Here is a 72,089-nt window from a genome sequence, read left to right on the forward strand (position 1 = left end):
CGGCCATAGATGGAACCACCGTGCTTTGGCTTCTCCCCCTTGTCCATGGCCACTCGCATAGCAATGTCCTCTTCTTCACGCAAATCAAATTCCTCGTCCGGCGATGAGTCGTCCACGAATGAGGAGTCAACCGAGCTCATCTACATTGCAGACAACCACAGTCAAACATACTATCCAATCCCAATTTAAATCATCAAGTTTCGCTGTTTTTTTACCTTGGGAATTCCGTCGAACACCTTGTGCGTGGGGTGGAAGAAGATGGCCGGCGGTTAGATTGGTCACTGCTGCGGACGGCGGCGCAGAGGAGAAGGGAGCACGACGGCGTAGAGGAGAAGGGAGCACGACGACGCAGAGGAGAAGGGAGCACGGCGGCCGGCGGAGCGGAGCTATATGGGCTGCCGGACCGCCGGAGTCGGCGATTCCAGCCGCGGCTGCACCCTGAAACGGCGGCGCCGGGGCGGCTGCGAGACGCCCTCCGGCGGGGGAGGCGACGCGGGCTAGGGCGGCGGAGGGCAGTGGCGGCGACAGCGACGGCGACGGCGACGACGACTTTCGGCAGCTGGTGCTCGGTCGCGGGCGGGCGGGCGCGAGGCGGAAGGGGAATGAAGTGGTGGTTGGTCGTTTGGCGGGCGGCCGCGATTTTACATCACTTGTATCTCGTGATGTAAATTTGCATCATGAAGTTTTCGATTTTACATCTCCGGGAGGCGGTGGTCCATTTTTTTTTTACATATAGACCGTCTGTTTAACCAGCGTTTTATGCTCACGAAGATCCAAAAGTTAGGTATTTTCACATATGAACCGTCTGTTGAAGATGCTCTAACACACGTGCCACACGCATCACTCTCCTCTTCCCTTATCCTAGCATCAAGCAAGAACGACATGTTTCATTCCAGTCAGACGCTTTCATCCTCTACCTCTTCCTCTCTCGCACCCCATCCTCTCTCTACTCCCCCTGGAGCACCCCGATCGGCCAGAAACCAGTCACATCCTACATCGCCATAAACATACTCTACCCCGCCAGTACCGAACCAAGATATCTACTAGTACATCGGACTAGATAGATAGCGCAATCATCTGCTTGATTGTGGGTGGGTATCTTCCCCCTCAGCGACCACCCTCCCATGTGCCCTATGCAGCGGCATGTGCGTGGAGCTACGGAAGGACGGATACGCTTAAGCCGAACCAGCTAAACAAATCGCAAGACAGACAAAGAGACGGGGGATCAGATCTTGACAAGAAACTTATCTCGGATGAGACGGAGGGCGGCATGTTCTGCGGTTTCGGTTCCAGTTTAATCATGCATGCTGATTACGACGAGACCAAAGTCAAGCTGGCTAAACCCCTGACGTGACATAACGAATTATGAATCCAGTAGCTAGGCATGTGGCATGGATGTTGATGTACCGGCTAGGGTGGGTGGGCGTGCGGCGTAATAAGATATATATTCTGGGAACCTTTTCTGCAAGTGAAGTGCAGTCGCCTGAGAACCAGCAGGCAGGCTTGAGAACCTCGCAACTCCCCCGGCCAAGCCGGACGACGCCTCTCCATAAATATGCAGCGTATGGATAAGACTCAGCGTTATCATGTGAGCCGCATTCACGGCCTGACTTGGCAGTACCAAAAACGGAGCGGCACTTTGGTGACCAAGATCTTGTGACCTGTAAGTAACCACAGTAATAGCATCGACCTATGTGCCACAAAAGAGGGCACAAAAGAGGACCGTCCATGAATGAAGACGCTGGGGCTAGCCGTTAATTTCGTCACGTATCTCATGACATGGAAAAAACAAAGGTGTCATCCGTAGCTAGCTAGCTACTGTAGCTAGTAGTAGTTCCAAACCGGTCCACAGTTTGGGCTCTTGGACTTGGCTGGCTCACGATCATCACATAGACATGGTTACTGCCGGCCGATGTCGTCTTGGGAGGCTGTATGTGGCCTGCGATCGAGAGCGTGCACGTACCTACAGCCACTGCGCTCCACATGTGCCGGCTGCGTAGGACGGATACGGACGGACAAGTTGGCGCGTTGGCAGTTCCAACACATCACCCACATGCATGCACGGCCTCAGCTCATCTCATCGGAGCATATGATTGCAGGCCGCAGCAGCCTACTATCTACGTATCATCGGTGGCGGGGCCATGTTGCCATGCATGCATGGCTCGTCTTGGGATGCAGACCAAAGAAGCTATGCCCGCGTGCTGTCCCTTTTCACCGTTCTGACCTTATGAGGAAACGTTGGCACAAAATAAACCCCTTCAAAAACTATTTCACGATCTGACCCTTCTCGAAAACGCCACAGGCCGTGGCTTTGCTGAGCTATACGAAAACACCAACCCCTTGGCGTTGCCACCCAAATGCCAAACGCTAGTGCTAGTGACGTTTCAACTAGCTTGTTTAGATTTGCCACTTATTTATGAAGGGGAGCAACGCGGGCTCGTTCGGCGCTTCTAAATAGAGATGAAACGCCACGGCTTGTCGCGCTATCAAAAAATGTCAGGTCGTGAGGTAGTTTTTAAATGAGTTCATCTTGTGCTGAGATTTGCTGAGAAGGTCAAAACAGTGAAAAAGGCCCTGCCGCCCTGCGTGCTCATCTTGCCTTGTGCATCCGTCCATTGGCTCCCACTCTGCTTTTCATTCATCCCACACTCTGTTTTTCGGCCGTGAAAACAAGATAATAACAGTGCTCCACCAATAGCCGCACGTGTGGCACCGGATGACTCTGAGAACGCAGCCACCAATAGCCGTGGTCTTGCTTCACTGTCAGTGTCACTGTACTAGTAATATCTTTGTCATGCCACTCGCCCCCTTCCTTGGGCCAACGGAAAAGGATGTTTGGAGTGGCAACATTGACCGGAGTGCGTTGGACAGGCGTCCAATTAATTGTCTGGATAACCCAACAGTTATTAGTTTGATCAAGTGATTATGCTATAGTACTAGAGTAGTAGGACCACGAGTTACTTATTAAACTATCACTAACATTTCTCTTTGTTAATTACTCTGTGAGAGGCTTTCAAGCACTTTCCTAGTACTGCATTTCCAACATGGCTTCTATCCTTCAGTTTCAGGTTGATGATTAGAGTGAACTTAGGCAAAAAATAATAATAGTAGCCACCTAGTATGGGCTTTTGACCTTGTTATGCCAGGCCCTTAATGTTTCAAAACCTTTTTAGCCTCACTCATTGGCTAATAATTATCCTTGATTTTTTCTGGATTTTACCTTCTGTTGTTAGAATTTAGAATCAGAAGAAGCTCATGAAAAGAAAAATAGAACGACAATTCAGCACCAAACAAATGCTCCCTTCAGACAGCAGCACCATGTGTGTGCTACCGATAGTTTGAAGCATCTTATCACAGTTTTGTTCAACCACTGGCTAAAACTTCAAAAACTACTATATCATCAAACGTGCCTGGCAGGTGCCAAACATTTCACCTTTTTTATCTATATTAAACTGCAACATCAGTAATCATCATCATTACTTAGTAAAACAACATGTCTTACCAATAAATCAGACAGTGGGTTATAATGGACATTGACATATTGTACTAGCACAAATGCCCTATTTTACTAACCTAGAATTGTTAAACTAAATTCAAGAAAACATGTAGGATCTTCAAGTTGAGGGAAAATAAAATGGTAATGTTAAAAATACGATGTCAGATTTTTAACCATGGCAAATCGAAAAAAATTCATGCTTGATAAAGAAAATTGTCATCCTCACGACAACTAAATTTGAAATGAAAACGTTCGATTTGCCATGCTAAAAAATCTGACGTTTGATTTATAGCAAAATCCAAATAAATAGAACTGTCATCATGTTCATACCGGTAGCCAAATTTCTCAACTACTACTAGGTATGGATCGATCTCCGTGTCTCTAGGTACTTGTGTAATCTTCTTGGAAACAAATAACTTGCGTTCCACTCAACTCTCTGCACGCAATTACGCTCGTACCCTATCCCTATCAGAAGAGCAATGACTTCTTCATAGAAGATGATGTGCAATCGAGTAGCATCACGTGTATGGGCCTGAATAGCATCATGGCATGAAATGGACTAGGAAATTTATTATGACACCTCAAATCAAAATTGACGTGGAACTACTAGTATAACTCCTCTCGGGGAGCGAAATCATTACATACTGTACTAGATAAGCTTTCCTATGACAAATATAATTAAAATGCAGACCTAAATTCCAGTTGTCAACCAAAGTGCGAAAGGAAGAAGAACCATGTGCTTATAGAAGCATTTAAATGGAAGACAAAGACAGACGGTCGGTATAGCTTCCTAGCTAACGGAGCATATGCACTAACCAAAATGTAGTTACATTTCGGAAATAGCGAAAGACAAGGAGTGTCGGAATAGACCAGGCGCTTAATCAAACATTCAGGAAGTGCGCCTGTGAAGATCAGACACGTACTTGCGTTTAGTCAATAAGTTGTTTAGCTGATAAGAAAAGGATAGACAATATGATAAGAAAAGGATAGATAGTATGTCCAGCTAACAACTGCACAAGCCCATTAACATGGAATGGTGACATGTGAACAATAAGTTAACCTTTTCACTTCGAGAGATTAAGTTCAGAATGTAAAGCGGTATAAAATGGCATCGTCACCAAAAAGCAGTACAAATCGCAAATGAAATGTTACACCAGAAAATAATGAGAGTGGTTTTCGAGGGGCTGATCAAGTTCCGATGCAGTATTATGCAATCCATCCGATTCATGCAGGTCTAGAAAATTGCATTTCATTCATCAAATTCCAGTTTGATATGTTTTCTTACAAAATAGTCTCAGTTCCAGATCTTAGTTTTTTGAGATGATTTCAGTTTAATGCCTTCTTAAAGAAAGTCAGTTTCGCAAAATGTGGTTTCGATTTTTAGTAGTATCAAAGCACCAAGCTATGATGTTCTTCTTTCCCGCAAAAAATAAACTATGATGTTTTTTCATACCTTCGCCGAATTTTTATGGACATGCTCGGGTACCAAAATCGAGAAATATCTCAGAGTGCTGCCAAGGCATTAGAGTTCCACAACTGCTACGGTACAACATATATAGTACAAGAAACCAACCGATATGGTCCATCCTAGTTGCGGCATGGCATCTTATAATAAGAAACAAAAGGTGTCATTTCTTTTGGAGGAATCAAATAACCAACGTCAGCTAGCATTGAAGGGAATAAGTAAGCATCAATGGACTGGATTTTGCACTGGCCAGCTAGGAACCAAGGGTCCAGCCATCACCTTTCAGTAAGAAAATCTTCTATGGAGCCTTCACTTAATAATTTTAGTTGTCTAAGACTTTATTTTGGATATCCGTTGCTTAGAACACAAACCTCGGTGGTACCAACATGGACAGTTAAACCAATAATAGTCAGTATGATCTACGAAGTAAATCATGATTCCATAATGCAATAAAAAAAATCAATTTCATCTGAAAAATGATTCACCACCAGCAAAGATTCCATGGGCCAGTGTAAATCGTGGAATCCATTTGCCATCCTTCATGAAAAGAGGTGTCAACCGACTAAAGCTATACCTAAACCTTTTAAAAAAATTAAATAAAATCTATAAAACTGATACTACCGTGTATGTCCTCCACCTCTAAAACCTAATCACAGGTGGCTGCTGGAACCTCTATCGTAATTTTTTGTTTAATTGTGTTTTTACCAAGCCATGTGCTGAATCTATATGGTAATTTTCAAATAGAAAGGCTAGTGGATGGAGTAAATGTACATCCTCGAACGATATGCGAACTCACAATTATGCAATTCAGAGTATCTCAGGAACCAACTGCTACTTATAAAGGACGAGCAAGCATGGACAGTATTGATTGACAAGAACATCCAGGTTAAATTATGCAATCCTACGGCACTTTGAGTTTATGGAGTAACTTGTGCTGGTGCATAAAACCTAATCTGGTAGCAGGGTCAGATGTCCTCCCTCTGGCAGCTGGCTGGCTCATGTCACCAGAAACAGCACTGCCTGGCTCAAACATTTGCAGAAATCCTAAAAACAAATGAGACCAATCCAAGAGCTAACCCTCGTTGACATTTATTTATAGAAGAAACTCCGCGAGCACCACGCGTTCAAGCTGGGACTTGAACTCGGGTGGGCTGGCACCGGTGGATTGATCAGCAAGGAACAAAGGTTGCATTTTGTGTGGAAGGGGAGAGGCCCCCCGAATTCCCGCAGCAACAGCAACACTTTCCAGCCACCAACTGATGCCAGAGTTTTTAAATGCCAGGGAAAAGGCCAGCAAATGAGGCAGGCTCACACCCAACTAACTCTGTCTCAAATCTCTCGCCTCAGAACATGCGGCAACGCCTTCCAATCATAAATGCACCCCATCCCATCCCCACCCCTGCCCCTCGCAACCGTAATAACCTCCCTCCTCCCCTACAAATAGCCTCCCAACCAAGGCCAGCACAGCACAGCACACCACAGCACGGCACAGAGCAATAGCCATAGCCAGCAGCAATGGAGATAGAGTCAGTCAAGTGTGAGTGCTGTGGCCTGAGGGAGGACTGCACCCAGGACTACATTGCGAGCGTGAGAGGCAGCTTCTACGGCCAGTGGCTGTGCGGGCTGTGCTGCGAGGCCGTCAGGGACGAGGCCGGCAGGAAGAAGCAGGCGCACCCGGGCGTGGAGGAGGCCGTGAGGGCGCACATGGCCTTCTGCAAGAAGTTCAAGTCCAACCCCGCCGTCCGGGTGGCCGACGGCATGCGTCAGATGCTCCGGCGGCGGTCCGGCGACTTGTCCAAGCCGCCGGGCTCCTCCTCCTCCTCCAGCAAGTACGGCACTGCGCAGGTCGGAGATGATTCATCCGTGTCGCTATATTGAGGAGCACACCATTAATTCTATGGCTTGTAGACCGTCCTTCTAGTGCTTTTCTCAGGCTTGAATCTCCTGTTTCTTTTGTCATTTTTGGCATATATTCTTATGATGGCAAGAATTTAGAATGTACAGAAAGTCGTAAATTTCTTCGAAATGGATGCTAATAGATAGTGCTTGGCTTTGAAATGAGACTGCCTTCTTTTTGTTCGTTTTAACAGAAGCAATCATGAGTTGCCAACATATACTAATACTACTTAGATGAGCTAATTGGTTTCTTGTTGCAACCTAACAAAGACAAAGAGGAGGTTAGCATGCATGTGCAAGCAACATTGTTCACACTACTCGCCGTGTCTGACGTGATTTGCGACGCAGACGCTGCACCAAGAATCAAGGCAAAAATCTATTTATCTATATATGTACCGGTATTACCTAAAGCTGGTGGCTGCTGTTGCACTTGCACCACTATACTGTGATCAAGATTATAGTGATAGCATTTGGAACTCCTTTTTATTTCTCCCTTTCCAATGTTCACATTATAGTGATAGCTGCTGACCACAGCATGTGCACTTTGACATCAAAGATTGCAACACTGTGATATCCCAGATGGGTGTGTGGTCATATTACGAACAGGGTGAGGACACTAAATCTTCATCTAAAACATGGTCACTAACAATCAGTTCAACAGTCCTGAAGATAAGGATAGATCTTTACAGGTTACGTCGCTGTATTGTACTCCCTCCGTTCCTAAATATTTGTCTTTCTAGCATTTCAAATGGACTACCACATGCGGATGTATGTAGACATATTTTAAAATGTATATTCACTCATTTGCTCCGTCTGTAGTCAGTTGTTGAAATCTCTAGAAAGACAAATATTTAGGAACGGAGGGAGTATAATCCTTAGGAAGAAATCAGAGACTACGACAAGCTGATAAGTAATAGTACTAGCTAAAGAGTGGAACACTGCTTAAGTGGAGTTGTGATGGTGCTAGACCAAGTTCTACGAATATTGGACAGTGCATAAAACTAGACAACTTATCGTGGATTACTCTTTGGGTTCTGGCACATGGGATGGAATGTTATTTTACTACTCTATCTTTGGCCAAAGATTCCACGCTCAAAAGGCGTACTACCTCCGTCCGGGTTTATTGGTCCCCATTATATTTCGTGTCAAATTTTGACCATAGATTAAACTAACAAAATGTTCATGCATGTTACCAAACATTATATTTTTGAAAACTATGTTCAAATACGAATCCAATGAGATAATTTTTCTTGACATGCATTAACATTTGGTTAGTTAAATCTTTAGTCAAAATTTGACACAAACTACAAAGGGGACCTAGGACGGCTAGATGGTGTCATGGCGAGATGACGGGGCTGCGTTCCTTCCGCTCCTACCGCCCCCTCCTGATCCGCCGCCGGCGGGGCGAACGGCGCCGCCGCGGCCTGCTCGGGAGGAGTCGCCGCTGTCGGGGCGGTCACCTGAGACCGGCGGATCGCCGGATTCGCAGTCTGCGGCGGAGATCGGGGGATTTCTCCATCCGGCCAAATGGAAAATTTTCTTCCAAGATGTCCGGGAAGCCGGCCGTAGATCGGAGGGAGTTCTCTACTCGTACTACCCTTCGAGGTGGACGGTGGTGTGCGATCTGGCTGGTGACATTCTCGGAGGGGAGTATCTCAAAGCTGATGAGAAGATTAATGAAGGTACGAGGTTGCTCATTGATATTTTCGATGTTACCGTTCATTCGCGTGTGCAGGAGGGACCGAAGACTCTTGATCACATTGAATTGATCGATCTCACGGAAGATCCAAAGCCCTCGAAGCCGCGGTTCGGTGGGCGCTTTTGGGTATTGGCTGATGAGGATGATGAGGTGACGCTCGTGGACGACGACGATGCCGGAAACTCGCCGGAATATTCACCGACGCCTTCGTCGATCATTTGCGAGGCCTTCGATCAGGGTTACTCTGAAGATGAGGTCGCGGCGATTGGTGATGGAGTGGTGCCACTCGACGATCCGGCGCGGCAAGGGCTATGATCGGAAGATAAACTCGAGGTTCTTCGGCGCATAGTACATCGCCGGACTTCGGCTGCGGCGAGCCGGCCGTGGAAGGGACCGATTCCTAAGGTTTGTCTTCCTAAACCGATTCTATCTGATTTCATTACTGAGAATTCATGGAAGTTAGTTAAGAGAAAGAAGGCTCGGCGATCGTCGGCGGCCATGGTGCCGGCGCCGGCGATCGACCGCAGCGCTGTGATCCGTAATCACCGCGTCGCTCGTTTGAATGAGTTGTTGGGCCGCGAGTCGGGCTTGTCGGTGGGTGGGCCGGTTCTGAGTGAACCGGCCACGATGGCGTGTGGGCTTGTGGACGCAGGGTATGAGGCCCGAGGCGATCTACATCCTACGACTACACCCCCATGCGGACGTCCGGTTCCAACTAGGGTTCGTAACGGAGGCAGACGACTGTGCTTTGCTGATCGCGGCGGAGGGCGTGCTCCTCGTATCCCTCCTCTCCAGGCGATGGCGGGCCGTGGAGTCCCTGCTGTTAGTGGGATGCCTCCGGGCGCTGCGGACCGCGGAGGGCCTACGCAGGCGCCGGCTGTTGGGCGCGGCGGAGGCGGCGCCCCTGCGGGGACAGGTGGCGGCGGCGCCGGTGTGCCGCTTGCTGCCGGCAGTGGAGGTGCGCCGCCGCCTCTGCGAGCGGGTCCTGGTGCGGGCCGTCCGGGGACGGTCGTAGGCGGCCAACGGGCACAAGTGGGCGGGGCCACTAAGACCGCTCCGGCTGGCCGCGGGGTGCCTGCTCCGGTTGGTTCTCGCCCGGCGGCGCCGGTGATGATGGCTGCGGGACGAGGTGGTCCTAGGCCGACGTTGCCGACGCCTGGAGTTGCCGCGGGCCGAGGTACACTGGTAGCAAGGCCTCCGCCTCCGGGTGCTCATGGCCAGCACCCCGTGGCATCGCAGGTGGGAGCTAGACCGCCGCACTTTGTGGCTCGGTAGGTCAATGACGCGGCGACGCCAGTGTTGCAGCAGGCTCAGTGGGGTGACGATGGTTACAATGTGTATGGAGATGGACAACACCGGGGATCCTCGTCTACGGGTGGCGGACGGGGGTATGCCTGGCAGAGTGATGGTTCTGCTGAGAGGCCTTTCTTGGGGCCGCCAGGTGGTTTTGTCGAAGGGGCTGCTGGGCCGGCTCATCGTAACCGAGGCGGTTTCCGTGGCAATCGTGGCCGAGGAGGCCGAGGGGGTCGGTACCGTCCAAGGCAACATCATACTTCGGTTGAGACGATGGTCGACGCTTTTGCTGAGGAGACAGACTTGTCTTGCCAGGCTATGGATGTGGTGACGGAACTGGCAGCTGTCGAGGTTCCGGTTGAGGTCGATACTCAGGCTATGTCGGTGGAGGGTTCTGACAGATCTGAGGTGGACAGGGCTGCAAAGTTTGCTAAGAAAAAGGAAAAAATGCTTTGTTATCGATGTGGCGATAAGGGTCATTTTATTGCTGAGTGTGTGGCTGTTCTTTGTGATACTTGTGGTAAGCCTGCACACGAGTCTGGTGCGTGTCCGCTGCTGCGGGAGCAGACACCGAGCCTTATGACATATGGTGTCTTCTGTTCTGAACTCACATTTTTTGAGTCACCGACTGAGAGGGAGGTTCCTCAGGAGGAGCACAGTACGACAACTGGGGTAGTGAAAGTAACTAGAGGACAAGTGTCTGAGGCTCAGATTATTCAGCGTCTCCGGGAGCTGGCACCAGGAGACTTCCATTGGGAGCTTGTCAGGCTGGAGAACAACTTATTCAGGGTTCAGTTCCCAACTGTGGAGGACTTACAGAGGTTGCTGAGCTTTGGGATGTGTAAGGTCCTAGGTACAGAGGCCATACTTGAGTTCCAGGAGTGGAAGCTGGTTGAGCCCCAGGGTACACCCCTTATCCAGGCCTGGTTGCGCTTTTCGGGGGCTCCGTCTGCGCTTCTGCGGGACGCCAATGTGGTTGCTAGTCTCGGTATCATGGTGGGAAAGACCGAGCGAGTGGATATGGCTTTTACTCGAGCTCATGGGATTGCTCGCCTGTTGGTCAGTATTCTGGACATCAACTTCGTGCCCGACGTGGTTAAGTGGGCGTTTCGTGGGCAGGTATACAGTCTTGAGATTGAGTTCGAGGATGATAGCCTCTTTGCCCAGGCTCCAGCTGCCACTGGCGATGACATGAGTGAAGGTGACGACGAGACGGCGGGTAAGGAAAAAACGGCCGATGATTCTTTGAGTGAGATGGCCAAGAGGCCGGAGCCGACGAGTAAGGCAGCAGGACGAGGGGCGGCGCCTGGAGCGTCTGTGCCAGCGACCACTTTGAGATTCGGTTCTTTTGGTCCTGCGTCTGCACCACCGAGAATGTGGAGTGAGCGGGTGGAGTCTATTGAGGAGTTCGAGTACTCTTTACCGGCGTTGGATTTTGAGGACGCGGGTGTGGAGGGTTCTGGTGGAGGTGCGAGGTTGGATATTGTGGACTCGCCTACTTCTACGTGCGGTGACGTGGCCGTGGTACAGGAGGGGGGTCCGATCTCATCTGGGGGTCCGGATCAGGGTGCTTTGGAGGCCCCCCTCAGCTTCTTCCTGTTGAGGATACCAGGAGAGACGATGGGACGACGGTTGGGGGCCGGGGCAGGTGGCCTCCGCTCCTCTTACGCCTGTGGATGGGCGGCCACTGCAGGCGGCAGCTCAGGTTCAGTGGGAGGGTGTGGGGCAGGTGGCCTCAATACTCCCGTCTGCTTCGGTGCCCGAGGGGGGCGCCCCGTTCGGGACTGTGGCGTGCACTTCGGACAGGCGGTCCGGAGTGGATGGGGGGAGGGGGCAGGTGGCCTTCGCTTCCCCAGTGCTGGACTCGGCGCTCTCATCTGGTAATGGCGACCAGGTGGATGTTCGGGGAGTGACAGGCGGTCGCTCTACGGATAAATTCTCGCGGGAGGAGGTCATTATGTTTGGCGGGATACCGGACCAGGCAGCTGAGGGCCGACGCATGAGTTGTCGGCTTCAGAGCCATCCGGAGGTGGACGACATGCAGCAGCGCTGTGCCGTCAGGGCGGCTAAGCTTCATGAAGTCCAAGTCACAACTGGTATGTCCGTAAATACTTCCAATACTATTATGCATTTCTCGCACGATCAAATTGTGGATAAGGCACACCAATTAGGAATTTCACTTGGTAGTAATGAGGGTGAAGTTACTAATTCTGTTAACGATTTGCTTGATCTAGAAGCCGAGAGGGCTTTGTAAGTAATTCGTAACTTAGCTGCGGTCAAACCAATGAATGACTCTGAGATTGATGCCTTGGGAGTTCGAGTACTTGATAATTTCTGTCATGACCTAGCACCGCCCCTCCAGGAGCCGGAGGAGGAGGACGAGAATATAGGGTTGGAAGTAGATAACCCAGCGGTTATGGGCACTTTGGACCGGGAGGGCCCGACCAGCCCTAAGCGCAAGTGGAAGCGCAAAACTTACTCGATGTCCGCAGTCCGTAGGAGCGCTAGGATTCGCACGGCTAAAAAATTTCATGATGAGATATGAAAGGAATCTTTTGGAATAGCAGAGGTCTTAAGGACTTGGCTAAAAGAAGGTTCCTTGCGGAGGCATCTATTGAGCATAGTTTGGACTTTATTGCCTTGTCGGAAACGGGTAGAGCAAATTTCTCACCTCAATTTCTCAATACGTTGTCGGGGGGGGATGGAGTTTGATTGGCATTGTCTTCCGCCGAGAGGCAGGTCGGGGGGAATCTTACTTGGTGTTAGATGTGACTCTCTTGAAGTTCGCAGTGTGGTCATGGGGGATTTTGCGGTTAAGTTCAGGGTGCGTTCCAAAATTGATGGTTTTGACTGGGCTTTGGTGGCGGTGTACGGGGCAGCGCAGGCCGAGTTCAAACCTGATTTCCTGGCAGACCTTGTTAGAGTCTGTGGGTCTGAGCGGCTCCCAATTCTGGTTGGGGGTGATTTCAACATTATTAGAAGGCGCGATGAAAAGAATAATGACAATTTCGATGGGAGATGGTCATTTATGTTCAATACCATTATTGAAAGCTTAGATTTGAGAGAAATTGAGCTTTCAGGTAGGAAGTTCACCTGGGCTAATGCGATGCCAAATCCAACTTACGAGAAGTTGGATCGGGTTCTGGCTAGTGTTGCTTGGGAACAGAAGTTTCCAGTTGTAGCTGTTCAGGCTCTTTCTCGCGGGATTTCTGATCACACTCCTTTGTTGCTCGATTCTAGTGGGGCTACTTACTCGGGTAACAAAAATGTTTTCTCTTTTGAGCTGGCGTGGTTTGAAAGAGAAGGATTTTTGGATCTTGTTGCCAGAGAGTGGGCCAGAGATGTAGGAGGTACAGGTGCCATTGAACGATGGCAGAACAAGATTAGACATCTCAGAAGCTTCCTTCGTGGGTGGGCTAAACATCTAGGTGGAGTGTATAAGGTCGAGAAGGAAAGACTCCTTTCACTTATACAAACCTTAGACATAAAAGCAGAAACTATGGTTCTGTTACCCACTGAGCTTCATATTAAGCATGAGGCTGAGATGAGGCTGAAGGATTTGCTCCGTGAGGAAGAATTAAAGTGGGCATTGCGGGCAAAGGTGAGAAAAGTTGTCCAGGGGGATGCAAATACTCAGTTCTTCCACATGATTGCCAATGGCAAGCACCGGAAGAAGAGGATCTTCCAGCTAGAGCAAGATGAGGGTACAATAGTCGGCCAGGACAACCTAAAAATCTACATTACTGAATACTATAAACGGTTGTTTGGACCACCAGAGGAGAGCTGTGTATCCCTGGATGAGTCTAGGGTTAGCGATATTCCTCAACTTACTTCTGTGGAGAATGATGTGTTAACTGCCCCTTTCTCGGAAAAGGAAGTTTTCGAGGCTATTGCCAAGATGAAAAGTAATACGGCACCAGGGCCGGATGGTTTCCCGGCTGAGTTTTACAAGAAGTGTTGGCATATTATCAAAGGGGACCTGATACCGATGTTCCATGATTTGTTCTCGGGACATTTGCAGCTGTTCCAACTTAATTTTGGAACGATAACGTTGTTGCCTAAGAAAACAGATGCCGTGAGAATTGAGCAATTTCGGCCTATCTACCTTCTCAACGTCAGTTTCAAAATATTTACCAAGGTTGGCACGATCAGGCTTACTCAGATAGCGCACGCTGTAGTTCAACCTTCTCAAACGGCTTTCATGCCGGATAGGAACATCCTCGAAGGGGTTGTCGTCCTTCATGAAACGCTACATGAAATTCATACGAAAAAACTAGATGGGGTTATTTTCAAAGTGGATTTCGAGAAGGCCTATGATAAAGTCAAATGGCCGTTCCTCCAGCAAGCTCTACGAATGAAGGGTTTTGATGAGCGCTGGAGACATGAAGTGGAAACTTTCACGCAAAAAGGCAGTGTTGGCATTAAAGTTAATGATGACATAGGCCACTACTTCCGAACGCACAAGGGTCTGAGACAGAGCGATCCTATGTCGCCTATTTTGTTCAATATTGTGGTTGATATGTTAGCGATCCTGATTGGGAGGGCCAAAGAGGCCGGTCGGGTGGAGGGAGTGGTGCCTCATCTGGTGGATGGTGGTCTGTCCATCCTGCAATACGCTGATGATACAATCATTTTTATGGAACATGATTTGGCCAAAGCGAGGAACATGAAGCTAGTGTTATGCCTTTTCGAACAATTGTCCGGGCTGAAGATTAATTTCCATAAAAGCGAGTTGTTCTGTTTTGGTAGAGCCAAAGACGAACAGGAAGCTTATACACAATTGTTTGGGTGTGAAATTGGGTCTCTACCTTTCACATATCTTGGTATTCCAATACACCATCGTAAGTTAACGAATGGTGAGTGGAAGTGCATCGAGGATAGATTTGAGAAGAAACTAAGCTGTTGGAAAGGAAAACTCATGTCTTATGGAGGCCGGTTGATTCTGATTAACTCGGTGCTCACGAGTTTACCTATGTTTCTGTTATCTTTCTTCGAGGTACCAGTGGGGGTGAGGAAAAGGCTAGACTTTTATCGTTCTCGCTTCTTTTGGCAGAGTGATGAGTCTAAGAGGAAGTACAGATTGGCCAAATGGGATATTATCTGCAGACCAAAGGACCAAGGAGGACTTGGTATTGAAAACCTTGAAGTCAAAAACAGATGCCTCCTTAGTAAGTGGCTGTTTAAGTTGTCGTCTGAGACAGAGGCAACTTGGGCGCAGATTTTACGTAGTAAATATCTGCACTCAAAGACTTTATCCCAAGTCACTCTCAGACCTACAGATTCGCCGTTCTGGAAAGGGCTCATGAGGGTTAAGGCCGCTTTCTTCAACAGAACGAGATGTATTGTTGGTAATGGAGATGATACGCGATTCTGGGAGGATACGTGGTTGGGTGACGCGCCTTTGGCTACACAATATCCAACACTATATCGTATTGTTTAGCGTAGGGACGCTCTTGTTGCGACGGTGATGCAGTCTATTCCTCTAAACATGCAGTTTAGGAGAGTGCTTGTTGGACCTCGATGGGAAGCATGGCTTCACTTGGTCCGTAGGCTGATGGACGTTCAGCTAAATCCTCAGCCCGACCAATTGTGTTGGAAACTAACTAAAACTGGGGTGTTCACGGTAAAATTGATGTATATGGATATTATTAATTCATCTGTGATACCTACGACTAAGGAGGTCTGGAAAGTTAAGGTTCCTTTGAAGATTAAAGTGTTTATGTGGTTTGTGCATAAACAAGTTATTCTTACAAAGGACAATCTAGTTAAGCGCAACTGGACAGGATCTACTAGGTGTAGTTTCTGTGATCGGGATGAGACTATCAAGCATTTATTTTTTGATTGCCCGTTGGCACAAGGGTTGTGGCGCATTGTGCAAATTGCCTTTAATATTACTCCACCGAGATCGATAAACACGTTATTTGGGGCGTGGCTGTTTGGGATTGAGTCCGAAACAGCCAGACACATTCGTGTAGGAGTATGTGCGTTATTATGGGCAATTTGGAATTGCAGGAATGATTTGGTTTTTAACAGGACAACAAATATTCATTTTTTGCAGGTGTTATTCCGGGCTACGGCGCTGATCCGTACTTGGTCCTTACTCACTCCGATGGAGGCCAGGGAGCGTTTGGTTACTGGATCTGTCCGGTGGGAGACGGTAGCGCGGGATATCTTCAACCGGTTTGGATGGCGATCATGTAATAGGATAGGAGTTTAGTTTACCTATCTGCTATTTTGCCAGCCGGGTTGTGGCTTATCTCATTTCTGCCTTGCAGTCGATGCTCTATGTGAGCTATAGGTTGCTTTGGTTCCTTTTTCTGTAAGACCTTTGTTCAGAACCTGTTTATTTGTTTAATAAGAGAGGCCGTATGCATCGATCTGATGCAGAGGCCGGGGAATCCCCCCTTTTCAAAAAAAAAAACAAAGGGGACCTATAAACCAGGACGGAGGTAGTACAACTGTTTGTTACTTAACTATTTGGTTATGTGCGGATGCATAATTTACTACTCCCTCCCTCCGTCCCAAAATAAGTGTCTCAACTTTATACTAACATTAGTATAAAGTTGTATTAAGCTTCAGACACTTATTTTGGGACGGAGGGAGTATTTGTGAGATACAAATGGGACTTTACAACCTATCAGTTTATCACCATGCAATATTGTTCAGTCATGGGCGGGCTCACAGCCCTATTTCCTCCGAAACTGGTGCAAAACTGCAGTCCATGCACACCAAGTTTCAGGGATGTGCATGTATTCTGAAGCTGCCGTGGGCATAAACTGTGATTCATCAATGCCCGTCCATGAGCTCACACACACACACAAACACACACACACACACACGAGAGAGAGAGAGAGAAAGGGACAGCCCGGCATGGCAGGGAACACGGCCCGCTAAAAAGTTTTAAAGAACTGATGATATCAAGGAGCACGCACCTGTGCGTGTGCGCATACCATCGAGCACCTTGCGTGCATGCCGGCCTGGCCCCTCCCACGCGGCCACGCCACTTCAACCCGGCCGCCATAGATCGATCTCAGGACAGTGGAATCCGTATCGAGCAATGATCCGCAGCCCGCAACTTGAATGATTTCATGACGGCATCATGTGGATGCCCGAATCCACCAAAGAGAGACAAAAAAGGAAGAGGAGTAAATCATTGTGGGAGCACCCAAGGATTGCGCGCGGTTGCCATCGCACTCGATTGGGCGCGGGCAAATGGATGGGGCGGGGTGATCAGGGACAGGGAGCATCGTGGGCTAGCGCGGATCAGGATGTACGTAGCAGGGGATAATCTCGCCCGCGGCTCACGGCGCTCGCGCCGAGGAGGATGCGCGCCCCTGCCCGGACCAGGAGCAGAGCAGGACCAGGATGAGAGCAATGTGCACGTTGAAGGTGGACAGAGTCGACGATGATCCATGGCTCAGATTGCATGCCAAGTAGGTGGTCATCAGGTGAAGCAGAGCCAGAGGGAGCTTTTGGATCATATTAATTATACTACTCCCTCTGTTCATTTTTATAAGGCCTAAAGACATTTCAGACAATGTGCAAAATAGCCTATTTTCAGTTGTCTGAAATGACTTATAAAAGTGAACGGAGGGAGTACCACAAATAGTACTAGTAGAATGAAAGTTTGTAAACCTTATGACGATCAGACTAAATTACAGTCCCAAATGCCTGCCTAAGGTTAAAGATCTTGTAACTGAGAGCCATGAAGGGCATGTGCTCCTGTACTTGTGACCTTGTGATGTATGTTGCGGAATGGTGTTTTGGATATTACAATGTTTCATTGTTTGTGATATGTGGGATATAAAAGATCGTTATATATGTTTTGTTGCAGGGTAAATCGGAAAACAAATTTGAAACCCTGTTGCTGACTGAAGATTTGTTGAGTGTTACACTTGGTAAAGGCATGTGTGTCGAGTGAGTGCCACACTCGATCGGCGGAGTTGTTATGTGGGGTGATCTGGTAACTCCTAGGAGGCTTCGCTTCGCCGAGTGTCCACAAAAGGCGCTTGACAAAAGCCGAAATGTGGCACGTCCTCGTAGCGTGGCAGCCGGATGGTATGCCGAGTGTTGACATTCGGCGGAGAGCATGTGTCTTTGCGGAACCAACGGTCCACGTGGCACCCTCATGTGCATCGGCCTTCGTCGAGCGTTGGCGCACGACAAAGAGAATCTGTGTTTGCCGAGTGTTGGCTTTCGGCGAACTGGCAATGCCACATGGCGACCTCCTGTGCATTGCCCTTGGCCGAGCGTTAGCACTCGACAAAAAGCTTATTTGCCAAATATCTATCTTCGATGAACTAAAGGGACACATGGCGACCTTTTGCGCGTCGGCTTTTGCCGAGTCTACCCGGCAAGCACTCAACACACACTGGTGCCACATGGCAATCACAGTTTCGTCGGTCGTCTGTCAAGCCACTTTATTGTGCTGAGCACCCATGCATGCCCGCCGCTCAACAAAACCTTTACCTGGTGCCCGACAGAAGGAACTCAACAAACCTCATTTTGTCCGGAGGATGTATGTTGAGCAGCCTTCGCCAAGTAGAACACTCGACAAAGCCTTTGCCGGCAAAAGCGCTGATTCAAGTAGTGGTAACTACTGTCGCCAAGGTCTGTAATGACACCTAGCTTGGAGGTCCATCCTCCGCTGGCCGACACCAATGCCACCTCGTTACCCGTATGACAGCTTACGACGCCTCGTCGATGTCCACCTCCGCTAAGGACACAACCTTAACGATGCTCCACATATCCATCTAAGTGCTGGGACAACTTATTTCAGCGTCAGGCAGGCACATTCGACGCTCTGACGACATTGGTCCTCAAACCCTTTTTCTTTGTCTTCACGCAATTCTGTCATCCGCTTGGTTCGATTGGCCCGTTGGTTTTCCAGATCACCTTAGCGAATGAGCTCGCCAATCGCCATATATATGATGCCGCATGGACGACGATACGAGCGGTGTAGAGAAAGCTAAGCCAGAGGGTCTCATTCCCCTACCTCACAGTGCCGAAGAGGTGCGGTGGCTAGATGCGAGGGAAACCGAGTAGATTTTGGGGACGGCCAAAAAGTTGTTCCTAGCTAGACCTCGTGCGTTCTCTAGTGATTCTATATTTCACGTAAACTCGGATTGTATCCGCGAGGCACGCAGCCTTGATTATCCTTATCAATAAAGCTTGAAATTCTCTCAAGAAACAGAGATAAATTTGACAAAATTAGGCTTGAACCTCTGTATTTCGTTTTTTTAGGCAAACCTCTCTATTTCGTAGAAATGGAAAGGTAGAAGTCATGTCCAGGTCCAGCCCAACGAGGAGAACCATCTGACAAAGTCCAACTTATCGCCACGAAGAGAGCTTGTAAGCCCACTGGGCCCAAGCCGCCTCCAGAACAACACCAATTCACCACCGATGCAGAGGCTCTCGCAGGTCGCGCTCCGCCGCCTCCTGTCGCCGCCGTCGGCCGCGGCAGCCGCTCGCCGGGCAGCGCCGGCGGCCGCGGAGGCATGTTTCAGCGGAGCAGTACCTATCCTACGCCGCGCCGGTGGCGCCGAGGTACGCTCCCCGGTCCCTCCTGGGTTCTGGGTTCTGGGTTCCTTCCACGCCATGCTCTAAGCTTCCTGATTCGTGTGGTCTGGTTTGGGCTCTAGGTCGCGGCGGGCGGTTGGAGTGGCGGATCTGGGATCCTCTTGTGCCGCAGGCTCTGCACCTACAACGAGAGAGGTACTATGGCCAGTGCCCAGTGGCTTCATTTCACTTCCTCAAATCTATGATGTTTCGCTGTTCATGGGACACACTGATGAAAATTGGGGTCAAAATGGCCATGAGTTACCGTGTGTTTTTTGGCTGTGGATGGTGATTGTTTGATTGGTGAACGATGTACATGTGCCTGGATCAGTGAATGTGAGATTGGTGTATAGGGGACCAAGAGGCATGTTTAATTGTTTCACCGTCTCGCCGGTAATCGCTTTCGCTGGATAATGGTGTTATCAGTTTGATCCGGTGGTTCCTGCGTCCGTCCTGTAATTCTAGTGTTTTTCTTCGAGAATACCCTGGTCCCAAACTCACCTTGTCAGACTGGTGGTGGTGCCTGTAGAATTAATTGCCTTACAGCAGGATCACTAATCACTACTCCCTCCGTCCGGAAATACTTGTCATCAAAATGGATAAAAGGGGATGTATCTAGACGTATTTTAGTTCTAGATACATCTCTTTTTATCGATTTTGATGACAAGTATTTTTGGACGGAGGGAGTATGACTTAGTAAGTTATGTTTCAGTGTTTATGTTCTGTATCCACATCCACATACTCTTATGTCACTATACAAGTATGGGGCTATGCTGTGGTAACTTGTGTTGAAAGTAATTTGTGAAAAAGAAATTCAGGTGTTCCTTTATTTTGCGGTTTTTGCTATTCTTTTTTTACTGTATGAATACTTCCGTCCAAGTGAAATCCATATATAGAATTGTCTAACTTGAACTAAAATGGTGCACAGATGACAGGGCACTTGAGGAGGAAGTTGAGAAGAAATTTGGATGGATATTAAAGATATTCTTCATAGGGACTGCTGGCCTTGTTGGTTGGCAATTCTTTCCCTACATGGGTATGATAGCGATTTCATATAATGTGCTAACAAATGTGCCACTTCTGGATACTCTCCTTGTAGTTACCAGCTTAGAACATTATGCTGGTGAACTTGAAATTGCTTCTGTCTGACAAGTTTTCAGGGGATAACCTACTACAGCAATCCATTACGCTTTTACATGTCAAAGATCCCTTGTTCAAGCGGATGGGGGCTTCCAGATTAGCTCGTTTTGCCGTTGATGGTAACCAATTTTATCCAAGCATTTTTAGAGTTCTGTTGCAATTTATTTCTGCGTGCTGGGCTTTAAAACATATTATGAATTACTCCCTTTGTCCAGAATTAACTGTCGCTGAAATAAGTGTATCTACACACTGAAACATATCTAGATACACTCATTTCAGCGACAGTAGATACACTCATTTCAGTGACAGTTAATTCCGGGCGGAGGTTTACTTGCTTAGAGAGCTAGATCTAGACTAGTGATAGTATTTCTTGATTTTCTTCAATGTTAGCACAGTTCGGTGGTAGTTTAGGAAAAACTTGAACCAACTGTCTCAAACTAACAAAGAAATACGTAAACCTATCATTATGAATTAGCAGAACTAGACTTGGAAACCAAGAAAGACCTATCTGCTGGGTGCAGGACTCCATGGCATGACAACTTATATTCTGTCACTCTATTTGTATCTATGATCTATCTCCCGTACCTCAAACTTTTCGTCTTTCATGTGCACAAAGCCTGAACTGTTAGATGGCTCCCTGAATCACATAAACTTATTTCTACCACATATTGTTCATGGCAAATAATCACCACTGATTGATTTATTTAGGAAAATTCCTGCTTTGTGTAATATCTCTTAGCTTTGTAAAAAAATGAAATCATAAAGTTAGAATGTTACATCTGTTGTGGAGAGTATGAGCAATATATCCAACCTGTTCCCCCTTTTCTCAGAAATAATAATATCCAACTCATTGCTTGGTCCTGCCATTTTGCATACCCCTGCATGAGAATGATCCAGCATTTCATCTTAGCAGTTATTTGGACTTGAGCAATGTCAGACTCATGAGATTATGGGCTTCTTTACTAACAATTATGCGTGTTAGATTGCTACTAGTCTATCACATGGGATGTTGGTCATTTGTATCATCTGGTCCATTTCTGCGGCAGAATTCACTAGAGTTTATCAGTGAAAAGGATGTATCCATATGAAGTCTTGCAGTAGCTAAATTTTCTGTGGTTCCGTTCCCACTCCTGTAACAACAATTAACTCCAGCTTATCTGTACTTAACATATTCTGTCAATGAGATATATTCCCATTTTACTATTGAATGTTGTTACTAATCTCCTACGGGTACAGATGAAAGGAGAATGAAGGTGGTAGAGATGGGTGGAGCTCAAGAAATTCTCAATGTGTTAGAAGGTGCTAAAGATGATAAAACACGCAAAGAAGCTCTGAAAGCTCTCGTGGCACTTGCAAAGTCGGGTGAGGAAAAAACACTAGCCATTCCTATTGACGCATCCTACTTGGTTCTAGCTCCTTGTATCGTTCTGGTATCCGAAGTGGTCCATTTGAATTTCATGCTTGTGCTGTATGTGCAGATAAAGCTGCGGGGTTTTTGGACAAGGCAGGTGCCTACGCCATCGTCGCCTCCACTCCAAATTCCCCCGAATATGCCGAGATCGAGGCCTGCAAGGCTAGCCTTCTCAAGACGTTTGATCAACTGAAGTCGTGATGGTAAATGCCCGGGTGGGTTTATCTGCATGTTTTCTCCAAACTGAAGTCGTGACTGGGCCATTATTTTGATTGAAACAAGAAAACAAGCTCGGTGCACCATTTTCTCTTCCTGGGGGCTCCGATTTGCGACACCCCGGGCTTGTTGCTGGCGCGAGACATTTTGTTCCAAGCACTCAACTTTGGGGTACCTTCTTTGTACTATGATACTGGCAATTGGTCTATGCAGTTCTTTTTGGTGATGGGATTGAAATCACTACTACAATGTTCTCATCAAACGTCTTTAATAAGAATATACTATATGCTGGGCATGAACCTTTTCGTTGTTTCAAACGTCTTTAATAAAAATATACGATCTTAAACTGGACTTATTTGGCTTTTATTCTAGTAACTTATAAACCTTTGTATCTGAATAATAACATAGCCAGTTCATGGAAGACCTCCGCTGTCGTGGGGTCCGAAAGGGATAAGTAGGCAGCTAGCCGGAACTACGGGATGATACTTTTTCTTTTTCTTCCCACATGGGTATGTCCCTTTCTCTGTAATGATGGATGATGATTACCGTGCGGTGCTGTTTGATTTGAGCGCAAAAGGAGATGAGCATGATACATGTCTTGATCTCGCAAATCTGGAAAGCAACTAGTTCAGGGCGAATAATGCGGGTATGTGTTGTTGTTTTTTGTGTTACCTGCATGATCTGGAACTAAATTGTGGTAAGATATATTAAAACTATTATGTATAACATAATATTTCACCTTAATAGCCGCTAATCGCATGCTAGTTATTCTGAATGTACACTGTATTTTCTAAAAATACTCAGTATTCGCACATCACCATACTAATTGCATGCTTAGCACTGGCCTTTGCTAATCCAGAAACGATTGTTTGTTTCACATAAATAAATCTAGCACAACTGAAAGACAACTAGACACGAAATGACTAGTAAATAAATTAAAATTATATTAAAAACCATAACATCTTATATCTTTGATAGCATGCCATTCGTTGGAGATTGAAAATCCCATTGAATCGACATAAAAGGAAAGCCCAATCCGCAAACGCCATAGTGGTACCATGCTTTGCAGACTGCAATAGCCACTCACCGCTTGAAACAAGATCAACAAATTGTTGAAGGAACATCGGTTGGGGCATCACTCCATGCAACACAAGCTTACCGTTCTTCACCACGAGTCCATATAGTTGGAGAAGCCGGACCATGTCGCGAACAAATTGAAAGAAGATGCCAAAGTTGCCTCACCAAGATAAGCTCAGCGACTATTTTTGTGCGTATAAGAATTAAGAGGTACTCACCATTAGGATTTGGAGAGTTTTGTTGCTTAACACATTGTTTCATTTGGATTATTGATAGATGCACACTGTTTTCGTTTGGATTCTCGAGTTTTCCTTTATTTGCAAAAGTTGTTCTCACTTTTCAGAGGTTCGTTTACCTTGGCCTCAGCTACTGCTCTATGAAGAACTTCGCCCCAGGCCAGTTGTGCCGCATAAATCCATAGACCACCATGCTCCACCTTTGTGTGGGCCCGGTGATGCAGTAAGGTACATTATCACATCTGCCTCTTGTAAATACGTTTCCTCTTTAATGAAATCTGTTGTTGGATCTGTAATTGGTAAGAGACATGACAAATTGGAGGGAGTAATATTTTTTTAATTTTTTAATTTGTTTTTGGGCACTTGTATAGAAGGTTGTCTAATTTGTTATGTCGATAGATGCCAGCCGGATGTAAAATTTACACTTTTCTTTATGAACATGTAGAATGCCGATGATTGATAAACATGAAGATGCATGCACAGTCGTAAAAGAGAATCTAGAGTTAGACTATCTTTGAGGGTGACCATCTTATAGTTAAGCCTGGAGAGGTATTTTCATTTGTTACATCAATTCCACACCCTTTGAATGCATGTTCTCCTTGTGACATTTTAGTTGTTTTGCAACGACATTTATTCCAAAAAATTATGTGTGAAAGTCGCCGACATAAGTTTGAGCCAAAAGAAAGAAGACCACACTGATCCGGTCAGGAATGTTCATGTTAAATTATCTGGGGAGCCGAAGAGAAAATGTTGCGACTGACATCACGCTTTCATGCATAGGTAAATAACATTTTCAAGAAAAGGGTATGTAGTATTAAACTATCAAACCATCCCCTAACCGTAACCGTAGTCAATGTCATTTGCAGTTAATGTCAAGATCTAGACGAACACTGAAGAAATGCGCAGCGATTGATAACTGGCGAATACCCGCAGTAACACTTCCCCGGTTATCCAACGGTGGGGATGGGAGTGGGTAAATGAACATAGACGGCCATGATGAGAGATTAAACGGCGTGTGGGGTTTGTTGGGGAACGCAGCAGAAATTCAAAAAATTTCCTACGAGTCACCAAGATCTATCTATGGAGAGACTAGCAACGAGAGAGAAGGAGAGTGCATCTACATACCCTTGTAGATCGCTAAGCGGAAGCGTTCAAGAGAACGGGGTTGAAGGAGTCGTACTCGTCGTGATCCAAATCACCGGATATCCTAGTGCCGAACGGACGGCACCTCCGCGTTCAACACACGTACAGCCCGGTGACGTCTCCCATGCCTTGATCCAGCAAGGAGAGAGGGAGAGGTTGGGGAAGACTCCGTCCAGCAGCAGCACAACAGCGTGGTGGTGATGGAGGAGCGTGGCAATCCTGCAGGGCTTCGCCAAGCACCGCGGGAGAGGAGGAGAAAGAGAGGTAGGGCTGCGCCAACAGGAGAAGAACTTCGTGTGTTGGGCTGCCCCTTTGCCTCCACTATATATAGGGGAGAGGGGGGGGGGGCTGCGCCCCCACCTAAGGTTCCACCCTAGGGGCGGCGGCCAGCCCTAGATCCCATCTAGGGGGGCGGCCAAGGGGGGGAGAGGGGAAACTTGTCCCCCAAGTCAGGTGGAGGCGCCCCCTCCCCAAACCCTAGGCGCCTTGGGCCCTTGTGGGGGGAGGGGGGCGCACCAGCCCACCTGGGGCTGGTCCCCTCCCACACTTGGCCCATGCAGCCCTCCGGGGATGGTGACCCCACTTGATGGACCCCCGGGACCCTCCCGGTGGTACCGGTATGTTACCGATAAAACCTGAAACTTTTCCGGTGACCAAAACAGGACTTTCCATATATAAATCTTTACCTCCGGACCATTCCAGAACTCCTCGTGACGTCAGGGATCTCATCCGGGACTCCGAACAACATTCAGTAACCACATACAAACTTCCTTTATAACCCTAGCGTCATCGAACCTTAAGTGTGTAGACCCTACGGGTTCGGGAACCATGCAGACATGACCGAGACGTTCTCCGGTCAATAACCAACAGCGGGATCTGGATACCCATGTTGGCTCCCACATGTTCCACGATGATCTCATCGGATGAACCACGATGTCGAGGATTCGATCAATCCCGTATACAATTCCCTTTGTCTAGCGGTATTGTACTTGCCCGAGATTTGATCGTCGGTATGCCGATACCTTGTTCAATCTCGTTACTGGCAAGTCTCTTTACTCGTTCCGTAAAACATCATCCCGTGATCAACCCCTTGGTCACATTGTGCATATTATGATGATGTCCTACCGAGTGGGCCCAGAGATACCTCTCCGTCAACCGGAGTGAGAAATCCTAGTCTCGATTCGTGCCAACCCAACAGACACTTTCGGAGATACCCGTAGTGCACCTTTATAGCCACCCAGTTACGTTGTGACGTTTGGTACACCCAAAGCATTCCTACGGTATCCAGGAGTTGCACAATCTCATGGTCTAAGGAAATGATACTTGACATTAGAAAAGCTTTAGCATACGAACTACACGATCTTTGTGCTAGGCTTAGGATTGGGTCTTGTCCATCACATCATTCTCCTAATGATGTGATCCCGTTATGAACGACATCCAATGTCCATGATCAGGAAACCGTAGCCATCTATTGATCAATGAGCTAGTCAATTAGAGGCTTACTAGGGACATGGTGTTGTCTATGTACCCACACATGTATCTGAGTTTCCTATCAATACAATTATAGCATGGATAATAAACGATTATCATGAACAAGTAAATAAAATAATAATAACCAATTTATTATTGCCTCTATGGCATATTTCCAACAGGGTTAACTGTCGTAATTCAAATGTACTCATCACCGTTTATGTTCTACCTTTTCCACTACTCTGGCTCGAACGGGGCATGTTACAAGCCAAACACAAGAAATAAAAGAGTAAGAAGAAAGCGATCCTAACTTTATCTAGTCACTCTAGCTAGGGTTCTCTACTTTCGTTCTTCCCCGACCACGTCCGATCCCGTCCCCATCACCGTATCAAGAGGAACTGATCAAGCGGCTCCGCCGGCGCATCACCGCATTGAGAGGGCATCATCACCATCCATCCGCCGCCATCACCGCAAACCCCATCTCCATCTCCTTGCGACACGTTAGCCGGAGCGGACTCATCTTTGTATCACTTTGGGGCTACCGCCGCCATGCTCATCATGATTCACCCGGCGACGTTTGTGCCTTCGATGGTACTCCCTCCGTTTCAAAATAGATGACTCAACTTTGTACTAACTTGAGTCATCTATTTTGGAACGGAGAAAGTACCAAAAAAACCAAAACCCATGGAAAATAAGAACACACACAGTAATAAGAAAGAAAAAAGAAAAAGAAAGCAGTTTTCACTTTTCACCTCGTTGCCGCATTTCGCTCCTTGGTTCTCTCCGACGCGCAACGAGTCACCCACCCGGAGTCCGTCCCCAGTCCACGGCGAGCTCCGCTTCTCTTCCCCGACGCACGGCGCGGCGCGGCGGAAAAATTAAAGCGGGCACGCGGAGGGGGAAAAAAGCAGTCTTGCACGCACGCACGCACGAACTCCCACTCCCCTCCCCTCCCCGCCGTCTCCCCCCGAGCAGCCGCTCGCCGGATCTCCGCCCCAGATCCACCCCCCATGACGACCTAGCTAGCCGGCCGCCACCCGCCCGCCCAAATGGGCCGCCCCAGGCCGCTCACCTCGGGCGGCATCGACCCCATCGCCGAGGAGTCGTCGCCGTCGCGGTCGCCGCCGCACCACCCCGCGCCCTGCGCCGACCCGGCGGCCCTGGCCTGCGCGATCTCCGCGCAGGCCAGCGCGGTGCTGGCCGTGATGCGCCGGGGCCTCCGCCACCCGCGCGCGGACGACGCGGCGGCCGACCACCCGCTCGTGGCCTCCCTCAAGGCCCTGCGTCGGCTCGCCTTCGCCGCCGCCTCCCCCCAACACTCCCCCTCGCTCCCGGCCGCCGCGCTGCGGCCCTTCCTCGACGCGGTGCGCTCCGAGGACGCCGGCGCCGACGCCACCTCGGCCGCCCTCGCCGCGCTGCACGAGGTCATGGCGCTCACGGCCCCCGCCCTCCCGGGCTCCGCGCTGCGGGAGGTCGTCGACGCCGTCGCCTGCTGCCGCTTCGAGGCCGGCGCCGACCCCGCCGCCGAGGAGGACGTGCTCGTGCGCATGCTGCAGGCGCTGCTCGCCTGCCTCCGCGCCCCCGCCGCCCCCGCGCTCGGCGACCAGCACGTCCTCACCGCCGTCAACACCTGCTTCCGCGTCGTCCACCAGGCCGCCGCCAAGGGCGACCTCCTGCAGCGCTTCTCCCGCCACGTGATGCACGAGCTCGTCCGCCTCGTCTTCGCCCGCCTCCCGCAGATAGGCGCCGGCGGCGACGCCGACGACGCTGCCGTCAAACCAGAGGTATGCTAAGTTCTTCGTAATGTCAGCTTCTGCTTCCGCTATTTTTAGTTACAAATGCCACTCAACTCCGCATTTCACTCTTAAAACGAACACAGATTTACGATTTTCATTTGCTGTATCCAAGAATGCAGCAGCATTGCACACAGTATATGCTACTCCATGAAACACAATATCGCAATTATTGAGAAAGATGCATTCAACCTAACTGATTATGCCGCACTGGTCCCGACCAACTGATCAAGTGAGATAAGAGATACCACTCAATTGGGTAGGGCAGAGAGGCAGGGAAGGCGATTGTTTTTCCTACTGTTTGAACTAAATGATGCACAAAAAACCTAACCCCATAATGTTATTGAGTATGCGAATACTGCAATCGATGTTTGAGCCCTCCAGAGTGATGTTTATCCGGCACCAGCATGACCGCGTCATGCAAGACAATCTTAGGGCAGGTTTAAAACACATAGCTTCAGCCCTTGCAAGTCTCCTATAAGTAGACAAAATATAGCTTCTTTAAATATGTGCAAGACTAGTATGGTCAGGAAATCTCAGTTGGTTGCAAACCAAACAAGAGGTCTGTTTTGACAAAATTTTGGATGGTCCAATGGCCACAATCCAAACATAAACAAGGTACCAAAAAATTTGACGCTTTGGTCACACCAAATTTTTGATGGGGCTAGTTGGGGCTCAAACCAAGCATACCCTTTTGGTACAACCAGTTCATTGGATATCCCAAAAAGTGTTGAAAAGTTTATGCCAACATTCACACAAGATCCGTCTACCACGACATGGAATTTCAGATCCATTTGCTACTATTCACCGCCAAATTTGTCATTTTGTTACTCGACCTGTGATTCAAGCTCAGAATTTTTTATTCAAATTAGATGCAATCTGTAGAACTGCTATCAAAAGAATTCAGAATTTAAACAAGCTTTTGGATCCCTGTATGGGCTAGCGCCGCAGATCACACCTTAGGTCCTTATCTTATACAAGTTTGGGATTTTGGTTAGCTTCTTGGCATTTATTTTTATATCATGTACGTACCATTCTCATGTATTAGATGACATTTTTGCTCCATTTGGTTACAATTGATTTCTGTGTTGTACTCGTGCAGATGGGTGGCATGGATAAGAATCATCCATTTGGTATTGGGCAAATGGAAAATGGAAACGGAAGCTATGTGTCCGAGGCAGGTACACCTGATGAGAATTCTCCGGATGGTAGTGTCCTTGTTGTGGAGCCATATGGAACTCCTTGCATGGAGGAGATTTTCCATTTCCTATGCTCTCTCCTCAGTGGTGTCGAGCTGAACGGGTATGATGAAGGTCAACCTTTGTTTGCTCTGAAGTTGATCAATTCAGCGATAGAGCTTGGTGGGTCTGCAATTGGGAGGCATCCAAAGGTGCTGTCGCTGGTCCAAGATGAGCTTTTCCGAAACCTAATGCAGCTTGGCTTATCGATAAGCCCGCTTACTCTTTCGGTGGTGTGCAGCATCGTGTTGAATCTTTACCATCACCTCCGTAATGAGCTCAAGATGCAGCTTGAGGCCTTTTTTTGTTGCATAATTCTAAGGCTCGCACAGCCCCGATTTGGAGCAACATATCATCAGCAGGAGGTTGCAATGGAAGCTCTTGTGGACTTCTGTCGACAGAAGAATTTTATGGTGGAGATGTATGCCAATCTTGACTGTGACATAACATGCAGGAATGTGTTTGAGGAGCTTGCAAATCTTTTATCAAAGAGTGCATTTCCTATTAACTGCCCCTTGTCTTCTATGCACATTCTTGCTCTGGAAGGCTTGATTGCTGTGATTCAGGGAATGGCTGATCGGATTGGGAATGCAACCTCTGGCCCTGAACTAAGGTCTGTGGAACTTGATGAATATGCTCCATTCTGGACTGTTAAGTGCGAGAATTTTTTGGATCCTCAGCATTGGGTGAAATTTGTCCGCCAAAGGAAGTATGTCAAGAGGAGGCTAATGATTGGCGCTGATCACTTCAACAGGGACCCGAAGAAAGGTCTGGAGTTCCTTCAAGGCAATCATCTGTTGCCCGAGAAGCTTGATCCGCAGAGTGTGGCTTGTTTTTTCCGCTACACAGCTGGTCTGGATAAGAATCTCGTAGGAGACTTTCTCGGCAATCATGACGAGTTTTGTGTTCAGGTGCTTCATGAGTTTGCTCAGACCTTTGACTTCGAGGAGATGAACTTGGATACAGCTCTGAGGTTATTTTTGGAGACATTCCGACTACCTGGAGAATCTCAGAAGATACAGAGGGTTCTTGAGGCCTTTTCAGATAGATACTATGAGCAGGCTCCGCAAGCTTTTGCAAATAAGGACACTGCTTTGCTGCTGTCTTACTCAATTATAATGCTGAACACTGATCAGCATAACATGCAGGTGAAGAAGAAGATGACCGAGGAGGACTTCATAAAAAACAACAGGAGCATAAATGGGGGTAGTGACCTCCCACGTGAGATGTTGTCTGAGCTATACCACGCTATCTGCCGAAATGAGATTAAGACCACGCCCGAGCAGGGCATGGGATATTTGGAAATGTCTCCCAGCCGTTGGATAGACCTAATGCGGAAGTCCAAGTCAACACCCCAGTATATTGTTGGTGATTCTCAACCTTTCCTCGACCACGATATGTTTGCTATCATGTCTGGCCCTACTATTGCTGCCATTGCAGTGGTATTTGATCATTCGGAACATGAAGAAGTTCTGTTGACCTGTGTGGATGGCTTCTTGGGCATCGCAAAGATCTCAGCATTTCATCATCTTGAAGACGTTTTGGACGACCTTGTTGTTTCTCTCTGCAAATTCACCACTCTTTTGAATACCTCTTTGGTCGAGGAACCAGTCACTGCCTTTGGAGATGATCTGAAGGCTAGATTGGCAACTGAGACACTGTTTACCATAGCTAATAAATACGGGCATTACATACGTACTGGTTGGAGGAATGTACTGGATTGCATCCTGAGACTGCATAAGCTAGGGCTTCTTCCTGCCCGTGTTGCTAGTGATGCAGCTGATGATTCAGAAGTTTCTGCTGAAACTGTCCAAGGAAAGCCTGTTCCTAGCTCAATCTCCACATCTCACGTTCCAGTGATGGGTACCCCTCGGAAATCCTCTGGGCTCATGGGAAGATTTAGTCAGCTACTCTCGCTTGACAGCGAGGAACCAAGATCACAACCAACTGAGCAGCAACTTGCTGCCCACCAGAGGACTCTTCAGACAATCCAGAAGTGCCGCATTGATGGCATATTTACAGAGAGCAAAGTTTTGCAACCTGATTCACTATTGCAGCTTGCCAGGGCACTGATATGGGCTGCAGGGCGGCCTCAAAAGGTTGCCAGCTCGCCAGACGACGAAGACACAGCAGTATTCTGCTTGGAACTCCTCATTGCCATCACGCTTAACAATCGAGATCGAATTGTGCTCCTCTGGCAAGGCGTATATGAGCATATTGCCAACATAGTTCAGTCCACAGTCATGCCATGCGCCCTTGTGGAGAAAGCTATTTTTGGCCTTCTGCGGATATGCCAGAGGTTACTTCCATACAAAGAGAACCTTGCTGATGAGCTGCTGAGGTCATTGCAATTAGTTCTGAAGCTGGATGCACGTGTAGCGGATGCATACTGTGAGAACATCACACAAGAGGTTGCACGGCTTGTCAAAGCAAACGCGGGACACATAAAATCGCAGATGGGTTGGAGAACTGTGGTGTTGCTGCTCTCCATTACAGCTCGCCACCCAGATGCTTCAGGGGTAGGCTTCGAGGCTATAATGTTTATCATGTCAGAGGGTCACCTTTCAAGATCAAATTATGCCTTCTGCATCGAAGCGTCGAGGCAGTTTGCCGAGTCCAGGGTTGGTCTAACAGACAGGTCTATTCGCGCCCTGGATTTGATGGCTGATTCGGTCACTAATCTCGCCCGGTGGTCGCAAGATACAAAAGAGGCAGGCGAAGAAGCTGATAGAGGGGTGGAAGCAATCAGGGAAATGTGGCTCAAACTGCTGCAAGCGCTGAAAAAGCTGAGCCTGGACCAGCGAGAGGAGGTGCGAAACCACGCATTGGTTTCGCTCCAGCGATGCCTAACGGCGACCGAAGGGATAGGCCTCCAGTCCGCCACATGGTCGCACGCTTTCGACCACATCATATTCGCTTTGCTGGACGACCTGCTGGAGATCGCCCAGAACCACTCGCAGAAGGACCACAGGAACATGGAAGGATCCCTCGTGCTCGCCGTGAGACTGGTAGCGAAGGTGTACCTTGAGCTGTTACCGGACCTCTTCGGGCTGAGCAGCTTCTGCAAGCTGTGGCTGGGGGTCCTCAGCCGGATGGAGAAGTGCATCAAGGCCAAGGTCCGGGGCAAGCGCAGCGACAAGCTTCAGGAGCTGATCCCGGACCTCCTCAGGAACGTCCTGGCCGCGATGAAGGGCAGGGGGATCCTCGCCAAGAGGAGCACGATAGGGGGCGACAGCCTGTGGGAGCTGACGTGGCTCCATGTGAACAACATCTCGACGGGCCTGCAGTCGGAGGTGTTCCCGAGCCAGGAGTACGAGCCGCCGAGCAATGCCGGTAGCCCGAGAGGGGGGCTGAACGATGCCGAGATCAAGAACTAGAAGAAGCTCATTTCAACAGGGACGTTAAGGTTTTGATATTGTAACCGCATTTCGCCGCCTCCATTGTATGTATATTTGTTCTGTCCGAGTTGAGTTGCTGTTGTGTAAAACGATGTGAGCAGATTGACATGTTTGCGCTGCTGACCTGATGAGTGGCTGTGATGCACGTATCATCATCAGCACTAAAAATGCTGTTGTTTCGCAAGTTTGTGTGCTGGTTTGTTATAAATTTGGCTCATTTTTAAATTAGGGCTCCTTTGGAAGATATGCTTTTTGCACCGGTTCTACAGGAAATCTTTCCTTGTACTCCGTCCGTAAGAGCGTTTAGATCACTACTTTAAATGCTCTTAATGATCTAAACGCTCTTAACAAAAATACAATTTTATTTTGTTATAACCCAATAAGGCTGACAGTTGGGACGGTTTTCAACGAAACCCAGTGGAAGAAATGGTGCTAGTACTAAATCAGCGACAATTAATATGGATTAGAGAGATTATCAAACCGGTTTCCTTCTAAATGGAATCTGTACAACTTCTGCTTTTTTTAGTTCCATGGCATCAAATTTCAGTTCATGTCTTCTATTCTCATCACATTTGTTTCAATCGTGAACATAATTCGAAACATGGCACAAAAGAGATATGACGTGAATAATAATAATTTACAATCACACGACAACCCGCTATCATCTTTTTATTGAGTTGCATACTTAAATACAACGGAGACACAACCCGGAAGCAGCACAGCACAAAAAAACGCAAAAGTAATTCTCGAGAGGATTCAAATCTCGAGAGGATTCAAATCTCCTCAATAATCACAAACCACCCAAGAAGACCTCCAGGCCTTCAGGGATGTGTTGCCCCTCCCTGCATATGATCATTGGCCGGTGCCGGGTTGACCACCGGGATATCCAGGCTGCTGCCTTCCGCCTCCGGGGAGACCTCCCGCACGTCGGCGATCAGCGCTTCCGGCTGCTGGAAGCTGCCCCACTCCGGGTCGCCGATGGGGCGGATGTCCACCCCGTCCACGGCCAGCTGGACCTCCGTGCTCTCACTCGAGACCACGACCGATCTCGAATCGCTCACGCACGCCTTGTCCACGTCGTCGTCCGATGCGTCGACGTGCTTCGTCAGCGGAGGGGAGTTGTCGGCGCCGGAGCATGACTCGGATCTCTCCTCGCATACTTGCTTCGTGCTGCTTTGTTCTCTGCATCAGTATGGTTTTATCTTTTAATCATCACGGGTAATGCATAATGTAAATTCAGATAGATGTCTACTCCCTCCGTCCCATAATATAAGAGCATTTTTTACACTACACTACACTAGTGTCAAAAATGCTCTTATATTATGGGAAGGAGGGAGTATATTCTATGAAGGTTTCATTTTGAAATTGTGTGCGGAAGGAATGAGACGGGGACAAAAACCTCTGCACTTGTGATTGGAGAACACCAATAAGGGCTAAAAGTTCCTCCTTTTCTTTCTCAGCAGCATGCAGTTTTTCAGCGGCTTCCTTGATCCGAACCGCAGCATCCGCTTCAGACACCCTTACCTTCTCCTCTGCTCGAGCAATTGCTGCTTCCTGTATCACTGCTTGCTCTCTAGCTTTTCCTAGTTCAGTGCGCCACATATATGCTTCCTGAAATGCGGCATCTCTTTCCTTCATCAACTGGTCGTTCTCTTTGCTCAGGCTAATTACCTTCTCTTCAGATTGTCGTAGCTGCCATACATCCATCAACCATATTTAGCATTAGAGTTCAGAGCACTTAAATCTTCCAAAATAGTAATAAGCAATACAAAACATAAAATTGACCTTAAGCATGGATTGTTCCATTTGTGTTTCCATTGCTTTTTTCAGACGCTCAATCTCTGAACATAGAAGTCGTCTCTGTTCATCGATTGTATGAGCTGCAGATGCTGCTGCTTCTGCAGCCTCTGCGGTCTCCGTTAACTTCTCTGCAATTTCCTGAATTGTGGCGTCACGAGCACGAATGTCCTTAGCCAAATGCTGCAACTCCTCATCTTTCACTCGGAGAGTCTCCTGGGAAACATTAACACAGTACACAAAGAATTGACCAAATCAATGCCCGTGTATATAACAAGGATACAGAATTATGTAGCTACCATCACACCACCATACAACTTAGTGCCCAAAGATGTAGCCATTTAACAGAACTAGACATGGTAATCAAAGTTTAAGAGATTATGCTGGTCAGTATATAGTTGGAAGGATGACATGCTAGCCACAAAACAAAAGGTCAAAATTGCATACAATAAGCAAGGAGTATTATGTCCAAACAATGAATTCCTCACGTTTACTAAGAATATGTTAGTCTGGTCTAAGACAACCGGGCTAACATTAAAAATGGCAGGGATGATGAATTTGTAATTTTTGATGACAATTACAATATAAGGAAACCAATAGAGAGAACAGTGTGACCATGGTTTGCAACGGCCTGTATGATATCAGTGATTTGGTGCTGGTGTGAATAACGAATTATGTTTGAACAATAAGTGGACTGTACATATGTGAACTGTGTAATAATAAAATAAAATGCTTATTACAATATAAACATATTCAAAAATAAAGCAATATATATTATTAAGAAGTGACTCATGAGTCATGACAGCTCAGCAATGAATCATGCTGGAAAATTTTGTTTGTATGGTCACACCAGCCACAGTTAATAACAATACGGAGCAAGAGATTCAGATAAGAGATTTATCTATCTAGGCCGAGATGAATGCATACCTTCATGATAGTTAAATCATCAAGTTGACCCACATTCGAATTATTTGTACCCAACCCAAGAGCTGCCCTCATTGAAACCTTCAGTGCTGCATCTATCTCCTTCATTGCCTCCAAAGCAGTTGCATTAGCATTAGCAACTGCAGTAGCAACCGTGCCTAATGTAGAAGGAGAGCCATTCCCAGCTAAAGAATTTACTGCCTCTTTATGCGCTTGTAGTACTAACTGAGTTGCACTGTTAATTAAAGATATCATCAGTACCAAATAGTTCAACAACTGTATATACTATAATATTTAGTTTAACTACTGAAAGAAGATTATAGCATAGCCCTGCAATGTACCAAGCTAGTTGGGACCAGGACTCCTAAACTTGAAAGCAGTTCATGGCAACATATAATTATTTGGTTCCATTCAAAAGCACTGTCTTCTAGTTATACCTTACTGGAATACAGAATTAAGAGGTGCATATACAGTGCAAAAATGCAAACTCTAATCACAGGCTGTACAATGAATGTAACACATCGTTTAAATCTGCACCATGAGAGTGCTCCCTTCTACTGGGATAGTGGCACTGTTAGCGATAATCCCATTCACATTGATTGAACGGCTCACCAAGTTTGCATGTTTGCGTTGAGTTGAGCATTTGCCCTAGATACTATACTGTAGAATCATAAAATAAATTTGCAAATGCCTGTACAGAGCATACAATAATATTTTATAGGTAATAGATCGGAGAACTTACTGCAATGTAGATACCCAAGCTTTGGCAGCACCAGGAGTTTCAGCGCAAAGAAAGTAATCTTTTTTCTGAGGAGTTCCAATGTCTGCTAGAGTAAAGGAATGCACCAAAGACTAGAAGGATATAGACAGCTTGTAAAAAAAAAAGCTTAAAGCTCATCAGACGTATACAGGATACAGAAACAACATCCGTCATACTTTGGCATGCCTCTGTAAGAATTGAAGTGCTAGTTATACAACCTTCAAAGTTAGAAATAAAGTAGCAAGAAAAAATTATACTCCGGGACCAATCTTACTGAAAATTTACAGGAGACAAAGTAATGGTGCTTGAAGCATCAAATATAATGGTTCCCTTAACGGCAGTTTCATTCCTCCGAAGTCTGGAACAAGAAAAACACAAAGGATCAGGAGATAGCTGGAGAAATGTTGTTTGGCATTGTAAGTTACAAAAAAATGTGGTGTTCTGTACTTGTATTCCATCTTGCCAGACGTTGGGTCCAATATTATCCATCTTTCGTTCCATTTCCGTAACTGTTTGGAAGAAGATAATATCGGTTCAAAAGTGAAATCAGCAAATCACTGCTCACAAGTAAGAAGCTAATCGGCAGAAAATTATATTCACCAGGATCCTCTTGGACTCATTTGGAAACAGTTATTCAAAGGCTGGCTATCAAATTGTAAGGCCTAGGTACATCACAATCAACCAGATGGAAAAGAAAAGTACACCTCCCCTCCTTGTATGGTGTTCGTAGCCAACCTATCAAATTGTAAGGCCTAACACGCCGAATTGAGCCATTAAACCTAAGTTTTCGACGGCTGCACCCCTCACTAGTTCAAATCTACCAGCAAAATCGAACATTCACACGCCTGATAATAAATAAACCCCTATATGATATCACCCAGCGTCCCAGAGATGAGCGCCATACCGTCTCAGATCGCTTCAGCAGGGGGCCCTGCAGCAAGTACCTCCCGGATCCCGTCGACAGCTGCCGCTTCACCTTCTCCAGGCTGCTCTCCGTGTCCCTGACCCTCTGCAGAATCCCCCACCCCCGCCCGAGCAAATCGTCAGAGAAGACAGACACCAACCAAAGTCGGGAAATTTCAGAGGCGTGTGGACCGGGGCGAGAGGGCGGCGCACGTACCGGGGAGCTGCCGTTGGTGGACATGGCGGGGGCGGCGGGGCCGGGGCCGGGGCTAGGGTTTTGGGGGCGGAGGCGACGGCGACGGACGGCGACGGGGCTGGTAGGTGGTGGTGGTGGAGGGTCGACCGGCCGGTGGGGGCGTTCAGATCGATGGAAATTTCGGTGCCGGAAATGCTTCTGCTACGCTGCCACGAGCTACCCGCGAGCTGTGCTGGCCCCATGTCGCGTGGGCCCGCCGTGCGTGCGTGCGTGCCAGCGAGCAGCTTCTTGGTTTGTGGGGCACGCCAGGACTGCGATGTCTCGTGTGTTGGACAAATGATTTTGTATGGACATGCTGAATTTTAAGTTCAAACACAAGTTTCATTTTAAGTTCAAACTTAAAAAAATGCCAGAATCTTCTTAATCACAACACACACAAATTACCTTCTCAATCACAACACCCCAATTTAGCTTCACAACCCACCATCATCACGGTCTCTCCCCTGAATCTTCTTACCTAGCCCTTTGCGTGCTTGTGTTCTGGCCGCCACCTTGCCCAGTCCGGCTCCCTCGGACATTTCCTCCCTGCTTTGTCCTTGATACCCAATGATAAATTCTTCAGCCATTCATCTTTGTACCAGACACTCACAGCAAATCTCAAAATTCTCTGGGAATATACTCAGGTCCAACAAGCAAATCTTCAAATAGTGAGATAGATCATAATAACTAAGAAGCAATATACGTTTCGCCACGTCCAGCTCAGAATCTTGTTCGAACGAAGAGCAAAGAGAATGCTGCACCCACTCCTGCTTTGTGGTTGGTTTTGTTGCCAACATGCTAGCTATATGGACTATAGCTAATGGCAAGCCATCACACTTCTTTAGTATATAACTAGTAACTTCTTTTAGTTCATAAGGGAAATCATCTTCATGGTCAAAGATCCTTTTCAAGAATAGATTTTCTGAATCATCGATGCCAAGGTGCTTCATAGGATAAACGTAGCCTCCATGTGGAAAGCTACAAGATTTTGCTACATCTTGTATACGTGTAGTAGTCATTACTCGACTTGCAGTATTGTTATTGGGAAAGGCACATTGGATGCCATTCCACGCTTGCTTACTCCATATATCATCAATTAGAACAAAATACTTGTTATTCGGTTGGTAATAGATATCATTAGTTTTGTTGAAGCATATTGTCAAAAAAGAATCATCCAATGAGTAAAATTATAGTGTATATGAAATTTAGCAAGTGTCCCCATAAAAACTATGGAATATCTAAATAAGGAACTATATGATACATAATCTTAGAGAGAAAATAGGCTCGTAGCACATTTGTGTTGCAACATTGAAGTGGAGGGAAATTGTAACCACTGTGCCCAATAAACAATAAATTGTTGAACGCTTTCAAAAGATTATCCACATAATGATAAGAATTTGTTCCCCGAGAACAAAACAAGAGGATGACACTCTGGGTCACATAAGAACAAAGGCGGACGCGCATGTGTCACATGAACAGAGAAAATAACACTAGACCGGAAGAACCACCGTGCCAAAGGAGTCCGACACCACGTCGCTTAGGGAGGGTAGGTGGAGGAGTCACCGCCGTGGGAGGCACGACAGCCGACACCTAGTAGGATGTAAGCACCGCCAGGAGGGAAGAGCAGTTGGGGATGAGTTCATATGTGAGTGTGAGAGAGACCTTTTCCCTTTTTTAACTTGAAAAAAAAGGGCAACCCGGTGCATGTAGCTCCCGCTTGCGCAGGGTCGGGGAAGGGTCCGACCACTTTGGGTCTATAGTACGCAGCCTTTCCCTACATTTCTGTAAGAGGCTGTTTCCAGGACTTGAACCCGTGACCTCATGGTCACAAGGCAGCAGCTTTCCACTACGCCAAGGCTCCCTTTTTTAACTTGAGACGTTAAACATCAATGCTAATTTTGGAATAAAGAAATTAACATGAGACAAGATGGTTGACTAACGGGGAAATGGTTGGCAAAAATGAAAGTACAATTCGACTCATTTTACTTTTCACAAGGGTAAATTTATGATGGCATTTTTTAGCTTGCCAAAAGGTGTAAATTTACCGGGGCATCATCATTTGTCTCATCAAATAAATAATCTACCTAAAGTTATTTGCACTTGTACTTCATGACAAAGTAGAGTTCATTTTATCGCTTGAGAGAGGCAATCTGGGAGGCAGAACCGCCCTCCCCCTGGTCAGCCAAGCGGCGAGTCCATGTGACGCTTTGGCTCAAAACCTTAGATAGGGTAGACCCATGGAGGAGATGGTGTTGCGTCAAAATAATTTGCCACTACTTTTTTTCCATATCGACAGTGCTCGCCAAGGGGAAGGTGGCTCAGTCGTTGGTGTTGGCACCAAGTGTTGTGGATGTGTTTGTTTTCTTGTAGTGGGCATGTGGGTTATGACAGGAGGTGATGTTCCTCTTCTTTGACCTTGTCAGATGAATTTGACGGCGAAGGGGTTTGGTGGACACATGGAAGAACCCTAGCCGATGTGCCACAAAGCATTTGTCTCGTCGTTTTGCAACAATCTGGTTCATCGGCTCTAAATTCATCCTTCTATGCAAAGACGTTCCCCTAGATCTTGGTATGATTCTCCTTGGGTGGGATTGTATTTCTACTTCTTGCGGGGTCCTTTGTGTGACTGCATGCGTACTCTATGTAATCAGTTCCAGTAATGGAATATATGCGGTACTTACATAAAGAAAAATAACAATGGAGTTGCTAGGCTGGTAACTATGCGATAGTTTCCGAATTAACTAGTTGTTCCAGCCCTTATAGAATACCACTGAAATGTGAACTAGTGGTAACTGGCATATCTTTCTAGGTTCTCTATCTGAATGCATTATTCAAAAGCACCTAAAATGCAAGTTTTATAAGAGTGCGCTAGAGTGCGAGGTGCGGTATTGTTCCAGCCATGTTGAACTCGAGATTAATATAAACTAGATGACCTGTTGCGCCAATGGTGCAAAGGGTAAGAGTGAACCAAGTATTCAAACCATACAAGTTGGAATATTTAGACACCGATCATAAAATCATTGAAGCATAGAAAGGCATGAGATCAGTTCATGGTGAGCAAAGCTACATAGGCAGAGATGCATCATATATATAGCTTTGGTCACCCATCTTATGGTAACTCAAGAAATCAGTTCGTACCACCTCTGTTTCTAAATATAAGATGTTTTTACAGTTTAATTTAAACTACAAACATGTCTTGTATTTAGCAACGAAGGATGTAAATTATATATAGGAGCACTCGAGTTCAGGTAATGAAATCAAAGATGTGCTATCTACGGTGGAGTTTCAAGCATATAGTACACCCGATGGTCCTTTTGTGTTCCGAGCAGTGCAAATCGGCTCCCTCATCTATTCATCATCCGCACCATCCTTTATCAGCAACTCTCGTTCAAACCATTTTTTTGTTGGAAAACTTCCTTGTTGGGATGAGAGCATCTGCTGGAGGGTGTATCATCCAAAAAACAAACTCTACTATGTTTGGGAGGAGCTCACAGCATATGGGAGTCTTGTACCTGCCCCAGGATGTATGAAAACCCTCCTGAATTCACCATAAAATAAGATAATGCATATTGGCAATGCGATTACATATGTTCATGTAGTCATGTACTTCTGCTTGATGAACAATTTGGTGTGAAGACGTAGATTACCCTAAGATGCAGAAGAAATGTGTGGTTAGAGAAATTCATGACATTGTTAAGTTGCCGGAGTATTGTGCGGGAACATGAAGATCTAGCAACGTTACTTGTACCAAGGTCAAATCCGTGAGAACTGAAAAGAGAAATAAGAATAACTCATAAATGAGGGCACACAGAAAAATAGAGGTTTTCCTTTAAGGCAGGGTTTTGGCAGTACGAAACAAACTGCATTCAGGATAGCAGGCCAAGAACAGAACATATAGAAGTATTGCACACCATGTCAATGGATTTCTTGATTGTCTAGGACGAGACACCATGCCCGTAAACCATAATTCAAAAGGACAGTTGAAGAGATAAACTTATGCATGCCTTGATGTAAGTGCAACCAGAACTAATATGCCCTCTATACTGTATATAGTCAACCCAAACCAAAAGCATATGATCACATAAGTGTGCAGTAGCAAATGGCGGGTGCAAATATATAAAACATAAAGTTGTACCGATTCCTATGATTGGTTGTGCATGAGCAAAAATAACATTAACCAACTTGGGACCTACAAAGAAGAAGAGGACATTAAATACATTAACCTATTTACCCGGCAAAAAATACACTAACCTATTTATGCATCATCTGTGTGGTCAAAAGATCCCGGGCTCCTACACTATTAATTGACTATAGAAAACTGAATTCATTAATTGAAGCACATAGATAGAAAGAGCTTGCTCAATGGCAATACTTAGTAAATACTAAGATCAATCAAATATTACACCAATGAGGACAATTTAAAATTTGTACTTGCATGGGTATATAGTTTAAAATAAGGCAATAACAATGAGGCAAGGGAGCACAATAGTTCTATAGGTGAATGTTTCTTATAGTTGTCTAGTATTATGACCATATATTTACCTACCTGATGAGAGAAAATGGCATTATAGTAGGTTGGTATCATAAAGAAACCATCATGATTGCGGATTTAGCATCCCATGATTATTGTGAATGTTTCGTATCAATCTGTACTAAATCTCTTGTAGTTGATGAGAGAAATATGGCAGTAGAGTGAGCTGGTATTATAAATAAACCTAACGTCAGGTAAGCTGGTCACTGATGATGCAGAACCTGGAGGTCAGGGTCATACACTCTTTAAATTCAAGTATGTATCACATTCATATACCTCTTATCAAGACACCAACTAATAATATATTGCCAAACCAGAAAGTGACATTCATGTAAACATCCATAACTAAAATAACACCTCACAATAAGATCAGTCAACAACTATTAACATCTCAAGGGGGTATGTACAATTGATCCAAGCAAAGCACTCACTAATCATGAAATCCACATGTCCGTCAGCCTCCCTATTTCAGCCTATCTACTCCATTGTCCCCCTCTCGTGGGCACCCACAGCCCTGTCAGTGAATTGTAAGCAGAATAAAATAAATCGAACAACATTCGATCATCTACAGAACTGCAGAATAGGAAGAAACTGAATCAAGAAACCAAACGAAAAATCTGGATAAGATTATTGACAATGCATCTCTCACCTTAGAATTGCCTTGTGTTTCTTGTCTTCCATGCCATTTCTGCGGAATAAGATTGTACAATGAGGGAGCAGGAAATCAATCTTAGTTGCACAGAGAAAAAGATTTATTTGATGGAAGAACTTTGTATGGTAACTATTGTTCCATCTAATAAACAATATCTTAAGAAAGAGCAACATCTTTCTCCCAACATAAGTGAAAAGGTAAAAGATGCTAAAATTGCAAAGAGATGTTACCTAGCATCACACAAAACAACTAAAGTAAGATATTAATTGGAACTAATGTTGTAGAGAGTCCCCTGCTGGACAATGAACCTATGTTAAGAAAAAATAGATGCAAATAATTTATCTTCTGCCTCTTTAATATATTTTCAACAACGTAGCTCTCTCCTATTATATCACTCAAGAAGTAAATTAAGCAATTAATTTTCTAAACACAAGCACTCAGCTAAGAATAACAAAATGAGACATCATATAACAATATAATGAATAGGTATTTTGAGTCTTACAGAAAAAGGTGGTTCAATCACACATTATGTTTAGAAAAGCAGATACTACCTCGTCTGCAATTTATTTTTAATGTCGAGGACTATGCATGATTCTAGTCCATAATTCTAGCTAAAGGTTGTATATACCCACTTCAAAAAAAGAAATCATATGTGAGCCATAAGAAATTGCATATAAATAATAATTATCACCATCAAAGAACTTCTCCACCAATAATTCAAAGTTCATAGACTATAGTACCTACAATTCACATAACATATGAATAGGAGGTAGAAAATGGCCACAAAACAAATTAACTCCAGCATTGGTTAAGGACCGTAGGAAAGAATAAGATATGGCGGTCGGTTTACAACAAGCAGACTTGCACAAGTTGGCAGCAGATTCTGCTCATGATTCTTAGTTCTCTAGCACATGATCATGTAGGATCGAAAGTAGGTCTAGAGGGGGGGGGGGTGATTAGACTACATGACCAAATAAAAATCTAGCCTTTTCCCAATTTTAAGTCTTGGTAGATTTTAACAACTTAGCACAAGTCAAGCAGTCAACCTACACATGCAATTCTAAGAGTATAGCAGCAGAATGTAAATCATTGCATATGAAGGTAAAGGGAGGGGTTTGGAGTGGCAAACACAATGTAGACACGGAGATTTTTGGCGTGGTTCCGATAGGTGGTGCTATCATACATCCACGATGATGGAGACTTTAACCCATGAAGGGTAACGATTGCGCGAGTCCACGGAGGGCTCCACCCATGAAGGGTCCACGAAGAAGCAACCTTGTCTATCCCACCATGGCCATCGCCCACGAAGGACTTGCCTCACTTGGGTAGATCTTCACGAAGTAGGCGATCTCCTTGCCCTTACAAACTCCTTGGTTCAACTCCACAATCTTGACAGAGGCTCCCAAGTGATACCTAACCAATCTAGAAGACACCACTCTCCAAAAGGTAATAGACGGTGTGTTGATGATGAACTCCTTGCTCTTCTACTTCAAATGATAGTCTCCCCAACACTCAACTCTCTCTCACAGATTTGGCTATGGTGGAAAGATGATTTGAGTGGAAAGCAACTTGGGGAAGGCTAGAGATCAAGATTCTTCTGGTAGGATTGGAATGTCTTGGTCTCAACACATGAGTAGGTGGTTCTCTTTGAGAAAATGAATGCTGGAAGTGTTGGCATGTTCTGATGGCCCTCTCTCTAATGGAGAGGAGGATGTAGGGGTATATATAGCCTCCACACGAAATCTAACCGTTGCACACAAAAGAGCCAACTCGATCAGACCTGTTGGGGAACGTAGCAGAAATTCAAAAAATTTCCTACGTAACACCAAGATCTATCTATGGAGAGACCAGCAACGACTAGAAAGGGGGAGTGCATCTACATACCCTTGTAGATCGCTAAGCGGAAGCGTTCAAGTGAATGGGGTTGATGGAGTCGTACTCGTCGTGATTCAGATCACCGATGATCCTAGTGCCGAACGGACGGCACCTCCGCGTTCAACACACGTACAGCCCGACGATGTCTCCCACGCCTTGATCCAGCAAGGGGAGAGGGAGAGGTTGAGGAAGACTCCATCCAGCAGCAACACAACGGCGTGGTGGTGGTGGAGGAGCGTGGCAATCCTGCAGGGCTTCGCCAAGCACCTACGGGAGAGGAGGAGGTGTCACGGGAGGGAGGGAGGCGCCAAGGGCTCAGGTATGGATGCCCTCCCTCCCCTCCACTATATATAGGGGCAAGGGAGAGGGGGGAGGCGCAGCCTTGCCCCTTACTCCAAGAAAGGGGTGCGGCCAAGAGGGGGGGGAGGAGTCCATCCTCCCCAAGGCACCTCGGAGGTGCCTTCCCCCTTGAGGACTCTTCCCTCTAGGGTTCCCTAGGCGCATGGGCCTCTTGGGGCTGGTGCCCTTGGCCCATGTAGGCCAAGGCGCACCCCCTACAGCCCATGTGCCCCCCCGGGGCAGGTGGCCCCACCCGGTGGGCCCCCGGGACCCTTCCGGTGGTCCCGGTACAATACCGATGACCCTGAAACTTGTCCCGATGGCCGAAATAGGACTTCCTATATATAAATCTTTACCTCCGGACCATTCCGGAACTCCTCGTGACGTCCGGGATCTCATCCGGGACTCCGAACAACATTCGGTAACCACATACAAGCTTCCTTTATAACCCTAGCGTCATCGAACCTTAAGTGTGTAGACCCTACGGGTTCGGGAGACATGCAGACATGACCGAGACGTTCTCCGGTCAATAACCAACAGCGGGATCTGGATACCCATGATGGCTCCCACATGTTCCACGATGATCTCATCGGATGAACCACGATGTCAAGGACTTTATCAATCCCGTATTCAATTCCCTTTGTCTATCGGTATGTTACTTGCCCGAGATTCGATCGTCGGTATCCAATACCTTGTTCAATCTCGTTACCGGCAAGTCACTTTACTCATTCCGTAACACATCATCCCGTGATCAACTCCTTGGTCACATTGCGCATATGATGATGTCCTACCGAGTGGGCCCAGAGATACCTCTCCGTTTACACGGAGTGACAAATCCCAATCTCGATCCGCATAAAACAATAGATACTTTCGGAGATACCTGTAGTGCACCTTTATAGTCACCCAGTTACGTTGTGACGTTTGATACACCCAAAGTACTCCTACGGTATCCAGGAGTTACACGATCTCATGGTCAAAGGAAGAGATACTTGACATTGGCAAAGCTCTAGCAAACGAACTACACGATCTTTGTGCTATGCTTAGGATTGGGTCTTGTCCATCACATCATTCTCCTAATGATGTGATCCTGTTATCAACGACATCCAATGTCCATAGCCAGGAAACCATGACTATCTGTTGATCACAACGAGCTAGTCAACTAGAGGCTCACTAGGGACATATTGTGGTCTATGTATTCACACGTGTATTACGATTTCCGGATAATACAGTTATAGCATGAATAAAAGACAATTATCATGAACAAGGAAATATAATAATAATACTTTTATTATTGCCTCTAGGGCATATTTCCAACAGTCTCCCACTTGCACTAGAGTCAATAATCTAGTTCACATCGCCATGTGATTAACACTCACAGGTCACATCACCATGTGACTAATACCCAAGAGTTTACTAGAGTCAGTAGTCTAGTTCACATCACTATGTGATTAACACTCAATGAGTTTTATGTTTGATCATGTTGCTTGTGAGAGAGGTTTTTTGTCAACAGGTCTGAACCTTTCAGATCCGTGTGTGCTTTACAAATCTCTATGTCATCTCCTAGATGCAGCTACCACGCTCTATTTGGAGCTATTCCAAACAACTGTTCTACTTGGAGCTATTCTAAATTATTGCTCCATTATATGTATCCGGTCTCTCTACTCAGAGCTATCCGGATAGGTGTCAAGCTTGCATCGTCGTAACCTTTACGACGAACTCTTTTACCACCTCCATAATCGAGAAAATTCCTTAGTCCATTAGTTACTAAGGATAACTTTGACCGCTGTCCTGTGAGCCATTCTTGGATCACTCTTGTACCCCTTGACTGACTCATGGCAAGGCACACTTCAGGTGCGGTACACAGCATAGCATACTGAAGAGCCTACGTCTTAAGCATAGGGGACGACCTTCGTCCTTTCTCTCTATTCTGCCGTGGTTGAGCTTTAAGTCTTAACTTCGTACCTTACAACTCAGGCAAGAACTCCTTCTTTGACTGGTCCATCTTGAACACCTTCAAGATCATGTCAAGGTATGTGCTCATTTGAAAGTATTATTAAGCATTTTGATCTATCCTTATAGATCTTGATGCTCAATGTTCAAGTAGCTTAATCCAGGCTTTCCAGAAATTCTACATCATCTCTGATCATCAATATGTCAACAACATATACTCATCAGAAATTCTATAGTGCTCCCACTCACTTCTTTGGAAATACAAGTTTCTTATAAACTTTGTATAAATCCAAAATCTTTGATCATCTCATCAAAGCGCACATTCCAACTCCGAGATGCTTACTCCAGTCCTTAGAAGGATTGCTGGAGCTTTGCATACTTATTAGCATCTTTCGGGATTGACAAAACCTTCCGGTTGTATCACATACAACCTTTCCTCAAGAAAATCGTCGAGGAAACAATGTTTTGACATCCTATCTGCAAGATTTCATAAATAATGCAGTAATCGCTAATATAATTCCAACAGACTCTTAGCATCGCTACGAGTGAGAAAATCTCATCGTAGTCAACTCCTTGAACTTGTCGGAAAACATCTTAACGACAAGTCGAGCTTTCTTAATGGTGACTTTTACCATCATTGTCCGTCTTCCTTTTGAAATCCATCTGTACTCATTAGCCTTACGACCATCGAGCCGTTCTGCCAAAGTCTACACTTTGTTTTCATACATGGATCCTCTCTCGGATTTTATGGCCTCAAGCCATTTATCGGAATCCGGGCCCACCATCGCTTCTCCATAGCTCGTAGGTTCATTGTTGTCTAGCAACATGACTTTCAAGACAGGATTACGTACCACTCTGAAGTAGTACGCATCCCTGTCATCCTACGAGGTTTGGGAGTGACTTGATCTGAAGTTTCATGATCACTATCATAAGCTTCCACTTCAATTGGTGTAGGTGCCACGGGAACAACTTCCTGTGCCCTGCTACACACTGGTTGAAGTGATGGTTCAATAACCTCATCAAGTCTCCACCATCCTCCCACTCAATTCTTTCGAGAGAAACCTTTCCTCGAGAAAGGACCTGATTCAAGAAACAATCCTTTATTGCTTTTGGATCTGAGATAGGAGGTATACCCAACTGTTTTGGGTGTCCTATGAAGATGCATTTATCCGCTTTGGGTTCTAGCTTATCAGCCTGAAACTTTTTCACATAAGCGTCGTAGCCCCAAACTTTTAAGAAACGACAACTTAGGTTTCTCTAACCATAATTCATACGGTGTCATCTCAACGGAATTATGTGGTGCCCTATTTAAAGTGAATGTGGTGTCTCTAATGCCTAACCCATGAACGATAGTGGTAATTCGATAAGAGACATCATGGTATGCATCATATCCAATAGGGTCCAGTTATGATGTTCGGACACACCATCACATTATGGTGTTCTAGGCGGTATTAATTGCGAAACAATTTCCACAATGTCTTAATTGTGTGCCAAAACTCGTAACTCAGATATTCATCTCTATGATCATATCATAGACATTTTATCCTCTTGTCACAATGATCTGCTACTTCACTCTGAAATTACTTGAACCATTCAATAATTCAGACTTGTGTTTCATCAAGTAAATATACTCAACATTTACTCGAATCATCTGTGAAGTAAGAACATAATGATATTCACTGCATGCCTCAGCACTCATTCGACTGCACACATCAAAATGTGTTACTTCCAACAAGTTGCTATCTTGTTCCATCTTACTGAAAACGAGGCTTTTCAGTCATCTTGCCTATGTGGTATGATTTGCATATCTCAAGTGATTCAAAATCAAGTGAGTCCAAACGATCCATTTGCATGGAGTTTCTTCATGCATATACACCAATAGACATGGTTCGCATGTCTCAAACTTTTCAAAACGAGTGAGTCCAAAGATCCATCAACATGGAGCTTCTTCATGCGTTTTATACCATTATGACTTACATGGCAATGCCACAAGTAAGTGGTACTATCATTACTATCTTATATCTTTTGGCATGAAAATGTGTATCACTACGATCGAGATTCAATAAACCATTCAGGTTTAATACTAATCTTGATGGTAGAGGGAGCGTGCGATGTTTGATTATATCAAACTTGGAAACATTTCCAACACATATCGTCAGCTCTCCTTTAGCTAGTCTCCGTTTATTCCGTAGCCTTTTATTTCGCGTTACTAACACTTAGCAACCGAACCGGTATCTAATACCCTGGTGCTACTAGGAGTACTAGTAAAGTACACATTAACATAATGTATATCCAATATACTTCTATCGACCTTGCCAGCCTTCTCATCTACCAAGTATCTAGGGTAATGCTGCTCCAGTGGTTGTTCCCCTTATTACAGAAGCACTTAGTCTTGGGTTTGGGTTCAACCTTGGGTTTCTTCACTTGAGCAGCAGCTGAATTGCCGTTTCATGAAGTATCCCTTCTTGCCCTTGCCCTTCTTGAAACTAGTGGTTTCACCAACCATCAACAATTGATGCTCCTTCTTGATTTCTACTTTCGCGGTGTCAAAACATCGCGAATACCTCAAGGATCATCATATCTATCCCTGATATGTTATAGTTCATCACGAAGCTCTAGCAGCTTGGTGGCAATGACTTTGGAGAAACATCACTATCTCATCTGGAAGATCAACTCCCACTTGATTCAAGTGATTGTTGCACTCAGACAATCTGAGCACAAGCTCAACAATTGAGCTTCTCTCCTTAGTTTGCAGGCTAAGAAAATCGTCGGAGGTCTCATACCTCTTGACGTGGGCACAAGCCTGAAATCCCAATTTCAGCCCTCAAAACATCTCATATGTTTCGTGATGTTTCAAAAACATCTTTGGTGCCTCTACTTAAACCATTTAACTGAACTATCACGTAGTTATCAAAACGTGTATGTTCGATGTTCGAAACATCCACAAACGACGTTTGGGGTTCAGCACACTAAGCAGTGCATTAAGGACATAAGCTTTCTACTGTTCGCATAATCGCTACTTTCAACTTTCAACTATAATTTTCTCTAGGAACATATCTAAACAGTAGAACTATAGCGCGAGCTACGACATAATTTGCAAAAAGGTCTTTTGACTATGTTCAGGATAATTAAGTTCATCTTATGAACTCCCACTTAGATAGACATCCCTCTGGTCATCTAAGTGATCACATGATCCGAGTCAACTAGGCCGTGTCCGATCATCACGTGAGACGGACTAGTCATCATCGGTGAACATCTTCATGTTGATCGTATCTACTATACGACTCATGCTCGACCTTTCGGTCTCCGTGTTCCGAGGCCATGTCTGCACATGCTAGGCTCGTCAAGTTAACCCTAAGTGTTTTCGCTGTGTAAAACTGTCTTACACCCGTTGTATGTGAACGTAAGAATCCATCACACCCGATCATCACGTGGTGCTTAGAAGCGACAAACTGTAGCAACGGTGCACAGTTAGGGGAGAACACTTCTTGAAATTTTGTAAGGGATCATCTTATTTACTACCGTCGTCCTAAGTAAACAAGATGCATAATCATAATAAACATCACATGCAATTATATAGTTGTGACATGATATGGCCAATATCATATAGCTCCATTGATCTCCATCTTCGGGGCTCCATGATCATCTTGTCACCGGCTTGACACCATGATCTCCATCATCATGATCTCCATCATCGTGTCTTCATGAAGTTGTCACGCCAATGACTACTTCTACTTCTATGACTAACGCGTTTAGCAATAAAGTAAAGTAGTTTACATGGCATTCTTCAATGACACGCAGGTCATAATAATAAATAAAGACAACTCCTATGGCTCCTGCCGGTTGTCATACTCATCGACATGCAAGTCGTGAATCCTATTACAAGAACATGATCAATTTCATACATCACATATATCATTCATCACATCCTTTTGGCCATATCATATCACATAGCATACCCTGCAAAAACAAGTTAGACGTCCTCTAATTGTTGTTGCATGTTTTACGTGGCTGCTATGGGTTTCTAGCAAGAACGTTTCTTACCTACGCAAGACCACAACGTGATATGACAATTGCTATTTACCCTTCATAAGGACCCTTTTCATCGAATCCGTTCCGACTAAAGTGGGAGAGACTGGCACCCGCTAGCCACCTTATGCACCAAGTGCATGTCAATCGGTGGAACCTGTCTCACGTAAGAGTACGTGTAAGGTCGGTCCGGGCCGCTTCATCCCACAATACCGTCGAAACAAGATTGGACTAGTAACGGTAAGCATATTGAACAACATCAACGCCCACAACTACTTTGTGTTCTACTCGTGCAAAGAATCTACGCAATAGACCTAGCTCATGATGCCACTGTTGGGGAACGTAGCAGAAATTCAAAAATTTTCCTACGTAACACCAAGATCTATCTATGGAGAGACCAGCAACGAGTAGAAAGGGGGAGTGCATCTACATACCCTTGTAGATCGCTAAGCGGAAGCGTTCAAGTGAACGGGGTTGATGGAGTCGTACTCGTCGTGATTCAGATCACCGATGATCCTAGTGCCGAACGGACGGCACCTCCGCGTTCAACACACGTACAGCCCGACGATGTCTCCCACGCCTTGATCCAGCAAGGGGAGAGGGAGAGGTTGAGGAAGACTCCATCCAGCAGCAGCACAACGGCGTGGTGGTGGTGGAGGAGCGTGGCAATCCTGCAGGGCTTCGCCAAGCACCTACGGGAGAGGAGGAGGTGTCACGGGAGGGAGGGAGGCGCCAAGGGCTCAGGTATGGATGCCCTCCCTCCCCTCCACTATATATAGGGGCAAGGGAGAGGGGGGAGGCGCAGCCTTGCCCCTTACTCCAAGAAAGGGGTGCGGCCAAGAGGGGGGGGGAGGAGTCCATCCTCCCCAAGGCACCTCGGAGGTGCCTTCCCCCTTGAGGACTCTTCCCTCTAGGGTTCCCTAGGCGCATGGGCCTCTTGGGGCTGGTGCCCTTGGCCCATGTAGGCCAAGGCGCACCCCCTACAGCCCATGTGGCCCCCCGGGGCAGGTGGCCCCACCCGGTGGGCCCCCGGGACCCTTCCGGTGGTCCCGGTACAATACCGATGACCCCGAAACTTGTCCCGATGGCCGAAACAGGACTTCCTATATATAAATCTTTACCTCCGGACCATTCCGGAACTCGTCGTGACGTCCGGGATCTCATCCGAGACTCCGAACAACATTCGGTAACCACATACAAGCTTCCTTTATAACCCTAGCGTCATCGAACCTTAAGTGTGTAGACCCTACGGGTTCGGGAGACATGCAGACATGACCGAGACGTTCTCCGGTCAATAACCAACAGCGGGATCTGGATACCCATGATGGCTCCCACATGTTCCACGATGATCTCATCGGATGAACCACGATGTCAAGGACTTTATCAATCCCGTATTCAATTCCCTTTGTCTATCGGTATGTTACTTGCCCGAGATTCGATCGTCGGTATCCAATACCTTGTTCAATCTCGTTACCGGCAAGTCACTTTACTCGTTCCGTAACACATCATCCCGTGATCAACTCCTTGGTCACATTGCACATATGATGATGTCCTACCGAGTGGGCCCAGAGATACCTCTCCGTTTACACGGAGTGACAAATCCCAATCTCGATCCGCATAAAACAATAGATACTTTCGGAGATACCTGTAGTGCACCTTTATAGTCACCCAGTTACGTTGTGACGTTTGATACACCCAAAGTACTCCTACGGTATCCAGGAGTTACACGATCTCATGGTCAAAGGAAGAGATACTTGACATTGGCAAAGCTCTAGCAAACGAACTACACGATCTTTGTGCTATGCTTAGGATTGGGTCTTGTCCATCACATCATTCTCCTAATGATGTGATCCTGTTATCAACGACATCCAATGTCCATAGCCAGGAAACCATGACTATCTGTTGATCACAACGAGCTAGTCAACTAGAGGCTCACTAGGGACATATTGTGGTCTATGTATTCACACGTGTATTACGATTTCCGGATAATACAGTTATAGCATGAATAAAAGACAATTATCATGAACAAGGAAATATAATAATAATACTTTTATTATTGCCTCTAGGGCATATTTCCAACAAGACCGAATATGTGAACTCGGTGAGACCGATTCAGTTCAGAATGTGAACGTTAGGATTTTTGGTGGGACTGACATGATCAACTCGGTGGGACCGATGATCTAGGGTTAGGGAAAAACGTGATCTTGGTTTGACCGATTATTTCAACTCGGTGAGACCGATTTCAGTAACAAGCAAATAGAAAGTTGGTCAGGCAAACTCGGTGGGACCGATCGCTCCTTTCGGTAAGACCGAAACGTTACGAAAGGGAAACAGAGAGTTTGCATTGCGAACTCAGTGGGACCGATCGCTGATTTCGGTGAGGACCGAAATGTTACGAAGGGAAACAGAGAGTTTGCAATCCCATCTCAATGAGAATGAGATCCCTATCGGTGAGAGCAAACTGATTAGGGTTTCTGGCTATGGATGCTATGTCAAGTGAACTCGATGGTGCCGGAGGAATCAAATCGGTGGGGCTGACTTCAACTTTAGGTTTAGGACATATTTGGATTTGAGAAGATGGTTGAGGGCTTTGGAGTATATCACTAAGCATTTTGAGCAAGTAGACCATTAAGCAAGACCACATCCCCTTTTAATAGTATTGGCTTTCCTATGGACTCATTGTGATCTTGGATCACCAAAAATATAAATGAAGAGTCTTGAGCTTTTGCCAATATTTGTCCTTAGCATTTTGAGGGGTCCGCATCTCTAGTCCATGCCATGCCAATCATTGAACTTTCTGAAATAATCATCTTGAAAGGATATTAGTTCAATGAGCTATATGTTGTTAAGAATTACCAAAACCACCCAGGGATTAGTTGCACTTTCAATCTCCCCCTTTTTGGTAATTGATGACAACATATAGATCAAAGCTTCTATATCGTTGCTTTGAGAAGTTTGTGATAAGCAAGAGCTCCCCCTAAATTTGTTATTTATGATTTGCTTTTGAATGCAAATGCACAATCGATTAGGCTCATGGGTTACTCTTCCATGTCACATACATCTTGGTGGAGCGCTCAAAATGATAGAACATACATAACATGCACTCATGACCAAGACAAATATGATTGATCATACACAATGAATAGGATAGCATCATTTAAGCATAGCATAATGGAGCAAAGTATGATCAACCACATGATCATAGAAGTATCTCACACACAAGCCCAAATATTGTAGCAAACACAAGCAAAACAGTAGCAAGAGAGACCAATAAAAAGCAAAATACACTCTCTCTCGAAGCCTATGATCTATACACTTTCTCCCTCTTTAGCAACAAGTTACCAAAAAGCTTGAAAATACATAGTGCTATACGGAACTCTAAGCATGATCTCCGGGAGCTCCGGAGAGCGAAGATGGCGTGGAGAGAACAACATCTGCAAAGACTTCGGCTAACATCTGAGGTACTGGAGGGGTTGCCACTAGAGGGGCAACTGAAGCTGTGGCTACAGGAGCTGAAGTTGTGGCCCTAGTGTCAATGACTGGCACTGCTGCAGACCTGTGTGCTCTAGGCACCCTCTGATAAGCATCTGTGGTTGTCCTGTCACTCCTGTCCTCAAGGTCTTCCTGTATCTTCTCAACTAAAGTCTGAATCTCAATGACTTTGACATCCAAGTCATGAAGCTTTATCTCAAAGATCCTCTCAAGGCTCTCTTGATTTCGAGTCAGGGTAGCTAGTCATTTCTCTATTCTCAATGTGGCCTCAAGCAGATAGCTGGGCTGATCCTGCTTGGTCTTGAGATTGACTATTGAGGGATCTTGAGTCTTTGAAGCTTTTTCAGCCTTAGCCTTCTCTCTCTTCTCTTGAGCCTCAACAGAAGTGGGATGTGAAGCATCCATCACAACAGTGTTATCCTGAAAATCAAGCCTCAAGGGAAGGTGCTCTTTGTCTAATAAATATGTTCCTATGTCCATCTTAGAATTTATGAGCATCTGAATATGTGGAGCATAGCCACATGATCTCTTCTGGTCAGCTGCAGTCCTCTTAGTTGTCTCTACTTCAAGGACATCACCTTGAACTTCTCTAGCACATCAAACATGTGTAGCAAGTTGATGGAGTGCCCTCTGATCATCATGTGATCTCCAAACTTGGGCAATAAAGTGTGCCTGAGGATAGTGTTGATTGTTGGCAGCCCTGACAGCAGATAATAAACAGAGCCAAACTTGTGAGTTTCCAAGGCATCATCTGGAACTTCCTTGTACATGTGTGCCATGGAGTCGTGATCTTTCCTGGGCTTGGCATACACATTAGTATCATTCTCTCCTTCTTCAGGTGCATTGATCAGCTTGGCCCACTCAGCAATTGAAGATTGATATCTTGTGCCTTCAGTCATCCAAACTATCTTGCCATATGGGTAGAAGTGAGCTGTGGAGCAAAATTGCATTACCATCTCATCATTCCACTTTGTTAGTTTCTGACCCACAAAAGCATCAACTCCATTCATTTTGGAGCTCTCATGAACTCCAGGAAAGTGGTCTTCATTGTTGTCAATGAACTTCCAATCGACCCATCTCATGTCACTGACAATGGCCTTCTTGTCTAGGAGAACAGTCTCATAGAAGTCTTGTTGTTCCTTAGTGTGGAACCTGTAGTCTACATCAGTCCTTCTCCTTGTAGCATAAGGATATGTCTGCCTCCAAAGTCTAAGACTAGCATCTTTCCTTATCTTCATGTTCTTAGCAACATGATGAGCGTCATCATGGTCTGGAATCTTGGGCTTGAGCTTTTCTAAGCACTTGGGCCTCATCATCTTCTTCAATTTCAGGCACTGGGGCCTTGTTCTTCTCTACAGCAGGGATGTTCTTGGTACTTATCTTTGGTGTTGAGGGTTTTGATGCTTGAGCAGCTCTAATGGGGGCAGTCTTGGGCTTAGAAGGACCAGCCCCTGATTTGATTGCATCACCCATAAGTTTCTGAGACTTTGGTGGAGGCGCAACAACTTCTTCTTATTCCTCATATTCGTCCTCATCCTCAGTTGGGTCTTTCATCATTGAGGATCTGCCAATCACTCTGGCAATGGTCTTCTTGACCCTTTCCTTTCTCTTCTTGCCTCCAGCTTCTTCTTCTTCTCTTAGTTCAAGACAGAATTCCATTGTTTCACGAGTTGAAGCTCTGGCTTTAGACATGGGCTTCCTCTGAGCTGGAGCTTTCTTCTTCATGCCTGGCTTGATGCCAACAGCAGCAATAGCAATTTGCTCTTTCTCGATCAACTTCTTCTTGGAAGTGATCTCTTCATCAACTACAAAATCTTCATCCTCAGAATCTGAATTTCTCTTCCTCCTTGTTCTTGTTGCTGCCTTGGGAAGATTGCTTGGGATGCTTCTGCGACCCTTATCATAACTGTTATTGGAGGGACTTGTGCCCACACTGAGATTTTGGTGCTCCTTAGACTTGTTCTGGCTGTCCCTCTGGTCTGACATCTCTGACACTGAAAGCTGACCCTGTAAATAGATAGGTTGAGATGGAGTAGATGAGTATCACAAAGCACATCCATTTTTGCAAAACAAATGAGTCAAAAACTTAGTTTTAGTTTTCTACAGAAAGCATTTCGAAGCTACTGATATTACAAACTCGGTGACACCGAAGCAGCTTTAGAGTCTAAACTGGTGAAATCGGTCAGACCGAGACACAGTTCAGTGACTCCGAGATGCTAGGGTTTCACAGAGAAAGTAAATTCAGTCACACCGATTCGTACAATTCGGTCAAACCTAGTAGTACATGTGCAATGTCCTAGGGCAAATCGGTGAGACCGAAATCCTAATATCGGTCTGTCCGAGATGAGTTCGGCGGAAACCTAAACCTAAATTTTTGCATCAAATCTAATCTAACGGAGTTTTGTAGTGGATATAGTCGTTTCAATCGTGGCATGCATATAGGCATTGATCTTTGTGCTAAGAATTGAGTTGGAAAAGCACAAAGGGTCGAATTCATACCCTAGCTTGGCAATGAACTCGCTACGGCAACAACGGCGGCGAAGATTCCCATTGACAGCGGCAAATACCAGCGGCAGGAGGTCGCGGGCGACAAGGAGATGATCCGGAGACCACGAGTCGGCAGAGCTGGACAGGCGCGGGCGAAGGGTTTCAAAAAAATTTCCAAATTTTCGACCCGGGTATATATATCCAGTCACTGTCGGTGTGACCGAGTGGAACGACTCAGTGGCACCGAGATACAGAATTGCAAGCAATTGCTGCAACTCGGTGTGATCGAACTGTTCTAATCGGTTGCGCCGAGATAAAAAAACCTAGATCAACTTAATGAACTCGGTATGACCGAATGGGGTGAATCGGTCAGACCGAAATGCACTAAGAGGTTTTGGAAGTTTAAGCCCTTGACGGATCGATGACTCTGAGTGCTCCTCACCCAGAGGGTCCGAATTTGACTTGTTCACACTTGTGATGTAGCATGAATAGAGTTTGGGATGAGGAAATCATAGATAGCTAGAGGGAGTTCTTAGGCATTCTTGTCCATCCATTTGGCAAAAAGAAAGCCAAACAAACAAACCAACAAATGGATGTCCTCGAATGAGAAAAATATGCAACCAACATGCTCACACAACAAGATAGGAAATGAAATATGTGGCAAAGCATGCACAAACACTCTAGCATCTATGAAGCAATTTGTTGATGACTAGGTCATCTATATATGAGTATATTGACTTAGGAGTCAGATGAGAACATTTGATCATAGGTCATACTCACCATTTAAGCACAAGTGGGGTTACCACTTTTACATAAAGCATTGTTGTGTTCACATCATTAGAGTTGCTTTAGCTCAATTCTTAGAGCAGAGCTCCCCTAGATGTGATATCCCCCCTAAGAGGGATGAACTAACCTTGGGTTTTGTCGATGATGACTTCATGTAGGTGTTGAAGATGTAGATACTCAATGTTGATGTAGATCATTTGGAGCAATACATTGGAGCGAGTTGCACTTTCAATACCTACATGGGTTAGTCCCACAAGGAACATACAAGGATATCCATAGACATAGAGTGAAGCACACACATGATGTTGTCCATGAAAGCATTAGGTTACCTTGTCCCTTGTCTTACCAACAAGAGGGTTTGTGACTCCTTGAACTTGTGCAAGATGTGAAAGTTGATTGCACTTGTCCTTGCCAAATGAATATGAGTGAAGTATGTTGGTGGAGTCACCCTCAAGAACTCTCTAGTTCTTCTTCTTCGGGATCCACATCATCTTGATGGGAATCCTTGGAGTTGTAGTCATTCTTGATGAAGTAGAACTTTATGTAGTCTTGGGAACCCACTTGACCAAGGCCTTAGGGGCTTCTTCAAATGCATCAATCTCCTCTTGAAGCTTGTCCTTGCCTTTTAGCTTGTGGTCTTGTGGTGGAAGATCATCTTGAGCTTGTGTTCCTTTGAAAGAAGTGGGATCATACTTCTCTTGTTGAGGAACGGACTTCGTCTTGTGGTATTGATCTTCTTCCCACTCAACTCCATTTGGCATTTAACTTGCATTCAAAACCAACACCTTGATTCTTCCGGTGACTTCCTTGCTTGCGTACAATTTCTTCAAATTGCTTACTCCTGGCAAGTCTCTTGTAAACACCTTTCTCTATAATTCCCTTCAATAAGCTATTTTATTGCTTACTCCCGGCAAGTATCTTGTAAACACCTTGCTCAAGTGGAATCAAGAGAACTACTAGAAGCAACAACATTGGATTTAACATGATTATTGTTACTACTAGAAGAAGAATCTCTCTTACTCTTGTTGCTAGATTTTACTTGTGGCATGTAAGTAGACAAGAGTAAACACTTGGCAATGTAAGAAGAACTTTTCTTAGGAAGATCATCATTGATTGCTTTTAAGAACCCATGCTCTTGCTCTAGATTGAGCTTTTCAAAGCATAGCTTCTCATGAGTCTTTAAAAGCTCTCGATGATCTTCTAAGGTAGTTTCATGAGCTAACTTAAGAGTGTTTAGTTATTTAGTTAGACGCTCAATCTCCTTCTTATCATCGTCATTCACTTTATCTTGATTAGCATGATTAATAGCAATTTCATCATAGTTTTCATCACTAGAGTTGTCAACAAGTAAATCATGATCACCTAGCAAATCATCTTCATCACTAGTGAAATCAACAAACTCAAGGTGTGATACCTTTGGACCTTTAGCCATGAAGCATCTTCCAATCCCTTCATTTGGTGAATCAAATATTTCGTAGGAGTTGTATGACACAAGTTCTAGTCCGGCAACACCTTCATCTTGAGTATATTCAGAGTCGGAGTGATAGCTTCTCTCAGAGTGGTTGTTGGAGTTGGAGCCGGAAACCCATTCACCAACATGATCTTGATGTCTTCATCTTGTGTAGCTCTTTGATGACTTGTCCTTCCTTTCCGAATCCTTGATTCTATGAGAGGATCTTCGTTCATAATGATCATCTCTACTCGTTCTTTCTCTTGGTGGTGATTCTTCTCTTTTGCTTCTCCTTTTAGGTGAGTCTTCTCTTCTTTTGTAGGGAGCCGTACACTCACTTGAGTAGTTTTCGGGTCTTCCATAATTGTAGCAATTGCGATCACGACTAGAAGATCTTTTGTCATTGTAGAACCTTGACTTGGAACTTCTTTCTTTGCTTCTACTCTTGTAGAACTTGTTGAAGTTCTTCACCGTTAGGCTCAATTCTTCATTGAAGACTTGTTTCTCACTTGATTATGTAGGAGCATCAGATGAAGCTTTGTAAGAACCACTAGACTTGTTGTGAAGCTCTTCTTTATCCTTGAGTAACATCTCGTGAGCAACAATTCTACCAATGACTTCCGTTGGCTTGAGATCTTTGTAATTGGGCATCGTTTGGATTAATGTGCACACGATATCATATTTTCCATCCAAGGTTCTTAGGATCTTCTTGATGATGAATCTGTCGGTCATCTATTCACTTCCTAAGCCGGCAATCTCATTTGTGATGAGAGCAAGCCTAGAGTACATTTCAGTGACACCTTCACCATCCTTTATTTTGAACTTGTCAAGTTCACTTTGAAGCACATCCAATTTGGATTCCTTAACGGAGTCGGTACCTTCGTGCATATCAATCAAAGTATCCCAAATTTCCTTTGCATTCTCAGGATGGCTGATTTTGTTGAATTCTTTGGGGCATAATCCGTTGAACAAGATGAGGTAGGGTTAGTGAAAAATGTGATCTCGGTTTGACTGATTACTTTAAATCAGTGAGACCGATTTCAATAACAAGCAAACAGAGAGTTGGTTAGGCAAACTCGGTGGGACCAATCGCTCCTTTTGGTAAGACCGAAACGTTACACAAGCGAAACAGAGAGTTTGCATTGCAAACTCGATGGACCGATCGCTTCGGTGAGGCCAAAACATTACGAAGGGAAATAGAGAGTTTGCAATCCCATCTCGATGAGACCGAGATCCCTATCGGTGAGACCCAACTGATTAGGTTTTCTGGCTATGGCTATGTCAAGTGAACTCGGTGGCGCCGGATGAATCAAATTGGTGGGGCCGAGTTTGACATTAGGTTTAGGACATATTTGGATTCGAGAAGATGGTTGAGGGCTTTGAAGCATATCACTAAGCATTTTGAGCAAGTAGACTGAGGGAGTCCTGGATTAGGGGGTGTCCGGATAGCCGGACTACCATCATCAGCCGAACTATCATCGGCCGGACTATCATCATCGACCGGACTCCAAGACTATGAAGATACAAGATTGAAGACTTCGCCCCGTGTCCGGATGGGACTTTCCTTGGCGTGGAAGGCAAGCTTGGCGATACGGATACATAGATCTCCTACCATTGTAACCGACTCTATGTAACCCTAGCCCTCTCCGGTGTCTATATAAACCGGATGGCTCTAGTCCGTAGGACAACAACAACAACTATTACAATCATACCATAGGCTAGCTTCTAGGGTTTAGCCTCCTTGATCTCGTGGTAGATCCACTCTTGTAAACATCCACAATATCAATATCAATCAAGCAGGACGTAGGGTTTTACCTCCATCAAGAGGGCCCGAACCTGGGTAAAACATCGTGTCCCTTGTCTCCTGTTACCATCCACCTAGACACACAGTTCGGGACCCCCTACCCGAGATCCGCCGGTTTTGACACCGACATTGGTGCTTTCATTTAGAGTTCCTCTGTGTCGTCACCGATAGGCTTGATGGCCTCTTCAATCGACAACGACGCAGTCCTGGGTGAGACTTTTCTCCCTGGACAGATCTTCGTATTCGGCGGCTTCGCACTGCGGGCCAACTCACTTGGCCATCTGGAGCAGATCGAAAGCTACGCCCCTGGCCGTCAGGTCAGGTTTGGAAGCCTAAACTTCACGGCCGATATCCGCGGGACTTGATCTTCGATGGATCTGAGCCACAACCGAGCGTGCCGCGCTGTCACGATGGGCACGACCTAACTCTGCCGCCGGACAGCACCTTGGAGGCCGCACACGAATCCGCTCCGACCATAGTCCGGAGCCGATCGCTCAGATCGAGGACGGATGGCTGGACACCGCCTCGGGAGCTGCAACTTCTATGGCGATGGAGCCGAACACTTACCTTGTCCCGCATAAAGCTCATGACTCCGAGGTGCCGGACTCCCTGCCGGACTCCGAACCTCCAGCGCCCCTGCCAGTCAAATCCGATTGGGCGCCGATCATGGAATTCACCGCTGTGGACATCTTTCAGCACTCACCCTCCGGCGATATCTTAAATTTGCTGAAGCATCTCTCGCTATCCGGAGAGCATTGACCGAACTACGGCCAGGATGGTTGGGATGCGGACGACGAAGAAATTCAGGGCCCACCCACCACCCACTTCGTAGCCACCATCGACGATCTAACCGACGTACTCGACTACGACTCCGAAAACATCGACGGTATGGACGACGATGCCGAAGACTATCAAGAACCAGTGCCTACAGGACACTGGAAGACCACCTCGTCATACGATATATATATGGTGGACACCGCAAAAGATGGGGACGACGAAGAAGCAACGGAGGCCGATTCCTTAAAGAAACGGCCCAAGCGCCGACATCAGCGGCGCCGCTCTAAATCCCGCCAGAGCAAGAATGGAGATTCCGACACAGGAGATAATAACACCCCGGAAAGTGCCGAAGACAACCCCCTCCAGCACGATCCAGTGCAGGAGGAGGCAGAAGCAATCCCTCACGAGAGGGCGGCAGACGAAGAGGTCGAGGATGATAATTACTTACCTCCCTCCGGAGACGAGGCAAGACTCGACGACGACGAATTCGTCGTGCCTGAGGATCCCGTCGAACAAGAGCGTTTCAGACGCAGGCTAATGGCCACGACAAACAACCTAAAGAAAAAGCAGCAACAACTTCAAGCTGATCAAAACCTACTGGCCGACAGATGGACCGAGGTCCTCGCGACCGAAGAGTACGAACTCAAACGCCCCTCCAAAAGTTACCCAAAATGCAAGTTGCTCCCCCGACTAGAGGAGGAAGCGTACAAACCTGCATCACCAGCGCACAATACGGCATACCGACCACCTCGTGGCCGCGACAGAGAGGCATGCAAGCCCTCCACCAAAACCGTACCCCGACATCGCTCAAAAAGCATAAAGCCACGGGGGAACGCGCCGGACTTGCGGGATATATTGGAGGACAAGGCAAGACAATCCAGATCTATCTATGGATCACGTGGGCGCCCCAAGGCCCACGACGAATACCGTCGCGCCGGATACAACTACTCCGGCCGGGCCGAACACAGCAGACAATGCTCTCTCGAGCTACGTCGCGATATTGCTCAATACAGAGGCTCCGCACACCCACTATGCTTCACTGACGAAGTAATGGATCATCAAATCCCTGAAGGGTTTAAACCCGTTAATATCAAATCCTATGATGGCACAACAGACCCCACGGTTTGGATTGAGGATTATCTCCTCCATATACATATGACCCGCGGCGACGATCTTCACGCCATCAAATATCTCCCGCTCAAGCTTAAAGGACCAGCTCGGCATTGGCTTAACAGCCTGCCCGCAGAGTCAATTGGATGCTGGGAAGACCTGGAAGCCGCATTCCTCGACAACTTCCAGGGCACGTATGTGCGACCACCGGACGCAGATGACCTAAGCCACATAATCCAGCAGCCAGACGAATTGGCCAGGCAATTCTGGACACAGTTCTTAACAAAGAAAAATCAAATCGTCGACTGTCCGGATGCAGAGGCCCTCGCGGCCTTCAAACATAACATCCACGGCGAGTGGCTTGCTCGACACCTAGGACAGGAAAAGCCGAAATCCATGGCAGCCCTCACATCACTCATGACCCGCTTCTGTGCGGGAGAGGATAGCTGGCTAGCTCGCAGCAACAACCTCAGCAGAAACGCTGGCAGTCCGGATATCAAGGACCGCAATGGCAGGTTGCGTCGAAACAAAAACAAATGCCGCATTAACGGCGACAGCAATGAGGATACGGCAGTCAACGCCAGATTCCGAGGCTCCAAGCCCGGTCAACGGAAGAAGCCATTCAAAAGAACCACTCCGGGCCCGTCCAATTTGGACCGAATACTCGACCGCTCCTGTCAAATACATGGAACCCCCGAAAAGCCAGCTAACCACACCAATAGAGATTGTTGGGTATTCAAGCAGGCAGGCAAATTAATCGCCAAATACAATGACAAGGGGCTACACAGCGATGACGAGGAAGAGACCCGGCCGCCGAACAACAGAGGACAAAAGAGATTCCCCCCTCAAGTTCGGACGGTAAACATGATATACGCAACGCATATACCCAAGAGGGAGCGGAAGCGTGCACTAAGGGATGTATACGCGATGGAGCCAGTCGCCCCAAAATTCAACCCATGGTCCTCTTGCCCGATCACTTTTGATCGAAGAGACCATCCGACCAGTATCCGCCATGGAGGATTCGCCGCATTGGTTTTAGACCCAATCGTCGATGGATTTCACCTCACAAGAGTCCTGATGGACGGCGGCAGTAGCCTGAACCTGCTTTATCAGGATACAGTGCGCAAGATGGGCATAGACCCTTCAAGGATTAAACCTACAAAGACAACCTTCAAAGGCGTCATACTAGGTGTCGAGGCCAGTTGTATAGGCTCAGTCACACTGGAAGTGGTCTTCGGATCCCCGGATAATTTCCGAAGCGAGGAGTTAATCTTCGACATAGTCCCGTTCCGCAGTGGCTATCACGCTCTGCTTGGACGAACCGCGTTCGCAAAATTCAACGCGGTGCCGCATTGTGCATACCTTAAGCTCAAGATGCCAGGCCCTCATGGAGTCATCACGGTCAATGGAAACACGGAACACTCCCTCCGCACGGAGGAACATACAGCGGCTCTCGCGGCAGAAGTACAGAGCAGCCTTTTAAGGCAATTTCAGAGTCTGGCCGTTAAACGACCGGACACGGCCAAACGCGCCCGGAGCAACATCAACCAAGACCACCTGGCATGTTCCGAGCACGCGTAGCAATGCGGCCTCAACCCCAGCCCTCGCACAATTATAAGATAAACTCTCCGCGTACATAATTACGCCCTGGAGATACCATGGGCATAGGGGGAGAGGCACAACCACAACAGACCCAGAGTGCGGTTCGACCACACCAGGGGCTCCCAAGTGTGGCTCTTTTTATCTTTTATTTCTCTCTTTTTTATACAGAACTCTGTCCGACGGCGAACTTGCCGAACTCATGATGCAACAGCCAGGGAGGGACAAAGGCCGCGACGAACACTCAGGTGGTCTCCATTACGAGCATTAAATTTGTTAAATACACCATTCCGCGGCCTACCCCTGGAGGGAGACGCCTTTAATTCGTCCAATCCTTTGCTTTCCGCACTATTTGTATCATTCCGCACTCATAAGCAGATCTTCTCGAATAAAATGCAGCACTTTTTGCCCATAATTGCATTACCTTATATATATATGTTCATTTACGACATGTTGCATCCATACATTTTGGTACGGCCAAATACACCAGGGGCTTATGTTCCCCGCATTATGGTGTGATAAAGTCCGAACACTTTCACAAGTGCGGCACCCCGAACTTATAGCATTATATGAATCGGCTCCGAATCATGTCTTGGGTCAATAGTTGGGTTTGCCTGGCTCCCATGTTTGGCACCTTACGTTCCGTTCTATCGGCTAAGGTAGCACTGGGAGAACCACTGCGATTGCGCCCCGGTTGAGCCGGGTTAACGCCTCAGTGGAGAAAGCTAAAACTGACTGTCATGATAAGGCGAGAGATTGGTGCTGTTCGAGAGGTCCTTTCGGGTCCTTAAAGACCTACGCCGCTTCGAGCGAAGTTCCGGATAATGTCCGACGAAGGCGTGGATAGCGCCCCTAATTTGGTCTTCCGAATACTAGGGGCTTCGCCGAAATTTAAAATTATAGAATTCTATGGCTAAGTGAGAGTGTTCAAGCACTATAAGTCTGGTTGCCTTGTTCGTTGTGTTGAGCGCCTCCCTAGATGGACCCAAAAATGGGAACAAGAGTGCTCAAGTTTATCCCGAACACCCCAGCACTCGTGGCATGGGGGCTGAAGCCGACGACTTGCCATCTCTCAGATTTAATAAACGGCCGCACAGAAGGTAATATTTTAAATTAACAAGCATTGCTTAGCACATATGAACAAAGTTTTCAGCGCACAGGATACCACATTGCGAATCTACTCACTAATTACATCCCTGGGGCACTCATCCGCAATCTTGCGGGCACCCTTCAGGACAGTCCTATAGTACATTTTGGGCGTATGATATTCTTTGCCCGCTGGTGGCGCGTCAGTGATTAGCTTCTCCGCATCCAGCTTGCCCCAATGCACCTTTGCGCGGGCAAGGGCCCGACGAGCACCTTCAATACAGGCGGAGCGCTTGATAGCCTCCACCCAGGGGCACGCATCCACCAACCATCGCACGAGGCCGAAGTAGCTCCCAGGCATGGCCTCTCCAAGCCACAGCCGGACTATGAGGCCCTTCATGGCCTGCTCGGCCACCTTGTAGAGCTCGACCAGCTGCTTCAGCTGGTCGCTAGGGGGCACCGGATGGCCGGCCTCAGCATACTGAGACCAGAAGACCTTCTCCATTGAGCTCCCCTCCTCGGCTCGGTAGAATGCGGCGGCATCAGACACGCTGCGAGGCAGATCTACAAAACGCCCCTGGAGAGCTCCGAATTCGGGTAAGTAACACGTAATTTACATTCACATGCTTGCTTTGCATGAAAAATGCCTTACCCGCCGCTATCTTCCTCACCAACTCAATCTCCTGAAGGGACTTATGGGCATCGGCCTTGGCAGTCTTGGCACTTTCGAGAGCCGAGGCAAGCTCGGACTCTCGAGTCTTTGAGTCACGCTCCAAACTCTCATGCTTTTCCATGGGAGCCTGGAGCTCTTGCCGAACCACCGCCACTTGCGCCTCCTGCTTTTCTCGCTCTGCCCGTTCCGCGGCCGCATTGCGTTCGGCCGCGGACACGGCCTCCTTCAGGGTCGCCACCTCACTCGTGGCCCCTGCAGTACCCATGTTATCCTTGTTATTTTTTGTTGCAACCTAAATCCTTTTCTGTAAGGTACAAGTTCAAAGTGGTGTTACTCACCTTCTTTGTCCTGAGCTGCTCCTTGGCGCAGCCGAGCTCTTGCTCGGACCGCTCGAGCTCCTGCTTCAAAGCACCGACCTCCGCAGTCAGTGCGGCAGAGGTTAGCAGCGCAGCCTGCAACCCATATTGATATAATTTTTTAGCAACCCTGCGTATATCTTCCTTTTTTTCAGATCCTCAGTCCGGCTTTTCTTTCCGAACACCGAACCGAGCATCAGGGGCTACTGTCTATGCAGTATTACATTGCATATTTTTAACTTCTTACCTCAAAGCCTGATAGAAGGCTATTGTAGGCTTCGGTCAGCCCACTCTTGGCAAGCTGTACCTTTTGAACCACGCACTCATAATAGTGCGGTGTTCTTCCTCGATGGAAGCGCTCTGGAGCGCCTCTAACAAATTTTCCGGCGCTTCCGGTTGGACGGAAGCTGCCGGCGTCACGGTCTTGCCCTTCGTGTGAAGGGCCACCGGCCTGACTCCGGAACCACTGCGGGTTCTGATATGGAGTCCGGCGCAAAGTCCGGGAGGACGCCTTGTGGCGCCTACGGAGCCTCCCCCTGATGGGTCCCTTCTTGGGATCCCACCTTGGCGTCCTTGGTGTCACGAGGGGTGGAGGCGGTCGGGATGGAGTCTACATCCAACGGAGCCAACGACCCGCTCGGCGAAGCGGGGAGATCATCATTGGCCGGACTACAGGCAGCATGCGGCATCAGAATGACACTATGTGACACAGAAAAAGAAATTATAAATCACTCAGGAGTCCGGATACTTATGATCTCGCTGGAGGCCTGGCCCTTGAAGGCCATTCTTCCTCGCCAACATTGATGTTGGCGGAGCTGTCCGGGGGAATAGTCCTTCCCCTCTTGGACCCTTCGGCCTCCCCTGTTGGGGAAGCCTTCCTCTTCCTCTCTCCCTCTTCTGGGAGAGAGTCCTCTTTCTCCTCCTCATTTTCGGGGGAGGAGTCCGCCCCAGAGTCGTCGGACACCTGAAAACGGGAACTCTTTCGAGCACCCGTGGCCTCCTTCTTGGCCTTCTTCTCCGGCACCACGTGCGGTGCCGGAACCAGCAGCCTCGCTAGACAGGCGTCTACTGGGTTTTCTGGCATAGGAGCCGGGCAGATAATCTGCTCCGCCTTCCTCATCCAGTTCTGTCAAAGGAAAAGGGGAAATTAAAACCCGCATAGAGTCAAACTATGAAAATCTAGTGTCCCGTAAAGGGGTAGAATCACTTACCTCGTCGGCTTGGCGCTGCGAGCGGAATCCGCGATCTTCAGTCGCGGATGCGGGGGCTTCGGCGCCCTTAAACAGCACCCTCCAGGCGCCTTCGTACGTCGTGTCGAAGAGCCCGCTCAGCACCTGGTGCTGTTCCGGATTGAACTCCCACAGATTGAATGCCCGCTCTTGGCATGGGAGAATCCGGCGGACGAGCATGACTTGGACCACGTTAACCAGCCTGAGCTTCTTCACCAGCTTCTGGATACAGGCTTGGAGTCCCGTCACCTCCTCCGAACTACCCCACAGCAAGCCCTTCTCTTTCCAGGAGGCGAGCTGCGTGGGGATACCAGATCTGAACTCGGGGGCCGCCGCCCACTTAGGGTCACGCGGCTCGGTGATATAGAACCACCCTGATTGCCACCCCTTGACAGATTCCACGAAGGCCCCTTCGTACCAAAGGACATTGGGCATCTTGCCCAACATGGCGCCTCTGCACTCCGCTTGAGTGCCCTTCACTACCTTCGGCTTGACATTGAAGGTCTTGAGCCACAAGCCGAAGTGGGGCTGGATGCAGAGGAAGGCCTCGCACACGACGATAAACGCCGAGATGTTGAGGATGAAGTTCGGCGCCAGATCATGGAAATCCAGGCCGTAGTAGAACATGAGCCCCCGGACAAAGGGGTGAAGTGGAAAACCCAGTCCGCGGAGGAAGTGGGGAAGAAAAACGACCCTCTCATGGGGCCTGGGGGTGGGGATGAGCTGCCCCTCGTCGGGCAGCCGGTGCACGATGTCGCCGGACAGGTAGCCGGCGCTGCGCAGTCTTTCGATGTGCTCCTCCGTAACGGAGGAGGTCATCCACTTGCCTCCCGCTCCGGACATAACTGGGGAAGGTTGAGACGAGATGTGCGGGCTTGGGCGCTGGAGCTCGAGTGCGCGGAGATGGATAAGCAAAGGAGGAAGAAGGCGTAGGTGAAAAGGTGAATCCTTATCCCTTATATGGGCGGGCGAAGTCTACGCGTCCCCCACCGGCCTGGTAAAACTCGCTTATCCCCCAAGCATCACCATCAATGGCACGGTTGGGTTACCCACGTCCGTATTGATGAGAATCCCGGATTAAGGGGGAACACGATCTCTGCTTCGACAAGACGTGCCAAGGAAACCGCTTCGCTAAATGCGCTGAGGTGGTAGAGTAAAAAACGATTCAAGTAATGGCTTGGTAGTGGCGTGACGTCATGCCGCAAAAAACGTTAGCAGATTGAACTTGTGTATATATTATTCTCTCTACGGTGGAATGTGGAATTTATTTTGCAGAGCCGGACACTATCCTGGTGTTCACAATCTTCTATCATTCGGAGGAGGAACCCACCTTGCAATGCCAAACAATATACGCGCCGGACTTATCGTCATTGAAGCCTGGTTCAGGGGCTACTGAGGGAGTCCTGGATTAGGGGGTGTCCGGATAGCTGGACTACCATCATCAACCGAACTATCATCGGCCGGACTATCATCATCGACCGGACTCCAAGACTATGAAGATACAAGATTGAAGACTTCGCCCCATGTCCGGATGGGACTTTCCTTGGCGTGGAAGGCAAGCTTGGCGATACGGATACGTAGATCTCCTACCATTGTAACCGACTCTATGTAACCCTAGCCCTCTTCGGTGTCTATATAAACCGGATGGCTCTAGTCCGTAGGACAACAACAACAACTATTACAATCATACCATAGGCTAGCTTCTAGGGTTTAGCCTCCTTGATCTCGTGGTAGATCCACTCTTGTAAACATCCACAATATCAATATCAATCAAGCAGGACGTCGGGTTTTACCTCCATCAAGAGGGCCCGAACCTGGGTAAAACATCGTGTCCCTTGTCTCCTATTACCATCCGCCTAGACGCACAGTTCAGGACCCCCTACCCGAGATCCGCCAGTTTTGACACCGACATAGACCATTAAGCAACACCTCATCCCCTTTTAATAGTATTGGCATTCCTATGGACTCAATGTGATCTTGGATCACCAAAAATAGAAATGAAGAGTCTTGAGCTTTTGCCAATATTTGTCCTTAGCATTTTGAGGGGTCCACATCCCTAGTCCATGCCATGCCAATCATTGAACTTTTTGAAATAATCATCTTGAAAGGATATTAGTTCAATGAGCTATATGTTGTTAAGAATTACCAAAACCACTCAGGGATTAGTTGCACTTTTAGATTCTACTCATGATTCTTAGTTATCTAGCACATGTATGATGTGGTTACCGCTACAACACACGTCTCTCCAAGGATCAAGGATATGCATGTTCCTACATTAAAGAAATGAAACAATAAACATCTTCAAAACAATAGGACTACATCGAACACTGATACATTATTTAATCATCAAATCAATCTGTACTGGCATGCATGAAGCAACAAAAAATGACAATAATGATTTTAACAAAAATGAATATGAAATTTTGTTTTCATGTTCATTGTACATTATATGCATTTTTCATTACTATATTTGATTGACTTCATGCGGTTTTCTTATAGAAAAGAAGAGTTCAGACGAACTTGAGAAAATATAAAATAAACATCTATAGCTCCCCTGACTAAGTACCGTACAAAAGGAATCAGTTAACCTAGAAGACAATGATTCAATATATATCAAATACAATGCAAACAATAGGCAGACAACATAGGAAGACTCCCTGCAGTAGCCAATCCTCACAACACCTTAAAAGGAAATAGATAGCAACTTTCAAAGCCCGGTCGCAACTGGATAACCAACGAATAAGCATCTCAACACACCAAATAAGCAACGCCAGCCCTACAACCAGGTAGCCTGAGCCTAAAACCAATGCTTTCCTCGAGATTTCTGCATAGAACAAAGGAGCACAATTCAGGCACCAAAAGGTAGGAATGAGCTAACCGATAAAGAAGCAATACAAATATTGTACACCTATCCTTAATTGTGAGAGCATAGTTGCAGTAGCAAACATCTCTAGTGTGTGTACAAAGTTTAGTATGACATGGCTCTTACATTGTTAGACCGTCTCCACGTATTTTTTAGCTGGTACTGTAAATGTGGTGCCTTAAAAAGAAAAAGGGGAAAGGAACATACAAAGGCTGTCAAATATCAATTGGTTGCGTTGGATTTCCATTGAACCAAACCGAAATGAACTTCCATCTCTGTTACAGCCATAAATGGTCTCTTTTATTAAGAATAGCAAAGTAGTGGGCTGCAAAGCTGCAAAAAATTATGTCAAATTAAACGTCAAACCTGAGACTATTTTTAGGCCATAACTATATGCTCTAGTGATCAGCGCAATTTTTGAACAACATAGATTGTTGAATCATTTCTAACTAAATGGTCAACAAGCACCAAAAAATTCATTCCCTAACTACTGTAGTTGCAAAATCAATTTACCATCAAACTTGAGAAGTAACTAATTGGCCAATGAGTAGCTGGAAGGCCATTGTATTTACTGATCTGGAAGTGCTGCATATGATAAAATCAAAATAGATGGAAGCCTAAAAGTGACCCAACAATACTTTCAATAGGTTGCTGTTTATGCAAGCAACATTATGCTTTAATCAATATATATCATCCGAACTAACCATGCCCAAAAATTTGTCCAGAGGTTAATACCTAACCACTCTCGTGGACCACAAGCCCGAGGGAAAACTATGTGTTTTAGTCCTCCTCATAAATCAAAACACAACATGTTCAGGATGAAAAACATTGACCAAAATAAAGTGATAGCAAGCCTATTTAAATTTAATATTGGTGCAACCTGCTAGCTTAATAAATATATAATGACAGTTCTGGCTGGTATTACATACAACATCAACCTATAAGGAAAATGTGAAGCAAACCAAACTGACATTGCTCCAAACGATAGAGCATACCTGAAAATTCGCCTCCATATTTTTCTCTCAAGAGGCATGCTGAATCCCTCACGTAGGAGGCTGCCAGTGCGTATGTCAAGCCAACAAAAAAGAACAGGAGAGCCCAACCTACAAAAAAGTGCAATTCTTTTACAACAAAGAATCATAGAGCAAGCAAATGAAAAGGGACCAAAAGAGAAGCAATCAACATGGCTCAACATGCAATCGGAGCATAATTGATGTCGCTTGAGATGCATCGTTGTTTCCCCAAGGAATAAGGGAGGATGCAGCACAACAACGGTAAGGTATTTCCCTCAGTGATGAGACGAAGGTTATCAAACCAATAGGAGAACCACGCAACACTATGTAAACGGTACCTGCACACAAATAACAAATACTTGCAACCCGACGCGTTAAAGGGGTTGTCAATCCCTTTCGGGTAGCGGTACCAAAAAGTGATGTAAAGATAGGATAAAATTGTAGTATATTGATAGATGCAAATAAAAGTGAATAAAATGCAACAAGGTATTTTTGGGTTTTTGATAATATAGATCTGAAAATAAAAGAAGAAAATAAAAGAAAAGGCAATTGGCAATATGGATCTGAAAGTATATGATGGGAAATAGACCCGGGGCCATAGATTTCACTAGTGGCTTCTCTCGAGAAAATAGCAATGGTGGGTAGACAAATTACTATTGGGCAATTAGTTGAAAAGCAAATAATTATGACGATATCCAAGACAATGATCATGTATATAGGCATCTAGTCCAAGATTAGTAGACCGATTCCTGCCTGCATCTACTACTATTACCCCACACATCGTCCACTATCCAACATGCATCTAGTGTATTAAGTTCATGGAAAAACAGAGTAATGCAA

General features: G+C 46.5%; 4 protein-coding genes across 4 annotated transcripts; 3 read left to right on the forward strand and 1 right to left on the reverse strand.

Annotated features, from left to right (window-relative positions):
* Positions 1-5,634: 5,634 nt before the first annotated feature.
* LOC123094218 (uncharacterized) lies at positions 5,635-7,019 on the forward strand. Its single transcript, XM_044516275.1, has one exon. It carries the CDS (start codon positions 6,477-6,479, stop codon positions 6,837-6,839), a length of 363 nt encoding a protein of 120 aa, XP_044372210.1. The 5' UTR covers positions 5,635-6,476; the 3' UTR covers positions 6,840-7,019.
* A 12,100-nt stretch (positions 7,020-19,119) lies between these two features.
* LOC123090609 (uncharacterized) lies at positions 19,120-22,525 on the forward strand. Its single transcript, XM_044511925.1, has 6 exons — positions 19,120-19,395; positions 19,491-19,563; positions 20,336-20,443; positions 20,568-20,666; positions 21,784-21,909; positions 22,026-22,525. The coding sequence occupies exons 1-6, from the start codon at positions 19,252-19,254 to the stop codon at positions 22,157-22,159; spliced, it is 684 nt and encodes a 227-aa protein (XP_044367860.1). The 5' UTR covers positions 19,120-19,251; the 3' UTR covers positions 22,160-22,525.
* A 4,341-nt stretch (positions 22,526-26,866) lies between these two features.
* LOC123090610 (ARF guanine-nucleotide exchange factor GNOM) lies at positions 26,867-32,773 on the forward strand. The gene is made up of 2 exons (XM_044511926.1): positions 26,867-27,884; positions 28,996-32,773. The coding sequence occupies exons 1-2, from the start codon at positions 27,150-27,152 to the stop codon at positions 32,506-32,508; spliced, it is 4,248 nt and encodes a 1,415-aa protein (XP_044367861.1). The 5' UTR covers positions 26,867-27,149; the 3' UTR covers positions 32,509-32,773.
* Positions 32,774-33,131: 358 nt separating this feature from the next.
* Positions 33,132-37,321, reverse strand: LOC123090611 (switch-associated protein 70). Its single transcript, XM_044511927.1, has 10 exons — positions 37,131-37,321; positions 36,915-37,019; positions 36,458-36,519; positions 36,285-36,368; positions 36,167-36,198; positions 35,993-36,074; positions 35,254-35,485; positions 34,315-34,542; positions 33,929-34,221; positions 33,132-33,711 (listed from the first exon to the last, which is right to left on the reverse strand). Exons 1-10 carry the CDS (start codon positions 37,152-37,154, stop codon positions 33,351-33,353), a joined length of 1,503 nt encoding a protein of 500 aa, XP_044367862.1. The 5' UTR covers positions 37,155-37,321; the 3' UTR covers positions 33,132-33,350.
* Positions 37,322-72,089: the final 34,768 nt, after the last annotated feature.

The sequence above is a fragment of the Triticum aestivum genome, chromosome 4B (genome assembly GCF_018294505.1).
Source record: "Triticum aestivum cultivar Chinese Spring chromosome 4B, IWGSC CS RefSeq v2.1, whole genome shotgun sequence".
Classification (NCBI taxonomy): Eukaryota; Viridiplantae; Streptophyta; class Magnoliopsida; order Poales; family Poaceae; genus Triticum; species Triticum aestivum.

Bases quoted from the DNA above. Each gene is read 5' to 3' on its own strand.
- LOC123090610 (XM_044511926.1), top strand. From the start codon at position 27,150: ATGGGCCGCCCCAGGCCGCTCACCTCGGGCGGCATCGACCCCATCGCC. The intron at 27,885-28,995 runs GTATGCTAAGTT...GTACTCGTGCAG, and splicing joins ACGCTGCCGTCAAACCAGAG to ATGGGTGGCATGGATAAGAA.
- LOC123094218 (XM_044516275.1), top strand. From the start codon at position 6,477: ATGGAGATAGAGTCAGTCAAGTGTGAGTGCTGTGGCCTGAGGGAGGAC.
- LOC123090609 (XM_044511925.1), top strand. From the start codon at position 19,252: ATGCAGAGGCTCTCGCAGGTCGCGCTCCGCCGCCTCCTGTCGCCGCCG. The intron at 19,564-20,335 runs GTACTATGGCCA...AATGGTGCACAG, and splicing joins CTGCACCTACAACGAGAGAG to ATGACAGGGCACTTGAGGAG. The intron at 20,444-20,567 runs GTATGATAGCGA...ACAAGTTTTCAG, and splicing joins GCAATTCTTTCCCTACATGG to GGGATAACCTACTACAGCAA.
- LOC123090611 (XM_044511927.1), bottom strand. From the start codon at position 37,154: ATGTCCACCAACGGCAGCTCCCCG. The intron at 36,075-36,166 runs GTATCCTGTATA...TTACTCTAGCAG, and splicing joins GTATGACGGATGTTGTTTCT to ACATTGGAACTCCTCAGAAA. The intron at 33,712-33,928 runs GTTTTTGTCCCC...ATACTGATGCAG, and splicing joins CTCCAATCACAAGTGCAGAG to AGAACAAAGCAGCACGAAGC.